Source organism: Tauraco erythrolophus, chromosome 4 (genome assembly GCF_009769465.1).
Source record: "Tauraco erythrolophus isolate bTauEry1 chromosome 4, bTauEry1.pri, whole genome shotgun sequence".
Taxonomy (NCBI): domain Eukaryota; kingdom Metazoa; phylum Chordata; class Aves; order Musophagiformes; family Musophagidae; genus Tauraco; species Tauraco erythrolophus.
In genome coordinates this window covers 68,928,263-69,000,351 of record NC_141468.1, presented here as the reverse complement: position 1 = coordinate 69,000,351, position 72,089 = coordinate 68,928,263, and the positions used below count along the sequence as shown (strand labels likewise).

At 40.7% G+C, this 72,089-nt stretch overlaps 1 protein-coding gene across 1 annotated transcript; it reads right to left on the bottom strand.

Annotated features, from left to right (window-relative positions):
• Positions 1-17,878: 17,878 nt before the first annotated feature.
• On the bottom strand, positions 17,879-64,431 carry PKP2 (plakophilin 2). The gene is made up of 13 exons (XM_086610392.1): positions 64,218-64,431; positions 56,460-56,572; positions 53,149-53,837; positions 48,294-48,432; positions 45,087-45,294; positions 37,628-37,805; positions 26,468-26,585; positions 24,823-24,984; positions 23,820-23,993; positions 23,002-23,155; positions 20,552-20,741; positions 19,472-19,559; positions 17,879-17,947 (listed from the first exon to the last, which is right to left on the bottom strand). The coding sequence occupies exons 1-13, from the start codon at positions 64,429-64,431 to the stop codon at positions 17,879-17,881; spliced, it is 2,496 nt and encodes an 831-aa protein (XP_086466518.1).
• Between the last annotated feature and the right edge of the window lie 7,658 nt (positions 64,432-72,089).

Sequence of the window (72,089 nt, the reverse complement as noted above, 5' to 3'; positions counted from 1 at the left end):
GACCCTCTTTCCTGGGTCACCACATGAACAGAGCATGATGGCGTCATATGACAGGCAAGCATGCAGACATTGATATATTCTTTTCCTGGAGTGCTTGTCTTCTGATTAGGTAACACTATGTCTCATGGAACCTGACTCTGTCATTCCTTGAAAGCCCTGACCTGCAGGTGTGGCACCCCAAACTGGCCAGCGATGAGACTGGCTGAAGACCCATTACAGGACTCAAGGACCTCACTGAAAGGCACATATAAATCAATTGCATGAAACAATAGCCAGAAAGAGACCCAGTTACTGACGTGGTCTTGATTTCTCCTGAGGACTACAGCAAGAGTCTTCCTCCTCTGATGAGCAAAGTGCCTGTCAGGTCATGCATGTCAGAGCCACAGCCAAGGCTGGTGATGTGCCAAACTGAACTGTGCTGGAGCACCTGCAGGCGGAGCCTCAACCTGCCCCTGGCTATGCCTGCCTGTCCTGGCCTAACGCCACACATGCCTGACACCCAGGCAAGCTGTCTGGATAGCTATACCAGCTCAAATGAGCCATAGCAAACACGGTGAAAAATTGAGAAGGAGATGTCAAATAAATGCCAGAATTGATGCAAGAGAAGGCAAAGGGAAAGTATAGTCATGAAAGAGGAAGCAGCAACTGTCTAAGTGGGTCAGTGAGCCAGCAATGACACCCAGATCGAAATACAAGTTTTCCCTGTCCTGTATAATGCTGTTGTGTCTCCCTGTCTTTACTTTGTTGTCCACAGTAAACATCCTTCAATGTAAGCTTTGGGCTTCTAAGTGCTCTATAAAACTGCTGAATGGTCACGTGCTGAATAACCTCACTAAGGAAGCATTGTAAATACTTGCAATTTAGAACTAGTTGAAAACTAGTCAGCAACCAGATCAGACTGGAGAGGTGTTCTTTACAAGGAGAGTCAAAGTACAATCAACTGATGGTTCATAATACCGTGAGGCAATCTCTCTTTAGCTTCATCCGTTTGTTTTTTCTCTTTCAGTTCAGTTCAAAGTCAATTAAATCTCACCTTAAATCATAGGACATCTTTTTGCTCGATGTCAGTCTTCTCTTCTTGAGCTTGTGTGAAGATACATCAGCAGTGATGGCAAATCAGGGAGTCTACATGCTTACCATTTCTCCAGCTTAATTTCAATGGAAGAAGCATTTTTCAAATTTGGGTGACAGAAGACATTGTGAGATCACCTGGTAAATCCTTAGCAGGCAATCTGTTAGGCACGTTTGGTCTTTGTCTTTATTTATTGTTGGAATGGAGCTTCATATCTCATACCAGAGATTAGGTTGGTGTGAGTAGTCTGTAAATTCCTGACGTGCGTTTTACCCTTTCTAACGATGAGCATTATGCCTGCCGTCCTGTGGTCCTTTTGAATCTCACCACTTGTGCTGGAGATAATTGATTATCTCCAGAGATTATTTCAGTTTAAGTATTCTAGTACACTTTTTACTCGACCCTAACAACTGCAATATATTTTTTGTTAGGTTAGTGATTAACTTGTTTATCGTCCAATCTCTGTTGTTTCATCTATCTCCTTTATCTTAGCAAGATTTTGCATATAGCTCAAGGATCCTCTTAAAGCACCGCCTGATCACGTGAAAAGTTGAAAGTGAGCTCAGGTGTTTGACTTGGCCAATTCAGATACTGTACTGAGGCTAACAAGAAAGCAGTTAGGCCACTGAAATTAATACAGTTCAAATTTCTTAGACGGTTACATAGCTGGATATGCTACAGGCCCTGCTGGAACAACTTTCTTCATTTGCCTCTTTAGTTTAGAACTGGAAAAGAATCTACAGCGCAGGTGAAATAAAAGTATGAGGAATGATTTTATTAGCGTAAACACCAAGGTGAGCACTCCCTGTCAAAGGGAGCATATTATCCTATTAAGAAATCTGAGCAGATCTCAGTTTCTGCGAAGTAACTTCTGCAGAGCTATAGAACTACAGAGTTGAAATACAAAATGTTATGCTCTGTCTGAAAATCAGGTCGTTTTAATTAAGTTGTCTTCTTCCATTCTGGCCAAACTAGAAAAGTAGTTTTCTTGAATGCTTGGAAGATATTTCTAGTACTGTCATTAAAGGAGCTGCGTTTGCACAAAGCCTTAAATGCTCTGAGCATAAACTGGGAGCAGTTTGCAGTCAGGATCTCCAGACAGTTCTGGACCCTGTCCTCCCTGCAGGCAGACCTGCCTGGCTGCATGTTCTCATGGGAGAGGAGCACCCAGCCTCTGGGTGGGGATTTCTGTGCTGAGGTTGCCTATAAAGACTGAGCTGCTTTTAGACAGCCTCCCCACCAAACATACACGTGTACACACACACACGCACGTGCGTGCGTGCCGGTACACATGCACGCCTTGTAGGAAAACTATTGTTAGCTGCCTGGAGAGCCAGAGGGCTGCTCTGACACGCTGACACATCTCCAGTGAGTCAAGGTAAAGTTTTTTTCCCTCTGGAAACGTGAAAAACTGACCTACATGAGCAGTAGTTTCTTCAACATTTCACATGTTAAAAAAATCCATTTTCTTGTACTGTTTTTCTGATTCTGGCAGAAATAAGTTTTGGAGAGCCATGCTTTCATTTATGATGATGATGATTATTATTATTATGAGAAGTGTATTCTGAAATACGAAGAGTTTTTTTCTAACAAGGGATTCCTTGCCCAAACTGAGCTGGAAATACAGCTGTTCTAGTTTACCTAAGCTGTTTACCCTTCTAGCTCTCCTTTACAGTGTGAGTTAGAAATAGGGTCTTCTTGTTTTTCTGTATTTGTATTTTTTTAGATGCCAAGTGAATTTGTGGAGCTGGTAGGTAGGTAAGTCACTGATCCTCTTGTCTGTGCAGAGTGGATTTAAAAGTAATATTGTATATATGCTACATTCTCATATTTCTACAGGTAACTTCTGGCGTGAGACTTCACTTTGTGGTTGTAAATGCACTGCAGACGTGTTTTAATGTTCAAAACGTAGCAGAAGCTTATATCTAAACTTGGCACCTAAACGCCTCCTTCCAGGATTGTGGGGATGGGTTGCCAAAGCATGTTCTTCTCAGCATTTATCTGTGCATCTGGCCCACTCTTGGCATGGGATGGGCCTCTGCAGTGCGAAATGAAGTTGCAACTTCAGCATAATGTTGAAATGTAATAAATTAAAGCCTCTAGCCAAATGAACCTTGCAATCAGTATGTCACTTTCAAAGGAGAGAATGGCTCAGGCAGGTTCAGCGTTCTGGCTGAGTTGCAGAACTGCCATAATTATCCTATGTGGTTTTTAATATTGCTGAGAAAAAGTAAGTGCGCTGATTTTTAGAACTTCAGTCTTCTGCCAATATGCAGCTGGCATCTAAGCATTTCAACTAGATGAAGTTTTTGTGAGCAGTGAGGCAGGGTCAAAAATTCCTATTGCCAACACAGCCTGAGTTACTTCTGAAGTACTGTGAAGTCTTGTGGACATAGACATTATTAGACTGTCATTAAGATAGTAATTTAGTTTCACAGTTAAACTCTTCCTCTCTTCCAGTGCAGGGCATGTGCTGGAAACACGAGAGGAAGACTAAAAAAATGTGATTTTACTGCTGGTCCTTCCTAACTTTCAATGTTTGACTTTTTTTCCCTCATCCCTGAGGACATTCTTCTTATAACCAAAGTACATAAATTTGTATAGATGCACACAAACACACAGCTATACAGAGGGAGACACTGGAATTCAGTGTGCCTGAATAGATTTCATACTTTTCTAGAAACAACCTAGGTGATATGAAAGTTCTCTTGGCAAAAGGGTGCCCTTGAGCTAGCATATTGGATGAGGAAGCTTGTACATTAAATATGTGTAGGAGTTGCTGAATATATTTAATCTATATTTGTCTGTCAGAAACAATAAACCTCAAAAAAAAAATAGTTGTTGATGGATAGTTATTTGACCTTGAAGGTGGAGTAACACCCAACCGGCTTCTGAACCTGCTGTGCTTATAGCAGTCCGAATAGTCATGAATGCAGGTAGTGCTGCTTGGACCATCAATGCTTTTAGATATCAAGCTTGTTTAGTAGCTTTTTTTTTACTTTACGTATTTAAGTAATGTTTGAGTATTCAGTGGACAAAGTCAGATGAGGGAGATAGAAATCACCAAAATCACAGTCTATTCAAATTGTAAAAAAGTGGTGTTAAGTGATAGATTTATCCATATTCTTGTGGCCTTTCTGGTCTCTTGAAGAATTTCTCCAGGCTTTGGTCACATGGCTGAGATGCAATTGTGTAGTTTTCCTAATCTTAGTTTGAGGTTGAGTTTGGGCTACAGGACTGTTTGCATCAAGGTGGTTTATACAGCTGAGTTCAGGCATTTTGAGCTATAGTATGAATGGATTACCTATACATTTGGAAAACCTATGGTTTATATTTTTAACAACAAGAACAAACTATATATTATTTTTAAAAAATACTAACCCGATACATTTCTGTGCTAGTTAATGCCTGCCTGTTCTGTAACCGTAAGCTATGCAGACCTTCTCTTCCTTATTTGTTTTTGGAAGGATGAGAAGGTGCTGTATGGCCTCGCATCCACATGTGCTTTATGCTTAGGAGGGCTCCACAGTGTCCATTGCTGCTACAGGACATCAGTAAAGAGCAGCTCCCTTCCAAAGGGATGAATCTACTGAAACCAAAGAGGACTATTAAAAAAAAAACAAAAAAGTAGCAGATTTTCAAGTTAGTATATGGTCATATAACTCTGTGTTTTTTAATGAAAAGATTTGATTGATATTGCTATCACTGCCTCCAGCTCTACAGGGATGAGTATTGCCAGGAACAGTGATTGTTTTGTTTCTAAACTGAAACATTGAGTTGCTATGGATATTTCTGTTGCCCTAAAGAACAGAGCGGTTTTGGTAGCATCTTTGACCTTTCTTTTTTATCTTTTTCTTTTTTTTTTTTTTTTTGTAGCGTGCCACCCTGTATGTTCATTAATAAGCTTTTTCAAAGTATTAAAAAGCTAGTTCAACAACAACGAACTACCACATCAGTACCTTGCTGAGGAAATGGCATGGGTTGTTGTCACTGTAGAGTAACCTGAGGTGGGTATTTTAAGATAGAATGGAGCTATATCCCTATGGTGTTTAAGATGGCAAAGGTGAGGTTAATTAACCCACTGCTCTTCTAGATGATGCCAGGGAAGACCGGTTGTTTTGAAGGGCACCAAGTTCATAACAGATTTTACTGATGCCAAGGACCTTTAATTGATCTGACAGGTGAGCAACAATAAATTACTTTTGAGTGCAGGAATCCAGTAAACTCTTCAAGAACAGGTAAAACTGGTTGGTCTTTTCCTCCAGTACATTCTGAACCATAACATTTATATGAAGAATGAGGTTTGAACACAGTGTTCAGGTTGTTATTTCCTCTGTACTTTTGTGTATGCAGAGGTGTATGCAATGTGTATGCAATAGTAAAGGGTAGTTCTGTCCATGAGTGGCATTCTATGATTTTTTCTTAAAGTGCCTACATGCTTTAGGAATAAAAATCCCAGTTTTTATATGCGACTAATGACGGCAACTAGGCTTCTTAAGGCCTCAAACATCTTGAAAGGAAGTCTCCAGGGTAAAGTTTTCCTATGTGACAAGGTCTTTGGTGATTCCTAAAACACTTACCTCCACTTACTCAATTACCTTGTACTTTGCTCTCTGCGGTTCAGCAGGCATCTCAGTTTTGTAAGGACAGGACTAACTCCTCTATTAGTAATTACTGCTGACTAGTTCATATATTTTCACAGAACTATAACTGAGGTTGGTCAGTACAGCATAAAGGCTGACATATGGGGTTTTTAGCAGATATTCCTTACATTTTACATCAACTAAGAAACAAACATAGGATTTATCTTGTGAACAAACTACCTCCAACTTCATTACTGCTTTTAGAATAGCAGAATACTGTGGTGTTCTGCCTTGGGGGCATAACAAGTAAATAATTTCATATAATATTCTTTCATATGATTTCTTGAAACTGGGCTGTTCTCTCCTGAGCTGTGATATCTGTTCCTTCCTTTCACTTTGTTCAGCATTTACTAAGTGATAGATGCAGTACAAATTTTACCCATCTATTAACCGCTACCCACAGGCCTAGACTTTTTCCCATTCCCCTTACCTAAGCAGGAACTAGGTTTCTAAATATGTTTGAAGTGTAGACTCAACCTCCATGGGCACTTGCTTAATCTGTCAGTTGTTTACACCTAGGTTCCCAAGTGAGCTAGCATCTCTAACTCACAGCTGTTGAAGAAAAAGAAGCCGAATAAAACTGATCTCTAAGTTATCATATTAATTACAAAATTAATTGCAAAAGCTCTAAAATTTCAAATTAAGCAGATTTCTACAGTTCTTTATTATCCTTCTCCCCTTTCCTCCCTGATTTTAGCTCTCAGGAAAAAAATATAATGAAAAGAATGAAGGCCCATAAATCAAAATGAATCTACACATCCTAGTCCTAGCACTGTAATTAATGATAACCTCTAATATTTTTACCTACTTAACGTGGTAATTTACATCCACAGTAATTATAATGAGATAAACAAGTCCCAATATACAAGCATCTTAACTGAGGGCCCAAGATTTGAATCTGTCTGGAAGCCATCTATTGATTACAGCTGGTGAAAACAGCTAACGAACAAGGTTAAGTTTCCTCCTTATCTGAGACCGTTTTCACAATTGACTGTATTGCTCATTCATCAGCTAGGCGAGACTCAAGGTCCTTTAAGAGTCCTTTAAGACTGCCTCTTGATGTGGGACTCACATAAAAGCTCCTGATTAGTGAGTTGACTAAAGGAATTTCCAAAGCTGGCCTGGTCTGACTGATGATGGCTATTACAGCTGTAATGTGAGAGTTGTACTGAAAGGAGAAGACAAAAGGATCAAAGCATGGTAAAGGAAGCTATCAGCGTTTTGAAAAATCAAGGCTCAAGCAAAAGTACAGTAGATGGGGAAGTTCTTTTGTAGTGATGATTTTAAGTCCCACTTCAGAAAAGTCTGTAAGTTGTTTGGTTTGTTTTTTTTTCCCTCAACATCTACTTTTCCTTTCAAGTAAGAGCTGTATGAAATTTCATGGAGGCAGAACTGTTGGCTTGATTGGAACAACAAGAAGGAAGGACAAAAGCATTCCAAAAATGTGGAAAACTATCTGTTTTGCTGTGAAGCTAAGCTTTGTGCTAGGGAATAAAAAAGGGATTTTCTTTATACTACTAGAAGGTCAAAACCTCTTGTTCTAGTGTCATTGGCCAAAGCAAGTTAATGCTAATGTTAGCTGGAAAAATGTTTCTATGTTCTGCTTCTTGCAGCTACGTAGGACCACAGGGTGTATGGATCCACAATTAGTGGATGAGATTACCTTCAATTTGAAAATGTTTCTTAGTCTTAAGCTAAAGTTAGCTAGAAGAATTTCTCTTTCTGTCCCCATGAACCTAAACTGGTTTGTTATTTCTTCGCTTCATGCTAAGAAACTGTTAAAATCCTGTGGAGGTTATATAGTATTAAAGGGAAGCAAACACGTAAGCACCACTGAAATGTCATCTGCTGTCAGCAACGGTCTTGGTTGCACTGGAGATGTCACCATTAGCACTGTGCACGGAACAGGAAATATCAAGTTACCATGCTGTTTTTTTCTAGCTAAGTGTTTAAAAGTGTTAAGAATGGAGCATCTCTGACCTCTCTGGGTAGCTATTTCTAGTGTGGCATCACTGTCCTTTTTTCCTGTTGCCCACTCTGAATCTCCCAAACCTCAGAATGATGCTGTTGCCTTGTTGCTTCTTGCTTTACCACCTACTGCTGTTGTGACAGGTTTGGTTCTGTTATCTCTGGGGCTTATTTTCAAGTACTGGTAGGCTGGTTTACATCACCACTCTGCCTCCTCTTCACCAGGCCAAAAAAGCCTATGTCCTTCAACCTCTTCTTATAGTTTAGGTGCTCTAGGTTTCTCACCGCTTTGGTAGCTCTCTGCTGGATTCTCTCAACTTTCTTGGCATCCTTCTTCTTGAACTGCGAGGATTCAAGTCAGAGTGCTCTAGTGCGGTGTTACTCCCTGCCAAATGAGGGTAAGAATTTCCCTTGGTCTGCTGGCCATGCTTCTCCTAACGTAGACCAATAGACCATGTCCCCAACTCACAATGTAAATGTGCTGTTGGTTCAGATTTCACTTGTTGTCTGCTGTGACTCCCAGGCCCTTTTTAGCAGGTCAACTGCTCAGCTGGTCAGTCCCAGCCAGCACTGATGTCTGGGCTTATTCCACTCCCAATGCAGAGATTTGCACTTCTTGAACACTGAGATCTCTGTCGTCCTGCTGCTTGAGTCTACGTGTCAAGGTGAGGGTGTCCCTGTTGCAGATCCCAACAGAGCTCAGTCTTTTTTCCACTCCTAAGGAAGGTCAAGATATTCCTAGGAAATGTGATTTCACAAAAATTCTAGCCTGTTTCTCTTGAATAATACTTTTATCCAAAGCTGAAGTTATTTTTACACATTTTCGGTTATTCATAATGCTCCTGGATGGCAAAATCACTAGTATCTCCACTAGTAAACCCTGACCAGATCCTCTATCTAGCACAAGCATTAACAGTAGCAGTGTGGCAGTGAGAGCAGCACGCCTGTGTTTTGCAGAGACCAGCAAGAATACATATTAAAAGAAATTAAATGTTTGTTCTGGACAGTGACAAGTTGATTTGGTGTGCATGGAAGAGCTGACCACCTGTAATGATACGTGCAGAACACATGACATACGTGATAACAGAGATAGATGCTCTACCCAAATATGCCTGTCTGTGGGACAGTAATGAAAGAACAGGATGGCAAAGCTCGAGCCTCTAAAACTAGTTGTGTTTAAGGAGAAGTACTTAAAATCTACAGGCCAATGAACACAAAGGATTTTTTAAAAGTGTAAATCGTGTATTGCTTTATTGCTGGAAAAAAAAAAGTTATAGTTTCCATTATAGAAAGCTTTTAACAGAACTTGAAAATCCTAGGTGTGGTCCTTTTTTTTTTTTTTTTTGTACAATCTGCAGTTTTACCACATTGTTTTTTATACCAAACGACAAGCTTGGCTTTCACAGAAATACCCTTCCTGCACCCCAAAAGCCCTTACAGTAGAAATCTGTTTATGGGGACAGGTGTCTCATAAAAGGAGCCTTTAAAAAAAAGGACTCCAAGCAGACTTTATTCTATGAAACCTCTATTGTGGATGCATTTATCAGTCAGGTGCAAAGAACTGCATACTGCACAGCACAGGTGTGGGAAAGCTGTTGGATCTCCTTACCTGTAAATTACAAGGCTCAGAGCTACACAGTGAAGGGTTCACAGGTTTGAAAAAGTCATAGCGGGAAGAAGAATATGGCAAGTGATGCAATATGGGGATGGTCTGCTAAATTCAGCTGTGGGTGAAAGCCAGTGACAGTTATGTGAGCTGGCATCAAGAGGGAATATGGGCATGCAGGGCTTTCAGATGCCACTCTATACAGAAATGCTGGGGTATTCCCACAAACCACCACCTCAGACTTTATGGTACGTTTCCAAGAAGTATGTTTGGGGAGATACAGGACTCCAGCAACTAGAAAAATATTATTGAAGATGCTTCCCTTCAAAGCTCTTCTGGGAGTAATAAACAGGCATAAGACGTTTGCCATGGATCTCTTGTCCCTTGTTATTATCTTGTGTGTGAAAAAGTATCAGAGAGTTAGACTGCATCTCCTGGCATATCCCTTTCCAGTGAAATGGCAGCTTGGAAAGCAATCCTGAGAGCCTCTGAAACCTCTTACTGCTGGCAATGAACTGTTCCTTATTTTAGGGGTATCCCTTATAGGGCCCATGATCTTAAATTCCCTCTTACTCCCCTGGAGAATTCAGTTCTTTGTATACAGAGGTATGGCAAAACACCCGTGGCTCTGTGTATGTGTACACACGTGTGTGTGCATGTGTGTGACTTTTCTGCACTGTTATCACCTTAACCCTTCCCACTTGGGGAGAGCCTGTAGACCTGTGAGCAACCATTGTGTTAACGCAACTACTATTGTTATGAAGAAGGACCCAAACAGATGGATCTCACTTTGTTTTGGCAAGAAAATCCTCAAGCCACACTTGCAACATCCTTTGTTATGGGAACCTCCCTTCCCTCCACCCTGTGCTGACTTTTCTGTGTCTGAGAATGTATTTTGGGTTGTATGGAGGTAGGGAATATGTTGCCTTGACTTCACAGCTAAATTTACAAGAGAAGGAATTGACTTTGATGCGGGGGCAGAGATGAGACTGCTGGACTATTTTTGGTCTTGACTGTGTCAGTGAGATGCCACCTTCAGAGACTGCCCGCTAAGGCAAAGTGAAAATGATTTGTACTTCATAGCATGTTTGCAGTTTTCAGCAAGCCTGATGTACAAAGGGATTACAAAAAAAACCTATTAATTGGTTCATCTTGGAGGGAAGTGGACAAAGAATAATATTTTGCTTAGTTTAGAAGAAGAGTTATTTTTATGGCCCAGAAAAAGAAAAAAAAGTTGGGAAGGTCTTCACAGAAACCCTCCTTTTCTTTTCCTCCTTGCCTTCCTCTTCTTACCCTGAAAAAGCTATTGTTAAATTGTGTGAATGTAGAAATTAAACTGTTCCCCTCCAATCAAGATGCCTCTACTTCATGGACAGCAGCACAAGTCAGTGTAAACCATGGGCTATTCACTGTCCTTTTTGTGAAGGCGGCAGGTCATGCTGGGGCTTTGCCTGCAGCCAGAGCTAAAGATCCTGGGGACTGCCCAGGGTGAAGGAAAGAACCCTTACCAGTGACACTGTTAGCAGGCAGGAGAGTGTCTTCCTGCCCAAACCACAGGGTTATGAACGTTTAACAAGAATGTCATGTTCAATATGAATTTTGTCAAAAGATTGCTCTGGCTTGAGATGTTATGCTGATTTTTAATTTTATTTTAGCTGTGTATCTACAGAGAAAAAAAACCTAGCCAAGGCCCCACAACCAGACTGGGTGAGTGGAAACTGTGTCAGAGCAAACTGTGTATCTGCTGCAGGTGGTCGGTATAAACCCGTGAGAGATCAGGGACCATTGTCCAGGGCTACACCTTATTTACCTTTGTTTTCTTTCCTGGCTGGAAATCAACTAACTGCTATTTGCTGACTTTCATGGAGAACCTGAGGGCAGACATGCACATTCCAAGAGTTTTACCAACCGCAGTTGACACAACTGTTTGATTGATGCTACGAAATGTGTTTTTCCCGAGGAGTGAGTGCTGCGGTGGATTAGGATGGGGGTGTGGGCTTTTTTTCCTCTCTCTCTCAGTCAAAACAGTAGGATTTGAGAGCACTTTTCCATTGAAAAATATACAAAATGGCAACAGTGGTGCCTAACTTCTAAATCTACTATAAACACCTTCTTAGATCAAATCTTCATCTGTAGCCACTGCAGTAAATGTGAAGAACATGAGGTTGCCTGTAAAATACAGGTCCATGACTTTCAGGTGTACTAAATACCACTTCTTTTATAGATGAGCATATTATAAATTAGAGAATTCATTGTGCCCTATTTACTATCCATAATTACTCCCACAACAACTTAATTACAACCCTAAGCCCAGGTAACGGTGAATCTGTCTGCTTTTCTTCGTAACAGTAGAAAATAACTGATCTAATCAGGAAATAAGTCCTTGGTGGACGGGAAACCTGCGCCGTGTATTCAGAAGGCACAGCACCGGTCAGGCTACCGGCTCGCAGATGTGGCTGTGCAAGAGACAAGTGCCAGACCAATGCTGGCTTCCCCCAGCTCGGCGTGCAGGGCTTCAGAAACCTGCAAAACAAAGCCCCTTAGCAATGTCCAGCCCTTAAACCTTGGCGATATCCACTCCAGCTTCTTGTTTGCTTCACATACAAGTCAGGAAGGGAGTTGTGTGCAACCCTGTCATGGTTTGCAGAGGGGATCTCCTGAGGTAAGTCCTCCTTGCGGAAGGTGCTTGGAAGTGCCTCTGACTCAGCATCCAGATGGTCTTGCTTTCTGCCAAGCAAATTTCAGAGCTTCTGAAATTTCTCCTTTCTTTTCCACACCCATTCCCACTTTCACAGTTTACCCATCTCGTACTTTTTTGCCAAGGTAGCATTTGCTGCCTGACCCTGTCCAGTAACGCTTCTCACTGGAGGTTTGGCATCCCTCCCCTCTCACCAGAGAGAAGCCAGCTCTCCCTCTTCCCCATGCTCCAACTTTCCCGTCTCTTCCTCGATGAACCGCTCTGGCACTACACCTTTTTCAAATGCTTCTGCTTCAGTCTTTCACACCAGAGGACATTTTTTGTTCCATCTCTTTGTTATTTAAGCTATGCTAAAAGTTTTGCAGTAACACCTGCAGGAACATTACAGCTACCCGGAAGCATCAGTTATTGACTTCCAGGTTTTAAATATTATCAGGCTGAGTAGCAGCATCATTAAAAAAAAAAAAAAAAAGATGACAACAATGCTGCTTGCAAATATTAGTTTGTAGATTCTTCTCATCGGTGTGTGCATCATCAAGCCTGGATTTCTCATCATAGCTTCCTTTGTTTTAAAAACTGTAGTCTTTTGTACATATGCTTTTAAAACAACAAATATGATTCTATTCATAAAATATTATTTCAAGGCTATATAAATCATATGTTTAGAGCAGCTTTTTTCTTAGCATCAGGAGACTTTTTAAGGATCCTTATTTTAATTTTCAGAGACAGGCTAAAATTCCTGTAATCCCAGTTTTCATTTCAAGCACCAAGCAGGAGCTGGGTCACACACCTAATCCAACGTGCTAGCAAACAGCATGAGCTGACAGCCTGTGTGGCTGCCCTGTCCCTCCTCCAGGATAAAGGTTGTCTTTGAAAGGCTCCTTTGTTCTCCGTGCTGCATCCTGCGCGTTATGGTGCTGTAACTGCAGTGCAAATGCAAAGGCAACCACAGCACAAACGCACCGTACAGCCCACCCCGACTCTGCTGCCAAGCAACGTTTTTATTACAAAGGGGAACTTTTATGATGAAAAAGCATATTTCCTCTTTATACTATTTCCTCACTTTTAGTTAACAGCTTTTATTCTACAAAGTCTGTTTTAATCTCAGTTACAGATCATTCACCCTGCATGCCACATCTAAGCTTCTCCAGCCTTGAAAAGTTGTGTGGGGTTTAAACTCATGCAGAGTTTTTAACTGAGCTATGCCTAATGTCCCGTGTTTTGAGTTAAACTCAAGCATGCTCATGTATCCTGAAGCACAGTGTGCTTGCCAGGCAGAGTTCGACACTGATACTACAACATCACTGATTTATTTTGTTGTTATTCCAAGCCAAACACAGCTATCCTGGCTGGGGCCCATTATCTTATGACCTTCATGGGCTTCAGAAAGGTTTTGAACTTTCTGAAAGATATTACCCTCTTAGGAGCAGCTGAAACAGCCCCTTTCACTCTTCATCCAGTGCCTCAGGTGTGGCTATTTCAATTCCTGGTGAACACAATGGCAGACATATTTTTGAGGGTCAAACCTTAGATCTTTCTAGAAATAAGGGAGATTTGAAATCTCATCTTTAAGTTGCAGGGGCTCCCAGATGTCTAAATACATTCAAGGCAGTAGTGGTGTCCTTCTGAACCCCAGAAGGCAAGAGCAAGCTGGAGACTTTTGAGGCCAACATCTTTCGAGCTAGGAGTGATGGCAGCGTGGCATGTAGTCATACAGCTGATTACAGCTTAGAAACTGCAAAACGCAGGCATAGGTAAAAGAAGGTCTTGCACAATTTCAGAGGGAATACTGTAGAGAATGGCAAAACCCTGCTCTATGTCTACCATCTGCTATAAACCCCATTTTATCTGTCGTATATTTAAGCAAATCTCCCTGCTGGCTTTTCAGTGGGCAGAGGCTGTGCAATATCTAAACCAATATGCTAGGTGCAGACTCACATGGTTATATTAACACCTGGTTCTTCAAGCATTGTCCTTGATGCACTGTGATGTTGAGCTCAAATGTAAATTTTCTCCAGTCTGATTTCTGCTGCTACTTCCAGACCTTTGCCTCATTATCACATGATGCCTTAAGGTCATGTTATCTTCCCCATGGACTGGGTCTAGAGTGTCAATCAGGAATGCAAACTGAGGTTTTAATCAGTAGCAATCAACGGAAAAGAATGGAAGAGCAGCTGCTGGAGTTGAAATAACTTAGGGAACATCAGTCTCATCACTTTGCATAGCTTGTGTGTGATTCACTCTGTGACTGTGCTATCTCATGAACCAACCCCCCACGAGGGCTGTGAAGTGACACCATTGGGCTTTTTGATCCTGAACCCTAAAGACAGGAAAAGTAAGGTTTCTGGCAAGCTGGAGCCTAAGGGCTAAACAATAGTAAGCAAGCAAATGGGCAGCCTGAGATATGATCCCTCAGCGTTCATGAGCTGCCTTTTGAGAAGGTACTGCCAGGCTAAGCAGTAGCTGGTGAAAGGGCTGGGATTCTTTTACCATGGCTCATGATGCTGCCAGTTCATCTCACCTGCAGTTTTGTATGGGCCCAGAAGGGAGGGCTGAATAGATAGCATGTTCCTACTCAAAGGAAACCCCCTCTCCCCTGCCCTCAAAAAGCCAAGGAACCTGAACCTCGTGTCTGTGCACAATATAATGCAATATTTTACATAGTTTAATTCTATTTAGCAAGGAAGGGAGGAAAAAAGTATTAATATTTAGAAGCATTGACAGTAGAAAAAAGGTAGGAGGATGAAATGGGGAAAGGAATAACTAATTATCTGGCAATGAATTAATGTCTATATTCTGTGGTATCTACTACAACATTATCCAAACTAATTAAGAGTTTCTACTAGAACAATTCAGTGAAAGGTGGTTGTACTGGGTTGTGGTTAAGATACTATCTCAAGATAGGAGGACCTGTAGTCAGTTCCTGGTTCAGCCAAAGACTTTTAGGATGCTACCCAGTATGTTTGAATTCAAGGTCTCAAATCTCCTCGCTGTAAAAGAGTACGTGAGGAGATTACATTTCCCAAGTCCAAGACTATGGTGCGATTGATCCTAATTATGTTTGAGATCTCCAGTGGTGATACGGCCCATGGTAAATTTTACTGGCAAAGACCAGTTAAAGAGGGATGAAGACAGAGAATGCCAGGTCAGCAATACTGGACAAAGAGAGCTGTAACAGATTATTTCTAAGTAAAAATAAAGTATTTGCAGGAGCACTCTGATGCCAACAGGAGCATTACACAGCTTGTCTTCAGTAACACTCTCCTGTTGTAGAAAAGTCTAAGTCTCTGTACCTAGATTTAATTTAAAAAGCAATTTGCCCTTTTAAAGGAAGGGCTAAGGCTTGAAAACACATTTGCTGCATCCCAGCAAGTAGGTTCACTAATAACAAAAAAAACAAAACCAGATTTTTTGCATTAGAGAGAACACTTTATTATTTCTCTGACTAACATTCTTTGCTTTCTTTGGAGTCTTGCTGAAATGTTTTTGATTGCATACAAGTAGGAGATCAGTTGAAATAAGGCGTGTCATTGTTTCTCATCCCCGTTTATAGCTTTCAGTTGTTGCCAGGTCTGACATTCTTCTTTATGACTTCGGAACACTGTTTTGATTTTAAAGGGACACTATCAACAGAAACAACCGGAAAAGTTTGCATCCCATTCTTAAGGACATCTTACTGGGAGTTAGACATACTAAGTAGGGTATTTGAAAATGCCCAGCATTGGTCCTTTTTTTTTTTAAAAAAAAAATAGCGTGAGTTTCACAGAACTAAACCAATACTTGAGTATTTCCAAAAGACCTCTTCCTGATCTTTAGACTGCAGTTCTTCCTTCCCATGCTACTCTGTATTTAGGTTTATTCTTTGTATATTAATTTTGCCTACCACTAGTTTTCGAGCAGTAAAAGTAGACTTGTCCAGGTTTCCTGGTGTTTATTTGTTGATGACATATGCAGTGTTACTTGGGTTAACAAGTCAAAAGAAAAGGTTAGACTTTAATTGTCTGTTTTGTATCACATTTAAAAAAAAAACCCACCAAAACCACAATTTCCTCAGCACGCAGTGCTGTAAGCTCCCTTCCCCTGTGTTGTTTTTGGACCTGGAGTATTTTGAAAATGACATCTTAAAAAACCAAAAGTATTTTTAAAACCTCTTACTGGAATGCATTTGATTTGAGTTATTCAAAGCAAATGCAGAGGACTAACAGCCTTATGAAAATGATCTGTGATAGGAAAGCAGAGTTGTTTGCTTACCTGCCCAGGACATGTTCTGTTCTGCATGCACATGTGGGACTTCCTGGGAACCCTATGAGAACTATGTGCACCTACTAGCAGAATTTAGCTCCCAAATATGTTTGGACACAGTGCAATGTCACAATCCACTGGTTGTAAGTTTCTGGTAGGAGCAAGACCTTTGGCCAGGAGTGTTGATATTAAGAGACCTGATGATCTCTTCTGTGAGGTCCCTACTCAAAGGATTATGCATCCCCTTCTCGGTAAGAACAGCTGTAATAGCTCCTGTGCCAGCAGTTCAGCGTGGGGATACAGCATGGGCTCCGTTTGTGCAGGAAGGCTTGTAAACACATATGCCAAAGTCTTGGTTGCCATAAATGCAGCTGAGCTCCCTCATTTCAGAAGAGTAATGCCAGATCATGTCAGCTGATAATCCAATCCACAGGGTTTTATATATTTAAGTATGAATTTCCTATTGGTTTAATGGACAATTTAACTACCGGTTTGTTGAGACAAATCTCGCTTACTAAAGGTATCAGATGGGGATTTTTAGTGCTTCTTTTCCCTCTCTGAGGACCATATCATGGGAACAGCCTTTAAGTGCTTAGGAATTTTTCTCCTCCTGTTACCTATTCCCACACGTGCAGACATAGTCCTTCAGTTATCACATTGCATGCAATTGTTGCAGGGAGGGTGACGATTTTAAGTAAGAGAATATGAAGCAGGATCAGAGGAATTCCTAAGCAGCACAGAGCCTTATCTCTTGTGTGTTTGTATCTGTTTCTTCAAATACAAAGGCAAGACTTGACCGCCTTTACTATATATAAACAGGATCATTTTGAAAATGCAATTTTCTTAAAATAATCACTGAATCACCAGCAACTAACTCTTCCACCAGTTAGCAGAGAATGATGGATCTAAGTTCAACCCAAAGTGTCTGAAACATCTTGGTTCTAGTTAAAACCCTTTCTGGACACGGTTATAAATTCCAACAGCAGTTTGAGGGAGGATAAGAGGAGCAAGGCATAACAAGACCTATATAAAATCAGTTTTGCTGCTGTTGCTGATGAGATCTCAAAGGAAAGAGGCTTACAAACCAGTGAGCACATGAATACAAGCAATACAAAAATATTAATTTTAACTTCATTGGTGCTTTCACAATGCAGGTAGTGAAACATCTTCTTGTGTATACTCATAGAGTCTAGAGATTCTTATTTAGCATGTGGGAAGGAACAAAAGGGTGAAAAATTACTGTGTCCTGAGCAGTGCACTTGATGCTTACCCACTGTAGAAAACTATTTGTATAAAACAGTCTGAAAAATATTTGCTGCCAATCAGCATTTCAAACCTCTGTGTATAAATGCCTGTTAGACTAAAGGCAGTCATCTGAAGCTCTGACTAGTGGTAAACCTGGATGAAACTTCACCTCAGACATCCTGAAGAATCCATTTTGGTTATTCTTATATTGAAATATACAGTGACAACAGGTGATTAGGATTAAAAACACAAACCAGCTATCCTCTGGTCACTCAAGTCTTATACAAAATCAGCCTCTTTTTTCTGAGCTGCTTCCTGGTTCATGATGGCAACCCAACGGCGTGAAGATAGTTACATTAATTGATGTATGATCTCATTTGTCTTCAGCGGTGTTATGATCTAATTCAATCTTTTAGTGAGTTATAGGCTTTTGTGGTCCGGGTGTTGATGAAATCTGCCTTCTTAAAGTCAGCCTTTGGAAGGAAAGAAACAGAATAATTCATTACTTTCAGTGCTGATTCTGCAAAGGAATGGTGGGTTAAGCTGTCTAAAAGCTAGGTATGGAGCCATGGAAGGGGTACAGGCAGAGTCCTCTGCATTCAACAGAGACAGAACAGGCATCTCCCACGAGTGACTCAGTTCAGTCTAAGATAGGTGAGATGAATCATTGGAGTTGCTTAACTCTCTCCACTGACTGTAAGGAAAGCCTATTCTTTTAGCTCAGCTCTATGGAATTCTAACTCTTAGGTGACTAATGTCAGCTGAGACTAACCCTCTCTGAACAAAGAGTACAGGGCAATGCCAAAATGACTCAGGCTTTTAACAGTCTCATTTGATCAAGTGATTTCTGTTGCTTATGAAACTGACTTTTCAAAAACGTCTAGGCATTAGGTAGCCTGCAGTTTTCAGTGCTGCACCTGACATCTCCGGGGATTTTTTGAAACTCAGATCCAACAAATGTCTTATAGGCATAACCAAACACCAGTGACTTCAGAAAATTCATGCCATCAGGGATACTGCTGTACAGTGAAGTCAGGAATGTAGCTGCAAAAAAACCCAGAGACAACAAAATCCAGTTAAAGTTTTTATGGGTACAGCATCCTTATTCTTGAACGCAGATTTCTGGTTTGTGGGGCAGTATACTGCTGAGTGTCATGCAAGACTGTTAAAGGATACTACACTAAATAACTTCTTTTGAGCAAATTTCAGCAAAAAATCTACAAGAAGAAACAAGCTGACTAATAAATGCTAAAGGCTGGATCTTGAAAAAATGGAATAGTTTTAGATAATAGGGAATTTTAGGTGATAGAAATTCTGAACGGCAAGAAAATAAGGAATGAAACCAGTTTGAAATGTAGGTTGAAGTCAGCCCATATGTGTGTTGAAAAAGCAGTCATAGAGCTTCAAAAGGAAGGAAATAAGCTGGTTTGTTGGCTGATTCATGCTGTTCCTTTTTTTGTTTGATTTTGACTGTGGCAGTAAAGGTTTGCCAACACCTTTCCCAGGCCCTCCCTTTTTGTCTGAATATAACTAACACCTGAGCTCGCAGACCATGCAAATGACAAGGAGAAAAAAACTGCACTGGTTTTAAAGTGAGAGGCTGCCTTGCCCTGCCTTTGCTTTTGCTGGCACCTTAAGCCCTCTGTGTCAGATTGGTTCGGTCAGTGGTGGACGGACACCTCCTGCGCATCACGTCTCACCATCTGAGATGTCTGGCAGGCAGCAGTCGCGTTTTTATAAACTTTGCCAGTGGATATGAAAATATTTTCTCCTCAGAGGGAGAGAATGCAAACACAGATGAGCAAAAACTAAGGGCATGTGTTACTTGTGCAGGATTACATAGAAGAAATAGAAGCATCAAATTCAGAGACCACTTGAAATCCTATCACAGATTGATTCTTAACAGTGCAGAAGTGCTAAGGGCCCCGGAGGACAAACGAGAGGCCTCTAGGTCCAACGGGACAGATTACACGTCTTTGCTCTAACCCGGATCTTACCTTTTTGTAAGCACTGTGCAGATCGGTGTGTGACCACAAGGAGTAGAGGAGGACTGAAGCAGCCCTGCTGGCTTTGCTGAACATATTACTGCAATTTTGGGAAAAGAATGATAAAATGTGCTTAAATTCCCACTTCATAATCACAGTGCACGTGCAGACTTCAGCAAACATAACCTCGTAGCACTTTCTCTCTCTCCTCTTAAATGCTGTTTTACTGCTCTTCAGGTATTCTAGCACGTTTCATGCTGTCCTGACTACTGAAACAAATGCAACACACCTCCCTGCTTCACTTATTCTTGAAAATCAGAGAGAAATGAAGTACTCTATAACCTTCCTCTTAGAGCAGCTATCATACTGTTCATATTCAGTTGAGGAAAATACACCTCAACATAAAAAGCATTCAAAAGGATCTTTCTAGCAGGTAAAATCTCTGGTTAGTCAGATAGAATTTAAACTGTTTAGAGCTTCATGAGGCCTCCTTTACTGAGATTAATTTCCTCTTTCATTTTGTAAAAAGAGAGGAAGGCAAACAGAATAATTATTCATATTCACAAAGCATTAATTATTCTCTTTTGAGTAAACAATAGTTGCATGTGATTACATATTAAATAATGAGTAAAGGAAATTCAACATCTATTATCTAAAATGCCCCTTTATAAATAATTTTTAAGTACAGTTCTATCAGCTCTGTAAAATGTATCTCTGCATTTTTCTGCTAAAGATTATCAGGGCTGTGTTACAAAGAACAGGAAATAAATACAGAAACTTTTTGGGGACAGATAAGATCTGATACTCAGCCACTGTATATATTAGAATATAGATAATATTGTGCCATCATCTTCTGAGGAACTATTTAAAATGCTGGAACACAGCAAATTTAGCTGCGGATGGAACAGCTGTTGTAAGAGATTTTTCTGTGTTTCCCAATATGTGCAATTCCATTCACATCACAGTCACTTGTTTAAGCTGTCCTGTACCTTAAGATGTCGTGTTTTCCCCTCCTCAGGTAGCAGAGGTTGCAGCGTATTTTTTCCCCAGAGAAAGGAGGAGGTGGGGGGGGAGGCTTCTCAACCATCTTACCTGTCATTCATGCTGATGGCAATAATCTTCGGTAGGCCATGAGCGCTCAGGAGAAGCCGTGCGTTGTGAGAGCTGCTCTGTGTCAAATTGTACAAGGTGTAGCAGATGGACGCCGTGGTTTCAGCAACAGTATCAGACCCCTGGGCAGACTCAGGAAGTATCGAGATCAAATCAGGCAAAACTTCTCTAGCTACAAGTTGAAAGAGAGACAAATAACTCATTACTAACAGGTGCAGATTTATCTGGGGGTCCTACAAGACCTTGCTCCTCCCATTATGACCTATCAGGGTGCTGTGTGCTCCCACAACAGCGTTATGGTTTCAAACCTGCATTATGTCCCCACAATTTAGGTTAAGCTGCGTCCGCACTAAATTGGATGGTATGTATTTTGCCTCTTGTATGCAATACTGTACTGTAGTGACGTCACTAGGCAAGTGCTAGCAGCAGGCTGCCACTTACCAAGGAACCCTATGTACCCTATAGGTAATCATGGGTATAGAGATATACAGCAAACTGAGAAAGGGTGACTACAGCACCATTTTTACTGCTGAACTTCTCAATAGTTGGCTATAAGGGAATGTGCACACTCAGCCTTCTGAGCTGGTGTGCAAGCTATCTATTTAAGAAGAATGTCCTATTCTGAAGTTTGTCCCTACTCAAGAAACACTGCTTTGACCACACTGGATGCGACCCTATCAGCTGACCAAACAGCAGCTCTGGACAGCAACTGAGTCCTACCGTACACTGTGAGATCCGTGCCGTGTGGACAAGAGCTGACGGAGAAAATTCAAGGAAGAGGTCGTAGCCAGATGCTCCACTGTAAGAAGGAGCACTGGGCAATAGTTTGGGGCACTTGGGGCCATTCTCCCCTCCGTAATCAGTGTTTAACTTGGACAGAGTGTTTTGCTCTCTGTGAATTATGTTTGTTCTTCCAGATAGGTGTGTGACAAGATTCATGCATATTGAGATTAAATTACATGCAATTTAGAAAAAGAGCTTTAAAACTGGTTGAATGACCTACTATGATATGTATCAGTCAAAGCAGTTATGTCAGGCATGATAGCCCATTGTTTCTTCCATTGGTAAATCAAGGAAGACGATTTTTAGAAAGTACACATTTGGCAGTGTCTTGAAAATATCTGTTCAGAACAAATTTATTTTTTTCAAGTAAAACTGTAAATTTTCTGATTTTTTCCAATCATTTAACTTTTAGAGATGTTTTATGTTAAATTAATCGCAATTTCATATCACAGGTTCATTTTGCTTGATAATATAGACATTTTATCTAGGAAACAGTATGCCTTTCCAAATATTTTCCTTTGGCCCAAATTACTTGGAGAATTTGACCTGAATTCACGTATATTTTTAGTCAACCAAAAAGAACAACTTTACATGGAGAAAAGGTTCACCTGAATTTCCCCCAGTTCTTCCTTCCATGGGTAAAGCAAGAAAATGACAGTGGATGTGCAAAACGAAGCACCTTTCTCCAAAGCTTCATGCTATTCTGTCTTTCCCACATTCCTTCATAAAATATTTTCCTGATGAAAACCCATTTTCTTCTTCTCAGAATAATTCCTACTCTTTCTGGGGGATTCACCACTTGTAATTTTTAACATCATACGGATTATCCCTTTGAAATCAGCCTAACAACATATGATAATATTTTCATCAATAGGGAGTGTTGTCCAAGGATTAAACAGTGCCCAGGAGGCTGTTCTGCAGAATTCTGAAGATTAATCTGCCCCATGAACCAGCTGTATGCCTGTAATTTCCCCTTCCCTCTCTGGTGGGAACACAGAAAAGGACAACAAATGATATGAATTTATTTTAGCCTATCAGTAGGAAAAAATTTCAAATATAAACTAAATACGCTGAATCAAAATAGCTTCTGATGTGAAAATAATTGACATTTTAGGAATAAGGTCCTCCAAAAAATTTTGAACTATTTTCTTTATAGCATCTTCTAGCTTCCATTGTCAAAAAACTTACGCAAGAAAACTGCGTGAGCTGCAAGCTTCCAAAGATTTGTGTCTAAACCAAGAAAATGCTATTTTCACCAGAAGAATTGGAGATATTCTATAATTTCTCCCAAAGAATTACAAAGCTCTGGCAGCACAGAACTCAGCACTCACCTTCCTTTACCTTATTTTAAGCAGAAGAAAAACTCCCGCTCCAAATCTGTACAGATTTTACTTCCATTATGTATTTTCTGAAGATAACATAAATGGAAATATCTGATGAGGACTACACAATTTAGAGAAAACTTAAGGTTAGAGCTTTTCTTAGGCAAAAGTCTTTATTTTCAGCCCTGTGTAATGACTGCAAGGATCTGACCTAAAAACCCACTTTTTTTTTTTTTTTTTTTTGCATTTTTTTATTTAAAGAAGGAAAGCTTAGTGTAAAGAGAACAGAGAAAGCAAGCCCAAGGGACAATGTTAGTCTTCGCTCACCTATATCACTTTGCAGAGAGGGGTTGCGAGACAAGTTCCTGAGCAGGGAGACCGCTGTCTTCTTTACTGTCGGGTGGCTTACATGCAGTATAGTTCGAATACTTGGAAGGCCATTCGCCTTCTGAACAACAGTCCGGGCCACCGCAAACGGCATCTGTTATAAGGCATGTGGGAAAAGTGTGTCATTACCAGGAATGTACAGCCTCCTAAACAAATGCAGCATCTCTACATCAGTTCTCTACATCTACAGTCATCTACATCTCTACATCAGCATCTTCTCTACATCAGTTTAAGCATGTTTAAAACAGTTTAAATCCAGAGCTACGTATGAGCTGCAACAGAAAAGCAAGGTGATATAAAAGAAGTTTCGAGCCCTCTTTCTCCCAGGTGCTCTTTGGCCAGTTCCTCAGCCAAAACATGACAGACGTCATTAGTTTCTTCACCATGAAAGTGATCTGTGGTTGTGTCAGAGTCTCCCTCTCCCCATGGGACTGATTATGTTCCACAAAACCACTTTTATTTTGTGCTTTTAACATCTACTTATCCCTCATTGTGCAATAAATAGGCAAAATTCCACATGTGGAGATGTACAAGGAGTGAGAAGAAGCAGTCCCCATATTTGCCAAGCAAGAAATAGCTGCACTGCCAGTTATGATTTTTCCTTCAATGTTCTTCAATTTCCTTGATCACATCTGTGAGGTAGTGACTTGTCAGTGGTTACCTGATCTCAGTGCTGTAGGTGTGTTGCACTCCAGCCCTAAACTCTGTGCATTCATATTAAGAATTAAATGACAAGAAAAAGAAAAAAGCTGACTTACTGGTCCAGTGCCAGCTGTGAGGTTCTGAAGAGCTCCCAGGGATGCTTCCTGGGTATAGTTTCTGGTACTCTTTGCTATTAAGGAGAGATATATCCTAATCAGTGTGGAATGCCAGAGCGATTCAATACCTCTGGGATTGCTCTTTTCCTCAGGTAGTGGGGTGTCCTGCTGCTTCTAAACATGTAAACAGATCAAGCCTTTAGAAACAGTGACCTTATATGACTTAATACATCACAAGCTAAACTAGCCATTTTGTAACTCTCTATGACCAGATTATTTGCAGATTATCAAACTATTAACTCAAATGACAACGCACAAAATTTCAATATTTATAATGGCCACTCCATCCAAAAAGAGGAGATAGATATTGGAGAAGCTGCTTCTCATCTCTCAGCAACTAACAATAGGGGCTGAGGCCAAGGAGAAACAGAAATGGCCAGCTAGAATTGTACTGTGGATGGAACCAGAGAAGGCAGAATATGCTACAGCAAAACTAATAGATGGGAATGGGTCATTAATCCTTTTCTTTCACTTTCCCTCTCCCTTGATATCTGTTTTCTCTCCAACAATTCCCAGTTGCCCGAATATTTGTGATCTGTACCACATGGCATCAAAAGAAGAGGTTGTGAGATAGCCCAAAAGTCAGCATGTCACGGAAGTGACAAGTCACCTTGTGCTGGTTTCACTGGTGGAACCATCACGACGCCCGCTTATTGGTAGGGCACTTGCACAATTGCAGTACATGGTACAGATACCATCAGAGCAGATGAAACTGAGTGATAGTATTCCCCAACTAATGAAACAATGAATTGCTGTGTCACTTTCACCATCAGCAGCTGAACAAGATATTGGGTATTAGGAAAGGCTATCAATACGTTTGCGGTTTTGGGGCAAGTACTACTAGATACATCAACAAGAGGTTGTTGAATAAATGACAGCCTTATTCTCCAGAAGTTGCTACAACAGATTAGCAAAACAAGATGTAACCAAACATGTGCTTTACCTCTTTTACTTTTCTGCTCCGTGTTCCAAAACAACCCGGTGTTTTATCGTTGCTAGAAATATTTCTTTTTTGCATATATATGCTCTGGGTATAGGTCTCAGGGAGCTCTATCTCTAGCTGGTAGGAAAGATTGTGAAGAATACACACAGAGTTCTCTGTGGCCTAAAATAACAAAAGAATAGAAAACTTGAAAGCTTTGACATGTGTTGAAGGGACATGTATAGACATGGGAAGAGCTTTCACTTTTGCGTCTTCAACAACTAACTGCAGAGCTTCTAATGGCTTACAGAAGAGCTAGTCTTTGTGCCAGTGATCCACAAGACTACATTTATCCTGATAAATTAAACATGCCCTGGGATGTTCCTGAGCACTGAGGCCAACTGACATGTAGGGCTTGCATTCGGAGAGGGGTCCATGCTTGTTGGAAATGATCCTGGGACATTATAATTCCTGAATTATGCCTGGGAATTGTTTGGGCGAGTGCTATTTGGCACAGACCAGAAGTGTGCCAAGGAATGTTTAAGAGCTTAAGAGTATAGACAATCACGTACACACCTCGCCGCAGCATCAGCAAAAGGAAAGCTTTCTATCTTTCCTAAGGAAGCACTTTTCTGTGGTAGAACGTTTTTTTTTTTTAAATTAAGATGTGTCTTTCTGGGCATGGCTAAGGTCAGGTCTACAATTTCTGAGTGATGAGTCTAACAGCAAATAGCTTTATTACCAGTTCCTCCTCTTCTGAAAGTAAAAAAGGAATGAGTGGTTTTAAGACAAAATGCAGTAGGGAGCTATTGGCATACGTGTAATGTGCTGGATTCTCCCTGAAGCTAATGGCACTGAATACAGGGAGATGGAGAAGCTCAAGAATTAATCCTAGAACAGAGCTATAAATGTGCAGTAATTACCACGACACAGCACAAGTTATAGCAGGCACGCTAGAAGTGCCTCACGGGCTACAGCTAACCTCCTCATAAGCGACAGCTGGTCTTCTCACCCAACTTCACCCAGCTAAAAGGCAAATATCTAGTCTAAGCAATGTTCAGGGTTCATCTGCAGTCAACGTGGGTGAAAGAGAATGAGAGGAACTGGCTTCTGGAGGTGTCCATGTCCTTATAGTTACTGGCTTAGGTAGAATGTGTAACTTCTAAAAAACTTAGGAAAATCAATCTCATTCTAAATGACGCAAGCTCCTTAATTACACTGCCACCTAAAAAGATTTAGGTTCTCCATTTCCTAAAGGGTATATAGCACTAAATATACAGGAAAGTCATCAGCTTAATCTTTTAAGCTTCTAGCTAGCTCCCTGGGACAACTCAAAAGGTAATGTCTGACTCTTTGGATGTTTCAGTATCTCTGAAAGCTGTGACTTCATGTCACGTTTTAAAAAAAAAGAAGTTTCTAGCTCTTTCTGGTGATTCTGAAACTGTTTTCTTAAAGCTAAGGCATGTTATCCTTTTAGATTGCAGGATAAAAATCACTTCAGAAAGCTTCTTACTGGACTTCCGTCTTTGATGACAGTGCTAGAAGCCCTGGAAAGAAGTATAAGTTTGGCAATTACATCACAACTGTTTATGAACATTGGTCTCTAAACAAAAAATGTTCTCCTAGCAATTTCCCCTAGGAAAAGACCTTTAATCTCAAAGAATACCTTGTCATTAGGCTCGTGGTCTGCAATAGCTCCTTGAATATAATACACAAGAGAATCAATCAAGCCGTTGCATTCTCTCATCTTTTTCCTTCCTTCTGGGCCGGCAGAGCTCATGTTTCTGTGCAGGAAGGGATACATTGGTGAGAAGAGATTTAGTCAAAGATATTTCCCTGTGCTCCTCTGACAAATTTCTCCAGCTAAATCTTAAACATACTGAAGTTAAGGTTGACTGCTTCCTTTCTTCAGAGCTGTAAGATAATCTGAGCCTTTGCTAAGTAAAACTTCCACTTCAGTGCGTTCCCAGACAAAACCAAATACTCCAGAAAAAACAAACTGTTGTGTTTAGATGGATAAGGTAAGACCTCACTCAAATCTTCATCTCAAAGTTGAATTAATTCTTTTTAAACAGTCAAACAAACTGGACTTTTTTTCATTATCCCATCTGAAGTTATACTTTTAGTATTTAGGATAGTAGCTTTGTCAAGATATCAGAGGAAAGATACCTGTAAAAACTTCCATGCACACAAATATCCTTTAGCATTTATGAACACCAAACCAGTTTTTGACCCAAGATGACCCATCGACATGTTTTGAGAGTTTTAGCAACACTTGTGCATTAACACATAAAGATAACTGATGTCAGTTATGAGGACAAATTCAGATGTCAGTTCATTGCTCATGGGAATGCTTTGAAGGGTGCTAGAGAGCAGAAAGGGATGTGAATGCAGCTGAGTTGGTAGGTTGGAGCAGCAGCCTGGCCCCACCGCTGGGTGAGAGGCTGAGGAGATGAATCATGATGCAGCTGCCACTGCCATCGCTGTCTGACCAGCAGTGTGAGGATTATCACAGCATTATAGAATCATAGAATACCAGGTTGGAAGGGATCTCAAGGACCATCTGGTCCAACCTTTCTTTGCAAAAGCACAGCCTAGATGAGATGGTCCAGCACCCTGTCCAGCTGAATCTTAAATGTGTCCAATGTTGGGGAATCCATTATTTCCCTGGGGAGGTTATTCCAGTGGCTGATTGTTCTCTTTGTGAAAAATTTTCCACGTGTGTGCAATTGGAATCTCCCCAGGAGTAACTTGTACCTGTTACCACTTGTCTTTTTCATGTGACCCCTTGTAAAAAGGGAGTCATGTCTTCTTTGCAGCCACCCTTTAAATACTGGAACATGGTGATAAGGTCTCCCCTCAGCCTTCTTTTGTCAAGGCTGAACAAACCCAGTTCTCCCAGCCTTTCCTTACATGGTAGGCTTCCCAGTCCTTTGATCATCTTTGTGGCCCTTCTCTGGACCCTCTCCAACATGTCCACATCTTTTTTGTATAGCGGGGACCAAAACTGAACACAGTATTCCAGACGCGCCTGACAAGTGCTGAGTAGAGTGGGATAATGACTCCTTCATCTCTGCTGGTGATGTCCTTGTTGATGGAACCCAGCATCCTGTTGGCTTGCTTTGCAGCAGCAGCACACTGTTCGCTCTTAGTGAGCTTGTTGTCCACCAGAACTCCTAGGTCCCATTTCACAGAGCTGCTTCCCAGCTGGGTAGATCCCAGCCTGTGCTGTGCTCCTGGATTATGTTTTCCCAGGTGCCAGACCTTGCACTTGTCATTGCTGAACTTCATAAGGTTCTTGTTAGCTCACTCTTCCAGTCTATTCAGGTCTTCCTGCAGGGTGGCTCTCCCTTGCAAAGTGTCCACTCTCCTGCTTGGTTTGGTATCGTCAAAAAGCTTCATGAGGGTACACTTGATACCATTATCCTGATAGCTTATGAAGATATTAAACAGCATTGAGTCCAGTATTGATCCCTGGGGGACCCCACTTGTGACAGGGTGCCTGTTTGAAAAGGAGCTATTTACCACCACCCTCTGGGTGCAGCCTGTCAGCTGGTTCCCCACCCACCACACAGACCGCTTGTCTAGACTGTAACACATCAGTTTCTCTAGAAGGAGGCTGTAGGAAACTGTATCGAAAGCCTTGGAGAAGTCTAGGTAGACAATGTCCACCACTTGCCTCGCATCAACTGAGTAGGTTACTTTGTCATGGAAGGCGATGAGGTTTGACAAGCATGATTTGCCCCTGGTGAGTTTGTGCTGGCTCTGTGCTGGCTTTTCCCAACCGTGTGCTTCATTTGACTTGTGATAAACCCCAGAAGGATTTGTTCCATAACTTTCCCAGTGACTGAAGTAAGACCAATGGGCCTATAATATCCTGGATCCTCTGTTAAGCCCTTATTGTAAATGGAGGTGACATTAGCCTTCTTCCAGTCTTCTGGGATGTCCCCTGCTCTCCATGACTTCTCAAAGATTGTGGAAAGCGGCATGACAATGATGTTAGCCAGCTCTCTGAACATCCTTGGGTGGATAACATCAGAGCCCATTGATCTGTAGGGGTCGAGCTCCTGTACTAGTTCACATACCATCCTCACTGACGGTGGGTCTGTGTTTGCATCAACCTGGGTTTTCTTTCCCAAGGCCTGGGGCCCACCAGTGCTGGTAAAGACAGAGGGCCTTTGTAGCTCTCAATGGGTATTCATCCACTTTTCCATCTCTGGTACGCTTCTCTCAGTTCTGAGTGGACTCAGAAGCTTGCAGTTAAGCCAAGGGGGTCTCTTGCTCCCCCTACTTCCCTTACCTCTCAAGAAGTTTTTGTGCTTCCAGGAGATCATTCTTGAAAAATTATGAAACGCACAGGGAAGTGGGTTTTTTTTTAAATTATTTTTTTAAAAAATAATTATTTTTCCTTAAGAGGAAAAAATACACCATGCTCCGCTGAATCCCAGCTTCACAGAGAAACTGCTGGCATCTAAGCAGAAAAAAGCTGAAGCCACCAGAAGCTGCTCAGTCAGAGGGAAAAGTCAGATGCCTTCTGCAGATGCCTTCTGCTGTTCTACCACAGTGGCTCGGACACAGCTCCACACGCTTTCTCCTTCCTCCAGACCCAAAGGAAGCCACTTTTCCCCCAGCTTTCAAGTAACATTTTCTGTGCTTTGTGGTAACCCACGTACGACTTGACAATGACTTATGAAAGTGATTCAAAAAAACTCTTGAAAAGCCAAACACACACTTCCTGCTTGAAGTTTGGCTCTAAATAAGCTACTGATTTCCAGGGAAGTTACAACACTTATAATTTTGAAGTATTATTAATTTTACAACTGAACAAACTCTGAATTATGGAATGCTGGAATTATAAACCTAGGCCTCATTATTTTGGACTCCTGCAGCTGTGCTGGCCAAAAGGCCACACACAGTATCACATTCCAGCTTCTTTGTTTGAAATAATATTAAATATAACCCAGTCTTAGCATCCACCACAAATGGAGGGACATGTTCCTTTAGATAGTTTCAGGGTGTTTATTTTGCTTGCTAACTTTACCCACTGGAAATTACAATGGTTTAAAATTTTATTAACAGCAAATCCAGTGAGGAACAGCTTTAAACTTTCCTGTGGCCTATGACTGTAAAATGAATGTAGCATTTTATATACTGTCAATGCAGTTGTTCTGTTCTTTTCCCCTGGGAAGTACATATTCAGATTAAATACTAATGCATCGTAATTATAGTTTTACTTTAGGTCATGCTGTTAACAATATCCTTATTTATGAGTTCATTTATTCTCATGAAATTATATATCGCATAATTAATATTCAGATTCCTCAATATGGCCTACTATAGACATCACTTTGGAGTTTACTTTTACCTATATAAGTCACATTCGAGGCATGTCACCCTTTCATACGTTTATGGTTATACTGACAGAAATGTACATGCTACAGCCCTTCTAGCACATAGCAAAAATAGTTTGAGGCACACAGACTAAAAATACTGTTAAAAGATAAGTGTGGAATTTGCATCGCCAAAGACGCTTCAGCTGATACAGTATTTCACTTTGTCGCAGTACATCATTCTAAAAATCCCTGAACTTTTGACAGCTACAATCATGCTGAATGGCTGTGCAAGGAGAGGCCATCCCCTGGCCTTGATGTCTAGCATGAATATGGTGGGGCACACAGCTTTATAGCTCAGGAGGCAGAGAAGAGCCCGAATCACAGGCACTGTCCTGTTCTGCAAAGGAAACTAATTACTGAATTCTGTTTCATTAAGAAACTGATGCTCAGCTGTTCATCCAGACATACCAGCGTGTGTCTGTATGTGCGTCTGTACATATATGGCCACTCCATTCTCCACCTTTCCCTGTTTCCTCATCATTGCAACACGGACTGGGAAGGGAAGAGCTCCTGCTCTCCCACTTGCCCAACTGCAGTTGTAACCACCTTACTCTGAATAGGGTCAGAGTTGGTTTGAAGGCAGAGAAGATCTTGTATTTCAGGCAAAACCTCAGCTGGCAGTTTAAGTTTGTTTGCTAATTAAAGCTTGAGGAATTCCAGGAAATAAAAATATTATTAGATTGGGAAAAAAAATAAATGTTTCTGAGAAGTGTCACAGAAACATTTTTTTTTTTTTAAATTGAAACAATGGCAACATTTTGCTTAGAAAATTGCAAAACTGACTTCATGTTGGCTTCCTAAGATTTGAGGTTCATGACAACTGGAATGCCTCCCTCTAGGCTCAAGAGTTGGGCTCTCTTGTAGTGGAGCTCTTGGAGGCCCTGAAATACCCAGCGCTTGGGCAACTGCTGTGGTTGGGCTGGCCCAATATTGTGGCTCATGACAACTCCCATGGTGAGACTTCAGGGCTATCTAGAAATCTTCAAATCTGCTGTGTGACTTTGGTTTACTGGTGTTTCATCAGAAATACACTGAGATAAATACATCTGTGGAAAAAAAGATCAGCTGGAGTCAAGATCAAGAGTCTTCTCATAGGAAAACTCTTCTGCTACACAGTTCCTGATATCTCTACCCTGCATTGATATTGAATGGTTGGGAGAATGCTGCACAGGGACAATGTGGCCTTAGGGCGACTGCTGCTTGTATAGATGCTCTCCTTTGAATGACTCAGAAATTACATTTTGGGATCATCTATTAAAAATCTCTGACTTCTGGCATGCTTCAATATGCTAATCCTGCTGACATGCCCAAACTATACCACATGATAATGCGGATGCATAGAATCTATCTACATGCCTTATTTATCTCATCCCATATTTGCTGCTTCTGTTCTCTCTTGCTCACATTCACGGTGTATCTGTAATCGAAATAGCCATTTGCTCATGTGCCTGTGGTATTTGCAGAGGATCAGCTAATTCCCTATTGGGAAATACTGTTTTGATCCAGAAATGTGAGGTAAATACAGAGAAATGTTACATAATAAAATCAAGTGTGATTTTGAAAAAAAAACAGAATGATAATATATGTTCAGTGAGATTGCAAATGGCACCAAATGAAAGAGATACTCCCTTTAATCCAGCACTGAGTCACACACTGGCCGACTATGTTGGAAAAGGTTTTTGCACTGCTCTGAATGATCCACACGAGTGATAAGAAGGGGGCTTTTGCTCCTGGGACTCATTATGCTAAAACTGGTAATTTGAATTTAACTCAATTACGTGGTAACCATTTCCTAAAGTAGTTTGGGAAATTCTATTCCCTTCATGCCTTACACAGTTCAAAAATGCAACAGGGAGGGAAAGGTATCCGGGGATCTACTTAATAACAACAGGCACCAGGCTGAAAGCTGCTTGCAGGAAATAACAAAAATTCCTTTCAGGAATTGGGGGAGCAGATAAACTGAAGAGGAGGCAAGAGAAGATAAGAATGGATGGAAATAAACTTAAAGGAATGGCAATGCTATGCAAGAGGCCTTGGTTCAAAGACCTGTTATCATCAGACATTTGTTTTACGGTCTCTCTTCGAAGCTTCCATTATGAAACTGAACTGCCATTATGCTTTTCAACATACGGTGAGAGCTTTGGCTTCACTTCTCTCCAGAGCAATTGGAAGTAGATGTTTACACAGCCTCCTGGTCTGAAGTGCAATGATATTACTTCTTCCACCTACGGCTTTCCACCTTTCTGTGGGTCACTGAGTAATTCTCAAAGAACTTAAAAGGGAGCTGGGACAAACAAAGGGTGAAAAATGATGATGAAAGAGGAAGTGTTCCTTCTGGTTTACTGGATGGGGAACCAGGATCAGAGAGGTTAGCTGGCTTTTCTGGAGATGGTTGTCTAGAAAGTTTTGAAGAATTAGGATATGTAGGGCCACAGGATGCTCCAGTGACAGAGCAATCAAAAAGGAGGACTCTGTAATGAAACACAGCAGTTGCGGTGGCTAGTTCCAACACTTAAACAAAATATTTTGCGGAAGAAAATGTGACCACTAAACATAAATTTGGGAAGTTCAGCCCTGCAGAACTTCTGGGAACAGGAATTTCAAGGTAAAAATGGAACAAGATCATTATCAGCTTTCAAGGTGTAATACAGACAGCCTTCTACTAAGCCTTCCTCTTAATCAGAGAAAGAATAATGCCAGAAATTCATTTAAGTGTTTAAATAACATTCAAAACCATATATTCTGCATGCTGTTGGTATCTTACCCTTTCAGACTCAGAGGAATTTGGAGGAGGAGGCTAAGTATCTTGACGATTTCTACCCATTTGTATCAGAACTGGAGACAGAACTATTATGCGTAGGACTTTCAGGCCAAGAAAAAGTGACTTTACCTTGCAAATCCAATGACTACAATATCTGCAATACTCCTCTAGATAGTTTAATACACCAATTTTACTTGTTCAGCTGTTGTCAGGCAACCAGCGAAGTCTTTTAATTTGGTGTATTCTGCCTGTGCAGGGCACAGTGCTTTTTATCACATTTCAGGGCTGAATACCATTATTTATTCTACCTTCTAATGCAGAATTCTGTGGTATACACAGCTTCTTTTTATTATAAAGTTTTGTGATCCAGGATTTCTGTAAAACTGTGTCAGAAGCAAAGCTTTAAGACAAATTACAGACCTAGAGAATGGGATTAAGAAATCCTTCTAAAGTCAGACTTCCTTATCAGTGACTACATACACTGACACAGGCAGCTGGAAATTCAGGCCTCCACAATACTTGTTGCAATAACTGTTTAGCAGAATAGGGAGTGTTCTAGTTGTTTACTCCTTCCAGTGTTAGTATCTGCAATATTATCTGCTAGACGTGGATTTCCTTCTCCTCCTGAAATTCTGTCAAAGAGGATGAAGAGAGCTTTAATTTACTAGTTGGTAACTGTGTGGCACAGCACAGATGCTCACCTCAGATGATAGTGTTAGTTTTGGACTGTGGGTGTCCCTGTCAGTCAATAGGTGTATGTAAATTTTTGAAAGGAACTTTTGGCATTCTCCTATAACTAAGTACTATGCATAATGTATTGCACTTCAAAGTACTATTTTTACCCTGTACTAGAAGCTGCAGGCTATAGACTTTATCAACATGCACAACAAACATGTTAGTATTACAGAAGGGAAGACTAATTACAGATTTATATTCTGGCAAATATATAGACTCTTTAAACATCTTCATTAGTAACACCATTCCCTCAGTGCACAGTTTTTTATTTTGTGGTGTGCTCTTCTTTTAGTTTTCAGCACTTCTTTGTGCAGAGATTTTTTTTTTAATTAATACATAAGGAAGTAATACTTCTACTGACCTGATTTGAGGTGTATTAATTTCCAATAAAGAGAAGCAAATTGATTCAGCTTAAAAATTTCAGATATTTGGTCTGTACAAATTCAGTAAACCTCATTAAAAACTGTTCTCTGCTAGAAAGTATGTTGGCAATCCTGCAGATCAATTTTAGCTGTGAATTTTCAAGCCCTTCTTGTTCTCCGCTCAGTTACAATTTTTAGTGTTCAAGCTCTTAAAAGTAAGAAGGACATCACCTTTTTAAAATAAGTAATGTATCCTTGGACATCTCGGTAAGGGCAGGTTGAGAGACTTTTCATTGAGGCTGCAGAGCTAACTGCAGCTCTGGAGCAGCCCCACTCACTGACTTTCTGTACAGATAAAAGTATGTTCAAAGTCTACTTTTATTTAATTTAAAACAACTCAGCTACTGTTACTCCTTATTTGTCTCATCTCAAGTCGCTGCAACAAGCTCAGAAAGAGTAATACCACGCTAAAACAGAGAATGATCCTGTGCCCTTATCAGCTGGATCATAGGGAAGAGATGGTTCCAGGGTCCAAACGCAGGAGAGGGGCAGGTCATGCCACCACAGAGCGGCACAGCTAACAGCCAGACTGGTTTCTCTACAAACGCAGCTTGGGCTAACTAACACGAAAAACAGCAACTTGCTTCCTTTCATAGACAACAGCACTAGCGTTAGCTAGAGAGATTTTATTATGGGCAGTTAATGTTTCTCTGTATTTGCTTTTGAGCCATCAGAGTAAATAAAAGTTAATTATTACTTAGAGATAATGTTAGTGGGCTGACAGGAGTTCTTGCAGAGAAAGGTGCTTTATTGTTGAGTATTTTGTATAGCTAACAATTCATTTGTCCTCTGAAACCACCCAAGAGTCAGATACAGAGCTGTTTACACAGTGCAATACAGATACAACTACTCTGCTATACGACATGTTAGCAAAACAGGGCATAAGGCAAAGATATAAGGCAAAACTGGGCAGCCTCTAAATTTCAGACCCAATTCCTTGTACTTTATTAATATGAGTTTAAAACTCAGGCCATGCTTTTGCACTCATACGTTACTCATTAATTATTTCAAACTACGCCCTTTTTCATTTTTGAAATGCCCTTTCATGCATTTTTGGACGTGTGAACAAAAGACATGTACCTCTAATACTCAACATTTGTATTTATTTAATATGCAATGACTTTGAACTCACAAAGGGCCACAGTTTTATGGACTGCTGTTTTTAAAGGTGTTTTTATTAAAGGTGCTTTTATTAAAGATGTGATTTGTATATTTGTCATTTACGGGTGTGTTTACTGAGGCCTTTGGTATTTCTCTGTAGTAGCTGCTACTATGTTCATGAGGCTATTAGCTGATTGCAGTGGTAAATGCACAACTGTAAATCTGTTCCTCCACTCCATGGCTGCAGCCTGGCCTCAATTTATTTGAACTTGTGCAAAAAGTTGGACGGGGCTTACTTCGATTTAAAAAATGGCTTTTTCCCAGTTTAGATTAAGTCATTTTCTAATCAGTTTAGCTATAGATTATGATATATCAAAGTAAGCATATCTGGCAGCAGCTGAAAACTGAACACTTCTCTGTGCTTTTATGTACCATGTCCCCTTTACAAATTGTCTATTTAGAACAGAAGTGATTATGACTTGAAATTAATTCTATATATTTAACCAAAGGGTCCTTGGAGATGCTACTGAATATAACTATTAGTCATGGTTTATATGCTGAGCAGAAGAAAAGAGTGACTCGATCACTGCTGAGCATGTTGTGCTTACTACCCAAAGGACAGCTCCCGTGCCTGGTAAAGCTGGTAAGATTCAGCAGGTATTACAGCAGGTGAGCAGAACTTACCCAACACAAATGGCAGAACACATTGTGGTCCCGTTAATATCTAATGTTGCCATAGATAAACATGTCTTGCTCAGTCTCTGGAAAGAAAATCCCAGGTACACGAGCACTTCAGTTGTCCCACTGATGACGCCAGAATTAATCCTTCATGCATGTTTCTGTTTTGGTAGCCCAAATGGCACTTACAGGGCTATACAACAGTACAGTGCAAAGGGAGGAAATTGTGAGAAAAAGCTGCCAACTTTGCAGTTCTTACGGGAAATGCAAACACTCCTGGGTGTCTGAACCAGAGACTGTGCTCAAAGGAACTGCCCACAAAATGGGCAAATGCAAACAGCATTACCAGTGCTTGAATAAAACACTCGTGACAGCAAATTTCTGTTGAGGCTACTCTGAAACAATGATGTGATATAGTGAATTTTCTTTACTCTTCAGAGAAGGCTAGTTTCTTGTTTATATAGAATCAAATTCTCTAAATGGAGGCATGTGATGAGAAAAATCCTATTACTGCCTATAACCGTTGTTTTGCTCCAGCACAACTAAGAAATTGTGTTCCAGAGAAATAAACCTTACTGCTTTACCTGCTACAGCCTAGGACTCTTCACGAGGTTTTGCATTGTTACTTTTCAACAAACGCAATCATAAATCTGTTCTGCCAGTCAGAAGTATAAACATATACTCAAGCTATGTGTAAAGATCTTAATTATTTTGAGCTTGTAGAGTAGGAAGGAGAAAAAGATGTAGGCATATTTTCATGTGATTCCAGTGGATAGCCACTTCTGATGCTTCATAAATTTTAGAAATTAAAATGAAGCAGGAATTGTTTACGAAAAAAGTATTAACAAAGCGGTTATAAACAATACTTACAGGGGTAAAAGAACTTCATTATCCTATGAAATTGTCACTTTTGTATTTGTATCAAAAGATCATACAACCCAAGGGGTGCACAAGATAGTCCATTGCGATGCAGGAAGAAAATATTTTTGTACCGTTAATGGATAAAATAAAAAAAAAAGTGTTTATTTCATCTTTACATCACGCTTTTTAATTTCTGTTTTTATGTATGTTTTATAATGTACATAATATATTAGTACAGGAGTATATGTATATACTTTATAAATAAATTTACATATACTGAGGGAGGGTTCTCAAAAAGTTTTTACTCATAGGAGTGTATCATCAAAAAGGTCTGGAGACCACTGCACTAGAGTCTTAAAATAACTTTAAAAGGCTCACACAGGTTTAAAGTTTCTTTTAAATCACTGTGAGCTTTTCTCCAGTGCTAATTTGTAATACTATTTCTACAACTATTTAAGAAACTTTGTTATTACTACTATCGTCATCAATCAGGGGCTAATTTTATACATCATACCAACATCTGTTATTCAGTGAAGGATCTCTTTGACTTCAATGCAACTATACACTGCAACCATGCCTCTGATTACTATGTTCTGTTATATTATATTTAGTCTGTAGAGTACCCATCAAATGAATATATAGGAGCCTTAAGAAGAAAGTTATTCTCATTGTATTGAGCAGTGATTCTTCCGGTCTGATGTGCATGAGGTCATATTTCAAAACATGATCTATATGCAAACTCTTCTCTTGGAGTCATCAAAGTTCAAAGCAAGAAAGAAAACAAGTGTGCAGCCCATTTTATCATCACTATAAATAAGTGTGCAGCCCGTTTTAGCATCACTATTGTTTTGGGTACTTGTAGACTGAGTGCTCACCTCAAGCATCCTGTGGCATTGTAGAAGATATCAGGGTCAGGTAAGGCACTTGACTTTGGGTAATCTCGATCTGGCCAGCCAGAGTAAGGGATGAGAACAGCTTCGGTCAGCGTCTGCAGGGCTTCTCTAATCAACAGGTGCTTCAGCTGGTCATTGGAGGACAAATTCCACAACAAACCTGCAATATCCAAAATAAAATCAGAGCAGCAAAAAGACCCCCCTACAGTTTGAAAGACCTAATCTCAAACTCCTTGAAGTTAATGAGTGAAGGAGCCAGCCTGGCACTTGATATCCTGAAGAGGAGCAGAAGGGGGTGATAACAGTTCACCAGCCCTGATCTGAGGACATGGAAATGAGGAAAAAAAAGGGGTGCAATTACCTGTGTAATTAAAGTCAAATCTCTATATAGTCAGTCTAACGCCCAACTGAGAAGCACAGTTTTCCATGGCTCTCCATGGGCATTGCCCATCTGCAGCAACCATCTTCTCCATCACCAAAGCAAGATACAACAGAGATAACACCATCAATGCCAGTGATCATTCCCCACACTTCCAGGGAGGAATTCACCCCTTCTGGAAGTCTGGCAGGACTGGCTGGACTTCCAATTACCAAGTAAAGACCAAAGAGCAAGAGAATAAACTTGCATGCAAAGGGGGTAGATGTCAGGTACAGAGAGTGAGTTTACAGGTCTTTGGAAATCTGCTGGAAAACAGGAGATGGCCATTACCAATTTTCTCTAACACCTGGTAGCAAAACTCCTCATAGGACGGAAAACTTTTAAATGCTGGTTGGCTGTTACTGTTCAGATATTTGTCACTAAAGAAATCATTAAGTAACGCTATAGACCTTGTTTACTCACTATCTCCAAACACCCAAACAAATCTCAAATATAGTCTTGTACAACTGATTAGCTTTGCTTATGTTCTATTCCAAGAGATGACAATTCTTTTTAAAGAAGTACTCTTCCCCTGGAAAAAGACACATATTTCTGCTTTTCACTACAAAGGCTTTCATTGTTTCCCCAGGTTGCTGCTCTAAGTTTCACAAACCTCCTCCTCCAAACACTGGCAGAGTATTAGTGAATGTTCCTTTCATCACTTCACAACAGAAAAATGTTTCTTTTGTATCTCCTTACACTTTGAATTTAATTACAGCTATTGTGAGCAATAGTAAAATCAAAACAAAAGCCAGCCAGAAGCAGCTCATTCCTTCTTCTGGGATCAGCTCTTCAACCCCTGAATTAAGGGATAAAAGGAAGAATGTACTTTCCTGAAGTACAAGTAAGGCTTATAGGAAATCAGACATGCAATCCAAAGGGCATTGGTAAGGGAAGCAGGTTAAGACAGAATGGCATAAATGTACGGACACAAGGACAGAATATCTCATTAAAAGGAACAAGCGAGTTTTGAATTACAGACAGATACCTACAATAGAATTGTCAGGACAGAATTTGAGATGTTGCTCACACTGTAAATTTTCCAACAAAAACTGTACCTTTACCCAGAGGCACTGTCTCACTGGGCTCAGAAGGATTCTCTCAGTGGCATTCTGGGTGTGGAATAATTTGTTTACATTAGAAAATCTTTACGAGTGGGCTCTTTCCTTGCAGCTACGCTATGATGTATTCATAGGGGCATAGTTTTCCCTTAGATGGTTATTTGGAAAAATGTGTGGGATCTCCTTTTAAATTTGTATTTCTTTTAATGACAGTTCTGTTTGTGCTGTAATCTTCCCTGCAGGAAAACTTTTCTTTCATTTCTTAGATTTCTGCTGCATGATAACAAGATCAAGAGGTTAGATACTCCCTGCAGGCTCATCTGGTTTACCTTCAAAAGCTAAATCTCTTTTGGTTTTTTTCATGCTATAGCCATTTTACTTTCTGTTTCTCAGTGTGCTTTCTAAATACTACAAAATGCCATTCCTGTCTTGGCTCCAGCATTGCCTCCTCCTCTCCTACTATGCTGGAGTAAGCTCGTTCCTTTCCTAAGATATTCACAAGAGGTTTGTTTGTACGTCAAACAAAGGACAGAGCCTACAATTCCTTTACTTGTGTCAGTGATTTCACAAAGCTAGCAAATCCAGTCAATGTGACCTTGGGGAGGTCTTATTCCCCCTGAGAAGTCACATAAGCACAGAAATTGCACAGAGAAACCAGGCAGCCATTTTCTGCACATGTGCATTAGGCAAACTGGTCCACAGCAGCTTTCAAGCCACTGTCATAAGCACAAAGCCACTTTGGTGGGTGACTGGTTTGGTGCTTTTTGTGTGTTCTCCTGGGATGCACAGGCTGTGAGGCAGGACACAGCACTTGCTATAATCAGCATTTATCTCCATACACTTTCATTGCTTTCAGTCTTTTCATAGGATGATACAGGCACACTGCATGACTATGCTCACATTGTATTCCTCAGCCTAGATCTTGGCCTGCATCTGCATTTCTGGAGTGCTTATTTTCCTGTTATTGGCTTTTTAGTTCCTCTCTGCAGCTTTTTAGTTCCTCTCTGCACAGTGAGAGAGAAAGAAAGAGCAGGGAAGGCTAGTACAATAGGTCAGAAGAAAATACAGGCTATCAAAATATTCTTTGAGAATACATGGTATGATATGGCTTAATATTAGGCATCTGTATTAACACTGCTGATACTACTAAGCCAGTGACCTTGAAGATAATCTTCTAAGGCTGAGATGTACTCATCTCATATGCACAAGTATTAGATCATATTTCTGACAGGTAATGAAGTCCAGTATGAGAAAACTTCTGTGTCTCAAAGTTTTAACTTCCTTCTCTCCAAAAACTTCCTTATCTTGGTGTATTTTTGTCAGGTGGAGTGCTTTGGTAACATGCTTCTTATATAGAGGTAGAAACAGAAAGTCTTCCTCTGCCGAGCTTAGACATCTATGTTAATGAGTATCCCATGCTTTCAATCCTTGACCAGGAGTCTTTCAGCAGAGTTCAGTGTGTTATTATCAGGTACTAAAGTTATTTTACTAATCTCTTACGGGAGAAGACAGTTAGTTAATTATCATATCACACATTTGGAAGTCCCTAATTTACAGTCAAAGTAGGTAATAAATACAATGTGGAAAGATAGACGGGCTTCTCATGCTGACCAGATGGAACCCCAAAGGCTCTGCATTCACCTTTTCCTGAAAGTGTTACAACATTGCAATGTGATCGCATGCATAGCTATAATATTCCACTAGTCCTATAGGAAGCCAAAGGCAAAGAAAGAGGAGAGACAGAACTTGTAGGTGATCCATCAGTCAGACAGGGAAACTGTTGCTCAGTGAGGTTTAACCATTTTGGTAGAAAGGCACTCAGAGGTTTGCACTGTGCTTGGAAAAGCCTTATGTTGCAGCCCTTCTCGGGCTACATGGTCAATCTGTACATGACTGTAATTCCAGTGTTTCCTAGATATCGCTGTACATGCCAAGATCATCAGGAAGCACTGACCTTATTAAGCATATGCTTAACAGTGACTGTCCACCTTCCACCTGCAGCCCACTCCCTGCCAGCCTTTAAAGTGTGGGCTGGGAAAGAAAGTAGCTGGAAGCAAAGTTAACATTCTCATAGCAATTCATTCAACCAGGCTGCCTTCTGCCCTGAGGGCTCCTTGCAGCTTGCTAGGGAGCTGCAAGAATTCCACAAGTGATGGCAAAACGTATGCCCTAGTGCCATTTTCACCAACGGACTCATTGTGTTCTTCCAAACTGAACATTTAGTCTTTAGTCTTGAACAAAGTGACAAATACTTCTCTTTTCCTGTATTTTCAAAGCCATCCCTTGCAGCTGATCGACATGAAAGTGTATGAGAATATTTTGCTTTATGCAAATTACAACATCCTGCTCAATATTGCTTAAATATATTGTTGGTGTCTTGTAGTAAATCTTCATGTTCAATGACAGTGATAATTGCAGAAAGAAGGTGCCCCTTCATTTTCACACTGGTGAAGTGGAAGACTAATATTAACAGTATCCGTACGAGTTATCCTGCACAAAGCTCTTGTCAAAAATTCTGAAATTGCTAGCAAGAAAAGAGCATTAGATTTCTGGCCACGGTGCCATCTTTTTCACTGCTTCCCTCACTGGTGTGTAAAAGCACTGAGAAGCAACACACTGTGCAGTCAGTTACTAAGTGACCCAATTCTGCATCTGATGAATGTGAAAAATTTTAAAACATTTTAATGTTGCAGAGCTGTAGAACTGAGCCAAAAGAGCCAACAATACAAAGCTTTGTTGTCTAGCTTAGGGAGCCCAGTATTTCAAATACTTAAAAGAATGCAGAATTACAGAAGGTCTCAACATGTCTTTGCTTCAAGGCAGGGCTGCTTGACACCTTCCGTGTCTTTTCAAGCACTGTATTTTTAATAGCTTGTGTTCCTGGTATCTTTAAAGATCACTTGAAATAAATCCCCATTCATTTATTCATAACATTTTCTTCCATGATCTTCCTTTGCATGCTAACTAGAATGAATGTAGGTCACAGCAGTTGACTTCCTAGAGACTACGGTAAAACTGGAGTGCAGGGACCAAGTGGTGGGCATTTCTTAACTGGCTGCTGTAAAGCCAACAGGGCAGTAACCACAGGTTTCTTTGTGAGAAGTGGTGGACATTTCCTCCCATGTTCCTTCTACTGTACTGATGTACAAAGAGGTGTAATATGGGGTTTCTGATCCAAAGGGCTCTTCCTTCAAAATTGCAATGGATCCTACTCATTTTTAACAGTTTTTCTTCAAGGACATTGAAAAAAAAGGATGAGAACATAAGCCCTGCAAAAGGATGAGAACATAAGCCCTGCAAAGACTGAATCCAGAATGGAGGTCACTCCATCGATGGTGCTGTATGATCATCAAATGGATGTCCTGCAGGAATTCTCTCCCCTGCACACAGAAAAGAAGCACACTGTTGCTGCAGCAGAGCTTTCTGCTTGTCACAGATCTGAGAAGACAGACTTGGGTGCAAACAGCTAGGAATGAGAGAGCTCAGAGTAGAAATTTGGGGCAATAGGGTTTGTGGGGAGTAGGACACCCACTTTTTACCCACAGCACCTCACAGTTCTGGGGGACAGTCTTTGACAAGGAGCTCGCAGTATGCGCCAGCAGTGTAGTGTCAAAAAGTGAGGGCTGAGCTGCTGTGTAAGCAGTGGGTGTTAATTACAGTCCCAGGCACCTCTAGGACTGCTCCAATCACTGCTGACCAAAATGGTTCTACAGAATTTGCTATTTCAAGCCTCATTTTCTTTTCTGGAATATCTAGGACTTTAAGCTTCCTGCTAACAGGCTCATGTAATTTCTGAAGAAGCTTTAAGAGGGGAAGTTGCAGCTCCTAGTCTCTTCTAGGAAAATGAAGAACCACCCACTGTAGATGAAGATCAGGTTCAAGACCATCTAAAGAACCTGAAGGTGGACAAGTCCATGGGACCTGATGAGGTGCATCCGCGGGTCCTGAGGGAACTGGCAGATGAAGTTGCTAAGCTGCTATCCATTGTCGGAGAGGTCTTCTGGCTGCTGCGCGGGCTAAATGAGAAGCACCTGTGGCCCGTTAAAACAGGTGCTGTGAGTTACCCTGGGAAGCCGGAAGCCACGTGGCCTGTGGCTGGTTAAAGGTGGGGCACCCCCTCCTGGAAGTGGGGCATTTCCCTCCTGGATACTAGAGAGGTGTGAGCCCTTTGAGAGCAGCGGTTAGAGGCTCTCCAGAAAAGACCTTCGGAGTGAGATAAAGACCTTCTGATTGAGATATGAGGTGATTGCAATGACCCTTGGTTGCAATACAGTGCGACAAGAATACCTACAGTTCGTGACAATCCATCATATTTGAGAAGTTGTGGCAGTCTTGTGAAGTTCCTGCTGGCTGGAAAAGGGGAAATATAGCCCTCATCTTTAAAAAGGGAAAAAAAGAAGACCCAGGGAACTACAGGCCAGTCAGTCTCACCTCTGTGGCCCGAAAGATCATGGAGGAGATTCTCCTGGCAACTATGCTAAGGCACATAGAAAATAAGGAGGTGATTGGTGACAGCCAACATGGCTTCACTAGGGGCAAATCCTGCCTGACTAATTTGGTGGCCTTCTATGATGAGGTTACAGCATTGATGGATAAGGGCAGAGCAACTGACATCGTCTACCTGGACTTGTCCAAAGCATTTGATACTGTTCCACATGACATCCTTGTCTCTAAACTGGAGAAAGATGGATTTGACAGATGGATGGACCACTCGGTGGATAAGGAATTGGCTAGATGGTTGCACTCAAAGAGTTGTGGTCAACGGTTCAATGTCCAAGTGGAGACCAGTGACGAGTGGTGTTCCTCAGAGGTCAGTACTGGGGCCAGTGCTATTTAACATCTTTGTTGGCGACATGGACAGTGGGATCGAGTGCACCCTCAGCAAGTTTGTAGATGACACCAAGTTGTGTGGTGTTGCAGACACGCTTGAGGGAAGAGATGCCATCCAGAGGGACATTGACAGGCTGGAGAGGTGGGCCTGTGAGAACCTCATGAAGTTCAGCAAGGCCAAGTGCAAGGTCCTGCACGTGGGTTGGGGCAATCCCAAGCACAAGTACAGGCTGGGTGGAGAATGGATTGAGAGCAGCCCTGAGGAAAAGGACTTGGGAGTGCTGGTGGATGAGAAGCTCAACGTGAGCCGGCAATGCGCGCTGGCAGCCCAGAAAGCCAACCATATCCTGGGCTGCATCAAAAGAAGCGTGGCCAGCAGGTTGAAGAAGGTGATTCTGCCGCTCTACTCTGCTCTCGTGAGACCTCACCTGGAGTACTGCATTCAGCTCTGGAGTCCCCAACACAAGAAGGACATGGAGCTGCTGGAGCGGGTCCAGAGGAGGGCCACGAAGATGATCTGAGGGCTGGAGCACCTCTCCTGTGAAGACAGGCTGAGAGAGTTGGGGCTGTTCAGCCTGGAGAAGAGAAGGCTCCAGGATGATCTTATTGCAGCCTTCCAGTACTTAAAGGGGGCCTACAGGAAAGCTGGAGAGGGACTTTTTACAAGGGCATGTAGTGATAGGACAAGGGGGAATGGCTTTAAACTGAAAGAGGGCAGATTTCGATTAGATATAAGGAAGAAATTCTTCACTCTGAGGGTGGTGAGGCACTGGAACAGGTTGCCCAGAGAAGTTGTGGATGCCCCATCCCTGGAAGTGTTCAAGGTCAGGTTGGATGAGGCTTTGGTCAACCTGGTGTAGTGGAGGGTGTCCCTGCCCATGGCAGGGGGGTTGGAACTAGATGATTTTTAAGGTCCCTTCCAATCCTAACCATTCTATGATTCTTACTGTCTTCAAGACTGGTCTTGAGTAAGGACCTTGGAATTTCACCCTGAGGGAAGAGCTTAGAACTGGTGACAACAGTCTTGTATTTAGTCACTAAACATTGGCCTAAGTAAACAATCATGTACCTCAGAGGGAAAGTTTGTGCATTACTCAAAGCACTTCATGGTTGACTGCACAGAAAATGCTACCTGTTATTTGCTTTTTCATCTCTACATCCCTGGTGTGTCGGAGTAGGCGGAGCAAGAGTGGGATCCCTTTCTGCTCAGACACTTCCAATTTGTTGTCATTGTCCTCAAACACCAAGTTTCTCAGAGCACCACATGCTGCCCGCTGAACGTCCTCATTCTGAACATCAAGAAGCTGTAAAAGTTTGGGGATACCACCAAGTGAGAAAACCTGTGAGGGAAACAAAATGCAGCAGAGAAAAGTTACATATTGTGAATTACAAACTCCACTCTCCACTTCAGCAAACCTTTAAATAATCACAGGCACTTTTCTCATTTGCTCCTATTTGAAAGACTCGAAGCACAGATCATTAACCATTTGGACATGACTGTTAACTCCTGGGCTTTCATATGAGTCATAGTCAAAATCCACAACTAAGGGAGGCATCGTATTTTAATAATTAATGTAAGAGAATGAAACTAAATCTCTTCCAGCTTTGGTGCAGATTTGTACTCTCTGACAAGACATTTAATTGCTCTGCATTTTAGCTTCCATGTTGGTGAAATGGTATTTGAGATTTAACTCCAGAACATTTATAAACTGCTTTGAGATTTCTGGATGTAAAATGTTCCTAATGTGTCAAGTTTGTTTTTTTTCCTCAGTAGCCAGCCTGATGAAAAGACAATATTTTTCTCTAACTTCTGTACATGTATTTAAAGTATATTAAATAAGAATATATTACACTTAGTAATTCTTATCTGTGGCATACTGAGGAAAAATTATAAACTAGTAAAATTCAAAATGTGGATCATTATCATAAGCTAGTAAACTGATGAACCACCCACATTTAACAAAGACTACTCTTGAGTGTCTAACTCCTTAGAAAATAGGGTTTTGACCCCGAACGAATGAAGAATTAAGAAGATACAATTTTACAGCAGCTGTACAGAAACAAATAGTTTCCAAGTTCTACATATTGTGGCTAATGATGATTCCCATACGAGCTGTGATGCTGCATAAGGAAGCCTTGGTTCATTTAGGAATGAGTTTACTATGGAAAATACTTTACATTCACGTACAATTGAGGACGCTGATTCCTCCAGCATCTCAAAATGCCATATGGTTTTGTGGACAAATTCATCCTTGTGTAGAGTCAACAGCATGTGAAAGACTTAGAAATCTGATACAACCGTTTTGAGTAGTCCAGAGTTTAATGATAAAATGAATTCAATATGACCAACAGGTGTTAGCAACACGAAGAAATGAAATGCAACAAAGCCTTTTGCCCTGCATGCCCTGGCAAACCGCACTGCCTGCCTGCCTTTCCTCTGATTCAGTTGTACAAAAGGCCCTGTTTCTTGCTACTGGGCTGCTGACCTGATTCCCCCCACATTCATTCAGCAATCATCTAGATGCTAGCTGAATGAACTATAGAAATATATATCTCAAGGTAAGAGGAGCATAGAGCATGCTGAAGGCACATCAACCTATGTTATTGCAGTAGATAAGCCCTTTTGACACCAATATCATAGCTAGTTGATTTTAAAAAACATTTATGTAGACTTTCTGTTGGCAATTTTAAGTGATTTATAACTCTCATAAAAGAAGTAATGCTATTTTGACCTAATGTGCAGGGGGAGGATTTACAAAAACTATTGACTGGTTAGTTTAAATTATCGTCGGTAGACAAAATTCACCAAAATACTGTAAGACCACAAGTTCAAAAGAAAAAGAAAAGCCACTAGACCCACAGACTTTCAAGTATCAGGAAACAAAGCATCGGGAGACAAAAAAAAAAAAGCAATGCAGGCTGAAAGGCTAAAAAGGGGAAACAAGAAAATGCCAAGGTGAACAAGTCTGATGGGCACCAAACAGAAAAACTCAGCTAGGATATGTAGGATAGACTAGAAAACAGGCTGACTACTCTGATTTGAACTTTTTCATTCACCACTTGTTTTTTAGGGAAGCTGCCTGAGAGAGAGGTTTGAATTACAGATCACTTCCAAATATTCAGTTCTGAAGCTCTGTCCTCAGACTGAAGTTAAAGCTGTTAATTGTACTGGTGTTTCCTTCCAAAACAAGCTTTGATCTACTGCAAAGCAAGTTAAAACTACCAAAAGACTGAGTGATGTTTGGCTGCCACTGAATTGGACTGCATATACATCAATACAGGCTGAGATTACATATGAATAATACCAAGCAAATTTAAACAAAGAAGGTTTAAGATCTGTTTTAAACGGTTGAAATAAACAATGACTTTACACATCAATGTACAAAACTGTTCAGCAAGAGAGCCATAATTGTGTTCCATAGCAAAATTTAAAGAAAAGGATGAAAAGAATATTTTTAATATGCCCTTTCAAAAACTTGCAAGAGATTTAACAAGTCTTTTGTAAGAGACTTAACAAATTTTGTTAATCCAAACAATGTATCAATGCATTTGTGCAGTCTCAGCAAGCCCTTACCAGTTTGGCTAATCCATACACTGTATGAATGCATTTGAGCAGTCCTAGCAAACCCTGAAGCTTGGATAACTTCGCACTGTACACCCAGAGTTTTCTTTTCTGGGATATTTCTGTATGAATGGTGTAAGCATGCCAGTCAAAAATCAGAGACAGGAGCAATTGTATTGACAAAAAGTTCAGACTCTATGACTTACTCAAAAAGGATGAAAGAACTATGTTTGTTTTGCCTGGAAAAGAGCAGACTAAGTGGGTATACACTTAGCAGCCTTAACACGTGAAAAAACATTATAAAAGGGACAGGAAAAAGATGCTTTTCTCCATATCCATTGAGACAGGACAGTAACTAATCAACTCAGTTTGCAAAAGGGAGATTTAAATTATACTTTAGGAATAACGGGTAAGGGTAGTAAAGCTCTTTAACTGCCTGTAGGAGCTTGTGGGATCCTAGTCAATGGGATTTTTAAAAGTTGGTCATAAACGTCTGTAATTACATAAGCTTTAAGTGAATTCTTACCCTACATTTCTATGTTTCCTATCACAAAATGGTTAAGACCAATTTTTTCTAGCATAGACCAGTGCCGTTCCATGGATTTAGCAGAATCTGCAGCAAAAAGCATCAGCATATTTTAGTGAAAATATTCAACATCAGTATCCTACAAGGTTTCTTGGAGTGTCTTTCTTTCTTCATGTTGGCACATAGCATCAGACAGTATATAAAGTTATTTGCTCTACCTGATTGTAACTGGCATAAAAATAATTACTCACTTTTCTTCTGGCATCTGCTTTCTGGAAGCACTCGTGCTGTATGAAAGTCACTGCAGCAAGAATCCTAGGTGTGGACTGTGTATTTTCACTCCTCAGTATGCTCACTGCACGCTCCAGAGTCATTTCCCCTTCTTGGCTTCTTAAAAGAACAGACAGAGGAAATATAGTGAAGCAAGACTGCAGAAAAATCATCTTTTAGCCTGTGAATTTTCTTGTAATACCAGGATTTTCCAAGTAACTTTAGATTTTCTTAGAAAATTTTTCCGTTTTCAGTAGCAGAAAATATTACAAAAGCTTTAAGAGATACTAATATTAAGAGAGAAGCGAAAATAATAAATGGAAGTGTTGCAACAATGATAGGTTCTGGGCAAAGCAAGTCACGTTTCAAATTATAAAAACAAAATGGAAACATCAGTGGATGAAGGACTAAGATTCAAAGAAGGCCGTAACCAAATTGGAGTATCTTTTACTGATCATGAAGATACCTTGATGTTTTTCCCAGTAATGTGATGATTGCTTTTTTCTATTTGTTTTCATGCCTTTCTTCAGCTTCTCAGTTCCCAGACTACATATATGTAGGGCTCAGTGCCTGCTTTTTTCAAGCTTATCAAAGTTGTCCTAGTTTGAAATAGACGAGCAAAGCTTTTTTTCAGGTGGGACAAAATAAAATCCAGTATATACATAGCCTGTGGTAGGATTAAAAATAGGTGTGGCTGTTTTCCTCTCAACTTCCAGTATGTTTGCTTGAATGATAATTGTGTTAGAGAAACATATAACTAATTGTAAAGGCCCATTTTTTCCTCAGTAAATGGAACATAAAACAATTCATGGCACAATCAGGTTCATTAACTCTGGGACAGGTGGTTATGTTCCCTAGCTTTTTTATTTACTTTTTGTTTAAATACTCTCCACCTAGAGAAAAAAAATGGAGGGGAAAAGTGGAAAAAAAAACGTGAGTATTCTCTTTTTTTTTTTTTTTAAATCAAATAATTTTGTAGAACCAGATGCCACTGTAAATCAACATCTGCTGCTTGCTTTTGCTAAGGCAAAAGACACTTAGTATGGCTGCCAAGACGGTGAACAAATGAAGAACAATTTTGATACACCTGTTGCAAATGAAATTATACTCTCGTACCCTGAGGTTTCCACTTGCCTTTATTATTCCCCTTTGGTACAGATCGTGTTATTTCTTGTCTTCTCCCCTCCTCTGAGCTACTATCTTGAGCAAATACACTGCATCTATGGGTGCTGAGGCATGCTTGTGCAAGACAAAGATGAAATGAAGGGGACTGCGTGTTGAGGATGTCAATGGAGAGATAAAATCAAAGTGAAATTAGACAGAACTATGGTTAGTATCTCTAGTGCCCTTGGCTCTGGTCTGGCAACATCTACTGCTTCCATCAGTTTACTTCAGCCCAGATTTAAAACAAAGTAGCTACTAAGTTACTCTTAAGTTGCAAGTCAGATGTACCGATCAGAAACCTACTTAAAAATCTTGAACAATGAGCAATGGAAAAAAGCCAGATCATATTTCTTCTTCTTCCTCTCTTCTAAGTGGAACAGAAAAACAGGCTTTTCAAGCTTGGGTTTTAGTCTGGTTTCTTAAATCAACAAGGGTTTTGTGACCATGTTATAAATATGCACATGTGAGCATGATTACCTGCCTGTTAGTCACTGCAATAACTTTGGAGCCTTTTGACCAAGTTGAGTCACCTTCTATAGAGTGGCAGACATCTCCAATGTAGTAAATTGTGAGACATTTCAGTGACTAGGCTAACAGCAGAGAAAGACTCTATCCATGCACTTTCCAAGGTCAAGACTGCTGTATGAGCTGATCCCTCACAGGACATCCGAGAATCTACATGGGCACTCAGCCTCAGGCTACCAAGGATGTCCCAGAGTAGTAAAGGTGCATCAGCAGTCGCTGCCAGGCTGAATTAAATGCCTGTACACCCAGAGACCAAATTTAAGTGCTGGGTGTGTAGATCTGCATTAATCAGATCACCAGAGTTATCCCTTCAGGGCTGATACTCTCCTTCATGTGCAGTAGTCAAAATCTTTCTCTCCTGTTGTGCACAGCCATACTGGGATTGCTCCACACTGGATAAAAAGAACATTCACTAATGTTTTATCTGACAGTAATAAAGGATGCAATACAATCTTTGACCCTTAATGGTTCATAAAGTGACAGCACTCTTAACTTTTGTCAAAATTAATTCCACACAATGATTCCATCCTACCCTCAAAATATTCACAGGCAAACTTAGCAGCCATGTGGCTGGTTAGCATGTGCAACGACAACAAACGAATGGACATTCAGGCAATGGTTGTTAAACAGAACAATGATTTGACAAGTTCTGACTTCACCTTAACTGCCAGAATGTAACATTTTTGAGATACACACACTGTGCTGTCCACTCCTTTTGTGACAGCTCTCAGCATGGTTAGAATTCAGATTCTTTAAGCAGCTGCTTCTCAGACAGCTTCAAGTTGAGCCTCTCTCTCCTAAGCCCTTGATAGGCAGATGCTTTTAGCTGCTTCACTTTACCAGAAGGTACAGAGATAGCATCTCTATACTCTGATTTTTCTACTTTAATTTCATAGCATGAGCTAATTCTTCTACAGAAAGTTTGAAAATGCTTCTATATACTTTTATATACTTATCAAATACTATACACAGTTAGTCCACTACTTCTCTTTAACCTTACACAACTATTTTACATCCTCTTAATTAAGCTCAGAAAGACCTAAATTTTTATTTACATAAAACAGTACGAATTTATGGAAAAATCAAATTACTCAGAAAACAGGCTTATCTTTTTTCCTCCCTTCCATTATTAAAGGGAGCAACAGGTAAGGGAGCAATATATCAGATAATGAAAACTTAAAATCAAAGAGAATAGGAAATGACAAGAAATGTGAGTCTCTACTAATTGCTTAAATTGAAAAGCCTCATCAGAAGAAATTATTGTACTGCTGGTGGAACGACAGACTGAAGTGAAATACCTCTGGTTTGACTGCAGTGTATACCCCAAAGCAAAATGTCACCTGTTATGTTTTAAATACTCAATTCTACATTAAACTGTGCAGTAGCTAAATGTGGATGATCAGAACGTAATACAACCAAAACAGGACTTCTGCATCAAGCCCTTCCAGTGTCAGGAATTACAAGGGGAGTTATTCAATCTGTATTTTAGACGTTTGAAAACAATAATAATGTATGTGAATATCACACACATGTTAGTACACAAGCATATGTAACAAATCCTGACTTCAGTCAGCTAAAATGGCTATAGTCTCTTCCTCATCATTTAAGACCTTAGTGGTGTGAGTCTCTAGTGGAATTGTATCTTACATGCTGCTTTTCACCATCCTCTTCACTGATTTATTTTAGAGACTTTAAAAAACTTTGGGTAGAATAAAGAGCCCCTCACTCCCCCAAAAACCGAGCTATGAAACTAAAGTAGAACCTAGGATATTTGAAAATCTAAGCAAGATATGTACAAGTAAATTAAAAAATCAGGACTAAGATAAATTAGATCCGTAAACATCTGCAAAAGGAACTTTAGAAGATTTCAGAGCACTTCCAATTGTTTTCCTCTGTAATTTCCAGAAAAAAAAAAAAAAAAAGAGCTTAAAACCTGGCATTTAAGGAATTAAATTGTTGAAAAGATTTCCATTAAGTCACAAATCTTCCACCTGGACTTCAGTGACATCAGATGATGCCTCATCTCATACAGCAGCAAATTCAGAAAAAAGAAGAAAGGTGGCCTGAACTTAACAGCTGCACAGTTATGGAAAAAGACACATTTCTTAATAACACTGTTATAAATTACACCATGATTAACTTGCATAAGAAACCTTGGAATCTTATTTGGATTATGAAACAACAACAGAAACCACTGTAAACAGTGCAAGTAACCATATCCTGTTTACCAAGTGGTTTGTACTGTCCATTGAACCTTAAGAGCTCTGGAAACGTTCAGAATTATTCTAAAATGAAAAAAATATTTATTCCTGAGAGGAATTTCAGAGCTGATAAATTTTCTCTTTTTAAAGTGGAACCTATTTCAGACTCTGAAATCTTCTCTGGAAATGAATTTCGGGGAAGGCAGAGCGGGGGAAGTAATTTTGGAATAAAAAAGAATGCTTCTAAGATTTTAAACAATTTTCCTGAAGTCTGGGGGCAGCTTTGGGAATTACTGCCATAGAGCTAACAGGGCTTCAAATTAAGACAGCATTCTCAGAGCATGTAGGACCTCATGGTAGCGAGAAACTCTGGGGTTCTGAGATTCAGAGTAGTTTATATTTGTTCTAGGGATGGATGGTGCTACAGAGCTAAGAGAAATTTATGAAGTTTGTCAAAACTAAAAAGTTTTCTTGAAACCATGAAGGATTTCTCACTGGAAATTGTCAATTTGCCAAAAGCTGCTTCACTGGTGGATTTCTGACCTATTCTCGTGAGAACCAGTGCTGAAATCATCCGGTTTCTTAAGAACACAAAATTTGTCAATACATCACTGTGTCTTGTGACTCAGGTTGTAAAGTACTCAATGACTACTTCATCTCTCCTTATAAAATTGATTAACACTTGGCAAAAGGGAATCCAAAACCTGAGCAGGAGGTGTGGACCCTGCAGTGTGTACATACACATACACTTTTTCTCCCTTTCCTCTGTTGCACTGGAAGTGGTTTTTTAAAAGCAAATCTACTTTCTGCATCTTCTGCACTGACATTTCATACACTGTGTTGGCTGCTGAACCATAAGCCGTCAGTTTACTTTTTCTTTTTAAACAAACAGATTCCTTTCAGCTGTGACACCTCAGAACCAAAGTAAGTCCTGCATTGTGCTTACCCTAGCTGAGATCCATTGACGGTGACTTGTTCGCCCTGCAGGAAACCATTTCTCCCTGCTGCTGCCATAGCAGCTGTCAATGGCATCCTCTTCCCATCTGTTTCTGCAGTGACACTGGTTACTGAAGCTGGCTGGGAAGCTTCCCTCCTGGTTTGTGTGCTTCTGAGAGTAGTTTGGTACCAGCTGGACCTTAAAGATTGCCTGTTTTGAGACCCCAAACGGGAAGCAATTGGTGATCTCACTTGTCCCATCGCAGAGGTCAGGTAGTTCTCTTTCTCCAAAAGGTTGGTCATACTGCGACTGTTGCCTGCTTGATGGTACAGAGGTACAGTGGGGCTGGGGTAGACTCCATCAAGGATGACATCATTAATAGCCCCCATGTGGGAGTGTCTCTTAAAAGAGCGTCCCCTGTTCACTGAATCACGAAGAGTGTAACCAACAATCTCAGATCGAGCGTATCTTGGTGGGACGGTTCCACTGGATCTCCTGCTATCTCCATGCCTCATGGAGAATCCAGGTGAAATGCCTCTGTCATAGTGAAAATCATTGGACACATAAGCCAATCTTTCAGGACCTTGTTGGGGTGAAACCTCTAGTCTCTTCAGAGGCTGTCTTTGAGCTCTCTCTTCCATGGCCTTGTAACTCATCCTAGTCCCCCAGCCATTTGTATAAGAGGACGGTGAGGCCACCTGTTCAAGGGTGCATAAAAGAGCAGGAGTCGTGGTGAGATCACAACGTTTAGGATTAATATCAAAGAAACCAAACCAAAAAAGTAAAATTATAAAAAAATAAATAGACCTTAGAATAAAATTTCTAAGGTCTGCTACCAGAATCAGAAAACAAAATACAAACATCACCAAAATTGTGTATTAAATGGGATTCTGCAACACTTGTTTGTATCTGCCTAATAAAGGCAGGAAGAAGTACTGTCTAAACATTAGGAGACAAATTCTAAGCATCTAGACTTCTGTCATTAATACAAAATAGGTGCATAAGTTAATTACGCCTGGTAGTGAACAGTCTGCTTATTAAGAGATTTTAGTTTCAGTTTGAAACTCCTTGGGGATTAACACCCACATCTGCTACTAAAATTAAATTCAAGGCTGTCCAATAGACAGAAGAAAATTAATCAATCAGATATTAACATATTATACTGAAGTGTCTGCACATTGCTATTAACCTTATTAATATAATTTATTTAGCCTTCCTATTCACTTCGTGGTAGGATCTAGTAAAAAGAGATAGTCCCTTCCCTGTTTGTCTAACCTCTTAAAAATGAAGGAGACCACATAACATTCCAAGGAAACCAAAATGACCGTTTCACCACCTCAATGGTTTCTCTAATTCTACAGTTGCAATTTAAGATGATTTTTCTTTTCCTGTCCCTAATGGGCACGGACAGTAATGGATCATCATCTTATTTTATAAGTTTCTCTTTTCTAAACTCAACAAACACACTTCCTTCAACCTTTCTTTGTAGGATGTGTCTTCAAGATTCTTAGTGTTTAGATGTCATTTGGGGCCTCTGATTTTTCTGCCTTTTTCTTGTGCTCTAAATTGGACATCATACTCTATTCAAGACCTCCTAGAACTAAATCAACTTGGGTAACTATCTGGCCTTGAAATAAAGGAGTTATGGCCCAATTTTTTAAAAATCAGTAAGCATTGTGTCATCCAGCCATAAATCAAAGCCCCATATATATTCTATTTCCATGTTGTATTAAAGTTTTGTAATATTAAAAGACATTTTTCAAGGTAAACTGAGAAGCTGACACAAGTTACTAACTGAAGGGACAGTACTTAGCAGACAGTGGCCAGAGTGAAATCCCTTAATTTCACTATTGAGCAGTTACTGAGGGTGGTAATCGACTCACAAAAGGAGTAAAAGTTGCTGAATCTAGTAGACTGAGGCAAGGATCATTGGATATATCTGTTTATTCTACAGAAGCTATGCAAGGATATCTTTATCTTTTGTTTGGGTATAAGGAAATTAATGCTTTTGTGAAATACTAGACCTTGTGGCTTTTTCTGGATTTCACATACGACAAATAGTCTCTCTCTCTGTTTTTTTTTTAATTCTCCAACCCCCCTGCCTGGAAAACTGTAGCATTTTCTTGTGGTTCCTATGTTACCTCCAGTTTTCCTCTTGTTGCTCTCTTCTAGAAAGAAGAGATACACATCAAATATTATGGATTGGATGACAGGTGAGAACAGAGGATAGGAGGACAGAGAAGGAGATGTATTTAAGTAAATGGTTCTAACTCTACTCATACAGAGCCAGAGCCGCTTCATTAATTGGCCAGAAGCTGGGCTATTTCTTTAATGAGAATAAGCCATTCTTGAGGAAGCTAAGATTAAGAAAGAATCGGCCTCATGTATACAGCTATTTATTAAATAAATATTTCTGTTCCCAAGCCGAATTATTTCATCTTACTAATATTGATAACTCAACAGCATTGCTACTGAGCGATGTGTTGACTTCCAAGTCATATGGTTGCTCCCTCAAATAGATTCATACTGGTTATAAGCTGTGTCACAAACCTTGCAGAAAACCAATTATTTATCTTAGCATTCAGGCCATGAACCCAAGAAAAGATGGTCAAAATAGCAAGTGAATTTATGATTAGATATTTTGAACGTTTTGAAACACCATTGTATTGGAAGGACTGTGCTGCTGAAATTATTGTAACACTAAAACAGGTTACAACAGGATTATTTTAAATGATAAGGAACACTCCACCCATCATCATGAGACTAAAGTAATCTGTTTTGCTGTGGTTTTGGATGCTTAATTCCCTAACCTCTTTCATCGCATTCCCAGCTCCTACCCACGTCATTTTTTACCCCACAGGACTACTGGACTTCCTCTGCGGACCTCCATCTGTTTATCTGGGTAGGTGGCAGTGTGGTCTCCAGCCACTTTGAGCTGCCGATGTGCTGACTGACCTGCTGCCTGGTGGGACGGAGAAAGACCTGACTTGTCACAGTCTTTGTCTTAGTGGAGCGTTAATAGGGTTTTTCATTTTCTGCTCTGATGCCAAACCTCACAAAACCAACAGGATTGCAGAAAGCCCATCTGTACCACTGAGTTGAATTTAGCTATTGGGCTCAGAAGTCACCAGAACAGGGAAAAATGTTAACAGATCTCAGTTGTAAAAACCTCCTTTTCTAGAAATCAGGCTTTAAAAAGCAAACAAGCGAGCAAGCAAACCTTGAAACACCATCTACATGCTATTATTTGTGGTAACAAAATGGATAAATTATGCATGTTATATTATATATATTTCTATTTGTTGTCTTCTTTTCCTCACCTGGTTTGACTGGTAATATGAGAAACCATAGGGAGTTCTTGGTGCAAAATCATCTTCAGTAATCCCCATGTTATAGACACGCTCTGGGACACTGGCTGCACGGTGCAAACTGCCTGTAACCAAAGACTAATATTAGTAAGATTTTAACAACACGTGATATTGTTATAAAGGATGATCTACAGTACTAGGGAAATGTCCCAGTCTGCATGGTCATTAATATAAATAAGCTGAAAATCAGACAGGTAAATGACAGAAGGAGGTTTGCATTCATTGTATCACATTCAAAACACAGCTAAGCAAAGCTTTCAGAGCACACAAGCCATTTTTTTCAGTTTCCTATTTATTTTACTTAAGACATATTTTTAACTTTTAGAAGTCTTGTTGTTCACATAGCTATTTAATGAAAACAGCTTTAACATAGCAAGCTGATATTTTAAATATCCCAGATAATGACAGATTATTAAGTACTAAGAAATGGTATCACTGAACAGCTTATTTTCCACTGTAACCACTTTGAATATATATGCATGGTTTACATTAGAGGCTGACTATAACATGCACAATGCGCAAGAAATTAAAATACTGCAGCTGTACATTGTAGATGAGAAACATGGGTTGATGTGTATAGCTCTGTCACTGTGCACCCTAGAGATGCAATTTTCACAATGTACCACTGTAAATAAATACCATACACTGAATACAGACTGTTTATTTCATAGTTATCTACCTCAACTGCTGATGTTTCTTCTCCCTTAGGTGCTAGTTTAATGATAAGATATTGGAGCAAGTAATGCTTCACTAATCTTCTCAGTGCTCCACCCAAAGAGCACAGAGTCCACAAACAAATTCCATCGCTTATGGAGGATCATGGCATGATCCTGTAAAGTAGGGTTGTTTAATGACACTTCAAATCTGCACCTGAAAGGTTCACTAATCACACAAATAATGTATAAGATCCACAGTGTATCTGCTCTTATTCTTTTTTTCCATGATCCAGCTTTGAAAACAGAACAATGCGTTGTGATTCTTTCTTTCATTAAAACTGCATTTTTTTTTAATTAAAACCAACCAACCAAGCAAGCAACCAAAAACTTCAGGCTGCTTGTCTTTCACTGATACAATGAATTTTGAAAGAAAAAGTGCTTCTATTAATTTTTTTAAAGCAACAGATACTGCTGAAATAATTGTTCACTATGAGAATCTGCATATAGGAATATAAATAACACAGGTTATAACACAGACAGGTTTAAAGAGGTGAAGCAGAAGTTGAAAGCAAGATATACCTCAAATCAGTCATAAATGGGGCCAGCGTGTGCTGCAGAAGTTTAGGCTGATCAGTTAACAGTGGTCAATAAAGAAGTTATTGGCCATGAATTTTCAAAACAGCAGGTATTACCTGAGATAATATAGAAAACAAACCTAAAGAACCAATCATAAACTTGTTCAAACTGACGAAGTCTCCACTTGTAAAAATAGTAGGAGTCATATGCCCATGGGAATCCAGCTGCCAAAAAGATGCAGGCAAGTGCCTGCCAGGACTTTTGAAGCACATAGCATATGTGTGCTAAATAGCTGAGGCTTTCAGTTTGTGCAGTTAGACTCCAGGCTTCATTAGGTGCATTGGGCATCCCTAGGAACTTCAGTACTCCTGTATCCTCCATCCTTAGTGTCTGCAGTTAGTAAAGGGCTTGACAAAAATGAAAATAAGAGACTCGTGTAACAAGAATAATTTATGAATGATTCTCAGTAGCATGTAGCTACCTGGATAAGTCCAAATTTATATATAACATAATATAATACCATACAATATATTGCCAGACTGCAATAATTTGAAACCTAATTCAATCCTGCTTTGCAGTTATTTTGCTTATTTAACCATACTTTCCAATTCTTTCATTTTCGCCATGTGAGACAGCGTTAAACATGTATTAGCTGATTTGTTAAGACACATTCACGGTAACTTTGCGTCATGAGAGTGGAATGATGCAGCTTGGTCAAACTCATGATTTGGATTGTAATAATTCTTTTGTGACATTACAAAGTTACCATAGACCAAGGGTTACCCAAGTACATGAGAAAGCAGCAACACGAAAATGTTATTTTATACTGCAAAAAAATCCTGCCAATGTTAACCAACATCTAAAATCTACAAATTCATATAAATCTCTCATTTGGGTCATATAATTCCCATATCAATGTACTATTTCAGGTGCCCAATAAGACTCCATCTTAGCCTATCACCTGTGCCTGCTTTTTAAAGATTCACTTTATTCATTGCTGCATATCAAACTACTTTCATATAACAAGTCTTTAAATCCATGTACATATACATTTCTGTTTCTTTATAGTTAGTAATTTTTGTCCAGTTTACTTTATTCTACTTAGTAAGAAATTATTCTTATTTATTTATCTACTTAGGGCATAAAGATCCTTTCAGCAATTAATTAGTGCATCTTTTAAGTTGACTCTAAACTCCCTGTCTTTACTAAAAAAATTAAAGAAAAAAGGATAAAAAATAACAAGGCTATCCATTAACTAGTTGAGGATAAACTACATATCTAACAGTTCTCTCTCTGCAAAAGCAAAATACAGTCAATCAGAAATTGCAACACTCAATTTGACTATCTTCAAATAGTCCTCTTTTTTCAACCTTCAGTCTCCCTGTGAAACTATCCGTCAGTAAACATTTTTCTTTTTCAGAGATAAACACAGTATATGTTTGCTTACGGAATTTCACTTTGCATTTACAGTATCTTTTGCTTGTTTTTACCACGTAAGTAAATTTTACCAGCATTTTACCATAGATTTATTAGGTAGACATAAAGTGTATGTCTTTTTACTGTCTGCTGTTCACTTGTGCCAAAAACCAGCGTGTTAAAGGAAAAAGTGGTAACTAAAATGTTGTGTCCTTCCAATAGTTATGAGATGCAGAATAGGTGATCATCTGATCAAAACTTGCCTCTGTCAGTGAGGCTTTCTTCAGCTTATTTTCACCGTACTACAAAAACCTACATGTTTTTCACATCTTTCAGATTTGCTCAGCCATGACTGATTTTTTTTTTAAATTATATTATGGGTTAATTTACTGTTAGGATTAATACGTTCTAACTGTGAGCCTCAGTGTTTTAAGTATCACAAAAACTCTCTCTTTAGAAAGTATGCACATGATTTAGTTACTCATCCGCAGGGCACAAATACTACTTGAAGAGGCCATAGGATACCACACTTTATTTCCAGCAGCCAGTCAATAAAAGGATGGGTTTCCTACAGGCCCTGTGTTATGTCTGTCAACCCATGAGGATATTTTGGAAAACTCAGGCATCTCAACCAGCAGCAGACATCCATGTGTGGGCAACTGAGTGGAACCGTTTATCATAGTCTCCCCTCTACCCTGTCAGTATGAACTAAAGCAGCTCAGGAGTGCTTTGCATGCAACTGAGGAGGAGGAAAACTAATCTCCCTCGCTCTTCTCTACACCTAAAATAAAAGCTGTACAAAAATCGAGTATCGCAACAGATAACAAAAAAATCTTGAGATCTGACAAAATAATTACACTATCAGGAGGGAGTCTGTACAGATAACTGATGAAAAAATCCCATCTGTCTCCAGAGAGGCTCCTCTCGAGTCCTCTTTGCTCCCCTGGACGTGACAGGTCCAACATCTCCAAAGGCCTTGGAAGTTCCTCCCCAGCAATCACTGCCTATGGCTATAGATAGATCCATCTCCTGTTTGCTTAGCTTTCAAAAATAACGACAAGAGACATCACTAAGATACATGATACATGAAAAAGACAATTATCCTTTGTTAAGAAGTCAGGTGTATCAAATTCCCCTTAAATCATGTACACTGTTAACTCTCAGTTGTGAGTCTTTTTCAGAGCTTTTGTATTTGAACGGTTACCATGAAAGCCACATTTTGGGTTTAAACCCCCCACTGCAGGCATCAGTGTAGCTGTACCCTGTACACACAAGTCTATTAAGGACTGCGATATTTTCAAGCACCCTGCATGCTCCCCTGCTGAGCACCCACTGCCCACTCTTGCTCAGGGCAGGTGGGTGGTTATACCCTCAATAGAGACTCCACAGTGTCCCTGGACTGTCATCTTTTAATCCTTTTTTATACTCCTTTTTTACACTCACGATGGACTGAGATGGCGACATTTAAGAATGGCATATCAAAAACTTCACTGAATCACTACATCCAGAGATCAAAGAGCTTTCTTTTTGATCATGCTCCTTCATCACTCTGCCAGTATATGCCTGGTCCCAAAGAGGGAGTTCTAACTTTTTTTTTTACTTTGTACTGGTCAGTTAATTTACACAATTGCTCAAATTTAAGAAAAAGATTTCTTCTGGCTCAGAAAGCTGAGGTAAAGAATTTAATGAAACCAACAAAAAGTGGAAGTCATCAACAAGGATTTTTTTTTTTTACTTCCTTTTCCCACAAAGATATAAATAGAAATTCACTACGAAACAGTTAACATAGTCAGAATTCTGCAAAATAGAAGGCTGAGGATAGAAACTCTCCCAAACCCCTAAAAGCAAGTTTAACAAAACATACTGCTAAGAATTTTAGAAATGAAGAAATGTGAAGAATAAATAAGGCTCTGATTGTAATCGTCTTGAATCTGATGCTGTTGATTTGGAAATCAGACAACTTTTAATTGTTTTTTATAAACATAACTGTGTTTATAAAATCTTGTGTTAGAAAAAGAATCTCTATACAGACAGCAGTTCATCAGGTTGTTTGGTTTTGTATGATATATTACCCAGTTCTGTTGTCATTTTCTACAGTGGAACTGATAAGAATGTACAGGAAAGCAGACTTTAGTCCAAGGATTATACTAAAGAAACAGAAATACCACAAACGATTTCAAAAAGCCAATCAAAATTCAAACAGAGCAAGATCAGAGCAACTGAACTCATAAAACAGAATAAAATTTAATAGGTTCCTAAAGTGTACATAAACTAATCAAAACTGTTGTGTTATATGTGATCTGAAAAACACCAGTCATTAAGGTATATGATTCTGAAAGGCATTTTTCTTTGATAAGGCTGAACTATCCTCCATTCCCTTTCCACCTTTAAATTGCATTCGGAAATTTGATATTTTGTTTCAAATTTAGTTGTTCAAAATGTTTCAGGGCAGTGTAATCTATAATTCATAAAGGTTCAGCAACTGATGAACTGGAGAAGTTGCAGCTGTTTTTAAACTACTGCTTGAAAAATTATTAACAACATTTGACAAAGTCTTGAAAGGAGTTGAGGCAGTACATGACTTCCGTGAGCTGGCAGCTGGTGGAATCCTCAAATCTGAGGATGACCTGAATTTCTATTACAAAAAAGAAGAAAGACACCTTCAAAAAGAGGGGAAAGCAGCATAAAACAGTAAACAATATGGGACTCAGAGGCAAAAAGATGTTTTTCCATTTAAAGGTAATGCTGAAGGCTAAGCAAACACTTTTAATTTGAAACTTTAAGAAGAAATTACGCTGCCTGACAGAGTACTTCTTGCAGCTTCAAAGTTGCCAGTACAGTCAATAGAAAATGAGTGTGCACAGGTAATACTGGGTAAGACCTTTACTAGCACCAAGTTTTCATATCCAGTGGTTATGTGCTTGGCTAACTTTAGGCATGTATGTGAATACTCTGGTTAGGTATGTGCTGAACAGGGTCTGAAATTTTCCTACAGATAGGACAGTTATATCACAGGAGCCTGCTCCTGCTCCTTCTAAATCTTTGTATAGTCTTCCCTGCAACTGCAAACAATATGGGACCCTTGGTGAATGTATCTAGAAAACTGTTATAATTCAGAGAAAGTGGGTGTTTTTTGCATGTAAAATACTGAATATTTTTTAAAAGTAACTCACGTATAAAAATTCAAATATTTCTCAAAGCATAGTCAAATTTTGAGCAAGTTTATGAAGAAAGTGCATTGGGATACACACATATATATACGTATATTTTCCAGGAAAGTCAATATGTTAAATACATGACAGACATTTGATTAACAGATATTTGAGAGATAGATAGATAGATAGATAGTCATATGCATATATTATACATGCATATCTTGCATATATATATATACACACATGTATAAATACATAAAACACATTTCCGTTCCATTTATTTTTTCTGAGTTTTGCAGTGGGACTAAAAGAATGCAGGGTGAGCTGGGCACAAGAATACATTTGAAAGAAGAGAAGTTCACTTTATGCATGAACAACACATGTATCAGACACGGCATTTGCCACTCCTGATCCTGAAGCCTAAAAGTTTTGGTGTCTCAGAAATACAAAGAGCTCAAATACTTGACCTTTAGAAAAACAAAGCGAACCAAGACAACTATCCCCAAATATACCACGTCTGTTAACACATTCCAGAGAAGTTAAGATGAGTTAGAAGGATGAGAATTTTGTCTTCATAGTGTTGTATGCATGGTTGAGGGACATGATCTGAGTTTCATGACACCATCTCATTTGTTAACTATTGCTTAAAAAGCTTTTCCTGAAGAGAAATGAAGTTACTTTAAAAGTGTTTAGAAATCTTATTTAAGTGAGAGCTGCCAGGCTAAGGACTTGCACGTGTAGCTGCACATTGCACAGCTGTGTATACCTGTTTATGCAATGTGTGTACATAATTTTTCCAAGCGGAGTATGTCCATGTCTGCATCATATGCATTTTCAACATGAGGGGTTTTTTAGATGGAAGCCAGATGAAGTACAAAGAAACATTCCTCTGCCTGACAAGACAGATGAGTGAAGTATAGTTATAAATTTAAAGACTTTTGGCTCACAGTATTTTGCAAATGGAAGGTGACAGCTTCTTTAATGACAACCGAGTAACAGGGTATATAACCTGTAAATCAGTCTTATTGTTCTATTTAAAAACAGGATCAAAGTTTTTATGGTAAGGGTTGCTTTTTATTTATTTACTTACTTACTTTGAAAACAACACCTCTCTTTGCCATTAGTAGTTAAGACTAAGCCCCTCAAGCAGCTTGCCTTTAACTCTGCACCAGACGAAGTCACCCTGTGGGTGCAGATGCCGCAGTCGGACCCTGGTTGGGGCAAAAGGCGCGACTGTGCAGACCTCACTGACGGGTCTGGCCTTCTGGCTATAAGATCTTAGAGGTAAGGACTGATTGACTTGGATTTGTATCGTGCACGTTAAAGAACGAGGTACGTACAGGTCTGGTAGCATTATTGTTCCATGTTTCCCACTCATGCCTTTCCTAGAGTTACTTTTCCAAAACTCCTTTTAGTTAATTTTTCTTTTTATTTCCAGATGAAACAAGGAAAGACATTTCCTACATTTCTTCCCACTTTATTTCGCAAAAAGTGTTGGGGGGTAAAGCTAAGGTATTAAAATAAGCCCAGTAAGTGGTTGCTGGATTCAGAGAATTTCGGCTCGATTCTTCCCCCGGGCCGCAGCGAACCGAGAGCAGCCCCCGCCGCTCACCCGAGCTATGGCGGTCGGGAGGGAGAAACTTCTGACTCACTTGGGTGAGAAAAAAGAGAGAGAAGACGAGACAGAGCCACGATTTTCCGTCAAACCTGGCGAAGGCCAATGACCGGTACCGCGGCTGCCCCGAGCGGCCCCGCACCTCCCGGGGCTGCGGCCGCCCGGGGCCAGCTCGGGTCCCACCCTGGGGCCACCGCCCCGGAGCCCCTTCCCGTGCTCCCCCCGCCACCAACAGCCACCAGACAGCACCGGGCGGCGCGGGGCCGGGGCCGGGGCCGGGGCGAGCACTCACCGTTGTGCAGCAAGCCCCGGCTCTTCCTGGCCAGCGTCTGCTGGACCTGCTGGTGGATCCGCAGCGCCTTCTCCTCCCCGGCCCGGCCGCCCGAGAGTTTGAGCCTGGCCTCGGAGGGCAGCGCCAGGCTGGAGCTGTCCAGCTCCCCCAGGATCTGCTGGCCCAGCACGGTGCGGATGTAGCCCTGCTCGGCGGAGGGGCCGCGGCCGGCCATGGGCACAGCCGGGCGCCGCGCCGCTCCGCAACAATAACCTGTTGAGCCGCTGCAGCCGCCCAGCGCCGGGGCTCAGCCGTCGAGGGAAGGGCCGGGACGGGCTGCGCCGCGCCCAGCACCGCCCCGGGCTCTGCTCCGCACGCCGCGCAGGTGCCAAGCACGGCCCGCGCCCCCGCCCCCGCCCCCGCCCCGCCCCGCCCGCTGCGGCCGCCTGGGGCCGGGCCGGGCCGGGCAGGGCCGCCCCCTCCCCTTCCCATCTCCTCCCCTTCCCTTCCCGCCGGGGTGAAGAGTCCGGCCGGCGCAGCGTCCTTCCCCAGCGCGGCCCGGCCCTTGCCAGCGGGGTGCGGCCGCCGCCGCCTCAGGCAGCCGCTGCCCACCCCCGTCTTCCCAGCGAGGCACGGCCCGGCCCGGCCGGTAGCCCGCCGGGGCGTCCCGGGGCAGCAGGCGCTGCGCAGCCGGGATGAGACTCTTGAGGGAGAACGGAGCCGCCTTGTCCCGCACCCGCCTCCCGGGAGACCTGTGGCCACGCGGGAGCAAGCACACGCGCGTTAAAAAATATAAATATATACTTAAACAGTTAAACATATACACTTAAACATATAAATATATAAATATGTACTGTCCTCATGCATCTTCCCTTATAGAACCTTTGCATCACCTTATAGATACTTTCGTATTTTACACTTGGCTGCGTTTTGTGCACGTGTTAAGTTTCAACCTAAATTACAAGATGTGAAACTGCTTTAAATATAGCAGTCCCTGCCCCTGAAGATCAAAGTTTTCCAGCGGGATTGTGTTAGGGGGCTGAAGGGCTGCTGGTTCGGGAGGTTTTGCTGCTCTCTGGGGTTTTTCGGGCTGTCCTGAGGATTTGCAGAGAAATGAATGGAAGCCGCCTTTTCTCCTCTCGTTGTGAAGAGGTGGTGAGGGAACTGAGCAATTAAAGGCTGGAAAAAAACAAAAAAACACACGTCTGGCTCTGCCCCTGGAAAGGTCTGTGCCTGCCTGCGCAGTGGCTTCTTACACGCTGAAATACAGCTCGGTGGATGTGAGCCGGAGGAAGGCTGAAGTTCTCACACCATCTCAGGACCCAGCTCAGGGTTACTGTTTCAACAAACACTCGACTCACGATGGGTTGGAAGGAGGAGGAAAAAGGGAACATACAATGTCTAGGGGAAAGAAAAGCGCAGGCATTAGAAAAAGTAGATGATCCAGGCCGGCATGATTTAAAAAAAAAAAAAAAAACCAACCCAACAAACTAGCTGTAGGTATTTAAACAGAAAAGCTAGTGTTTCTTATAAGCAAGTGAAAATCAGTATGGCTTTTAAACTCATGTGTTGCTATTTCAGAGACATGCTGGGACTCAAAATTAGCTGGTGTAGCTTGTTTTTCGCCAGGACTTCCAACAGCAGTGAGGATACAGGGTGGCTGGAGAGAAACTGAGGTGATCCTTATCTTAGGGTATACTGTAATGTAAGAAACTGGGGCACCCTTTTTGTTCTCAGAAAACTCAGGATGGGGAGGAGGAACTGCCTCCATGCTGAGGAGTTCAGAATCCTTTTGCCCCTGATTTACTCTTTGTCTCTCTTCCATTTTTTTTTTCTTTAAGAGGGGGAGGGAGCTCTGGCCTTTCTCATCACTTGGTCTGGCTAATGTCATCCCCTTTTGTTCTAACGTGGCATATCACAGGAGAGGTCACGTTAATGGCTGCATAAGATACGTGAGAATAGTTTCACTGGTTAAGAGAAATGGTGTGACACACTCCTTCCTTATAAATGAGGAAAGGTTATGTATGGGAGCAGAAAGGTTGGAGATATGCTGTGGGGTACCAGCTGGGAAAGAGAAGCAGGAATTTGTGGAGAGGAGGAAGCTGGAGGTATGTGGCAGAACTACGGTGAGCAGGGAAAAATTGCAACAGAAAAGTGGAAGGACGAAAAAATGAAATGGGCAGGATAAGGCAGGAAAAACAATGGAGAAGACACATCACAGCTAGGAAGGAATGTAAACTATGTTAGAAACTATGTTAGACCCTTTTGCTGACACTCAGACAGTCACAAAAGCATTTCCAGTAAACAATAGATACTACATTCTCAGCACGTATGAGTGAGGACTACTGAGGAGATTAGAAAATAGTCTAAAAAATGTGAAACATTTCCTTCCCTCCTCCTTTTCCCTGCTCTCTTCTCGATTCCCGACTGCCAGCACAAGCATGAATTCTGGATAGTTTTTATAGTTGAAACCAATTTGATTTCACACACAAAATGCACCTGAAATGGATTCAGGATTAGAAAATACTCTCGTAGAGGATGTCCTCAGATGCTGCTGACACCACATACAGGTTTACAAGCTCTTGGCACATTGACATTGCCGCTATTGGAAAAACTGTTGAATCGTTATTAACTTTATTTTGCCAGTACGTACATTTATTTGTGTTTGTGGGAATCATGGCAAAAGAAATGGCAGTTTGGGCTTTGAAATCTTTAATGAGATTTCTGAGATAGACTTCTCCCCTTGTAGCTAGGAATGCTGACTGGAAAGTTTGGAGGGTGGGGGTGGGGAGAGGGGGAGAGAGAAAGAATTTTGCCTGCACAGCAATTCAAACAATGTTTAGCTAAGATCTGAAATAGAAATGAATTAAGAATTTTTCTTACCTGAAGAAAATATCATGTAACTGATTGCCCGATCAAAAATTCCTTGAAGTTGACATATGATGGATTAACACCTTTTCTTGACTGAATTGTAAAAAAAAAAAAAGGACTGCGAGACGTTTGAGAGGGAAATACTTTACCAGTGCCATTTGCAGATGCAGAGCAACGTAGCTGGGATTATCTCTGTGGGATTATCTCTGACAGAATCGCAACTTGTGATGGATGATTGCTCATTAGATTTTTGAAAAAGAGATTTAATTATGATGCATATAGTGACTGAGGAATGAAGAATCACATACGAAAACATTTGCTTTCTGTCCAGTGTCTAATGGAGTCAAGCAGATCAGAAAACCAGGTATTTCTTTTATAAGACTTATTCTGATCAGATGTGCTTGGCCTACACCATGCAACTTTTCTCTATCAAAGTTCCCCACGAATAATATTTATATAAAAGTTGTGACAGTTGGTCCTTTGACTCTTCTTTCCTTTTCCCCCACCCACCTCTCTGTGTTAGGATTTATGGAATAAACTGGGTTTGTACCCTGGAGACAGATTATTTTCCGCTACAGGAACCTTAGAGGAAACGGGTGTAAGTATGAACATTGAGGTGTTCAGTTTAAATATGAAACAACTCAACAACAAGGGCGTCATCTTAAATGCACACAACATCATTCCTAAGCATATCTCTAGGACCATATGGAAAATAAAATGCTGTTCACTCGGGTTAGGGGTTTTTTTTTCCCTTTTTTTCATTTTGAATTCCATGGTCGAAGGTGTTATATGCGAGTGGAGGTTAGTCGGGAACAGCCGGCCTGTTTCTGCATCTTCTCCATCCGCCCTCTTCCTTCTGGTTTCATTCGGGTCACCCTCCGAGGGAAGGGGACCCGGTTGTCCCCGCCGGTGACAGCCCCGCGAGGAGCGAGAGGCCGCAGTGCCACCGCCTGTTCCCGCGCTGCAACGGCACCGCCGCGCCCGCCGCTGCGCCGGGAAGGGCAACATATGCAGAGCAGGCTCGGAAAGCGGCCAGGAAGGAGTTAACTTCGTGCTTAAGAGTCTGAGATCGATGTTTTATTGCAGTTTTGTTTGTCATAGGCGACAGAACTGAAGTTCAATCCGTCTGTCTTTTGCACCAGGCACCGATATCCTGTATTTTCTCACAGTATCATATACATTTCTTCCATCCTAGCATCGTTTTTGAAAGCTGAGAAACAGAAGATCATCTGTTTTGTCCTGTAGGATAATTTAAAGTAGAGATTTTTTTTTCAGAGACACCGAGGGGAGAAGGGCTACTTTTGCGTTGATGAAACGAGTGTGGTAGCAGTTCCCTGCCTGACAGAGATACGGCAGTAAAAGCAGTAAGAGCCATTGATGGGGACTCTACCTGACCAAGACAAAGTTCAAGGGAGTGGCAAATTGCCTGAGGAAACAAAACACACAAACACACACACTCACACACACACATACACACACACACAATATGACAATAATCCTCACTAGAATATCGCAAACCTTCATCTGCTTTGATGAGATTAAGTGTGCAGCTGCTGGTTTTGGAAATCCTGGCGGTAACCCAGAGCTGACTAAGTGTCCTGACTTGAGAAACGTATCAAAACTGCCATACGGCCATGAGCTTTGCTTTATGTCTCATGAGATCCAAGGGCTGCAGGAATTCAGGATGCAATCAGCTTCAGGTCCTGAAGCTGCAGATGGCAGTGGCTCCTCAGGCATACGGCTTTTTCGTTGTGTAGTAGGACAGGACTAACTTGCATCCTGACCTGGGTGATAAAGCAATGTTCATTCCATCGGTATTGCCTCGATTTGTTTCTTCCTGCAGTTGGAGGTCTTGGTTATCTAGCCCGCCTATACCAGGGTGGCAGCTGGTGTTGGCTGATGTTGTAGCCCTCAGGTAAAATCTTCACTTGAGCTGCAGACTGTTGAGCAGTTTTACATGCTGTCAGTGCCACGCAAAGCTTGATCTGATGGGAATGGGGTGCTAATGCTGGAAATATACATTGGGATGCATTCAAGCAGGGCATATTTTTGAATGCTATGCCCAGCACAAGTTCTGGGGTTAGATCATGCTGACACATGAATTAGACAGAGCAGTCTCCAGGAGAAAGGGATGTGTGTGTGTGTGGCTGACCTTGTGTACGATGAAATCTGTCCTTCTTTGTGATGCTGTAAAGAGGCTTTGATGCAGTGAACAAGAGCAGGAACAGAGAGAACTGAGATAAGATTTTTAACAGGCCTGACTATGAGTCACCTCTCTGGACATTCGCCAGCGGGGTCCAGGCCCATTTTGCTTGTTAGTGGGCTCCTCTTCCCACTGTGGGCAGGGGAGACCCTGGTTGCCAGCTCCATTGGAAAGATATTTTTCAGTAAGCAAGAGCGGAGGACACAGGTTAGTCTGTGTCCATGTCCCTACACATCCTTTGAGTTTGGCAGGACCAGCTGCACACTGTGAACTGAGGGTGACAGGGACAGCAAGTTCTAGGGGAAGATGGTAAAGCTTGTTCTGTCCCAGCCAGTCAATATCTCGTGGATAACATTCCCTTGACTGCTCTGTTATTACACAGTTTATCACAGCTGGCTCAAGACTTGCTAGCAAAGCAGGCAAAACGGAGCAGCAGGGAAGCGTGAGCAATGCTGGTAATGCTGCATTTAAGCATTAATAAAGTAACAGCACAGCCTGTCTGTGTATAGGACTGTTTGCTGCCAGAGTACCTGCTGCCCGAAGCAATTGCCTGTGCCTAAGGCTTACTCTCTTGTCCTTGTTTCTTTTATTTTCTTTCCAGGTCCCTCTGCTCTGTTTTATTCTACCATTCCCAGTCTCTCTTTAGTAATCAAGTGTAATACTTTAAAAGTTTGATATTTTTTTTTCTTTCTTCTTTCTAGGCTCAGAGAGGCACACAACTGATTTTTGGAACAAAGGTTGTGCTCTGCATTTGTCAGTTCTTCAGTCATCTGGGCACTGGGGAGGCAGTCAGGAAAGATGTAGGAAGACATATTCAAAAGGTCTTATCAGATGCTAGGCTAAAAAGAGCAACAATGTAATGTGACTTGTTTGCAAGGTTTGGAATGAAAGGAATGAAGCAGACCTAATTTCAGTAAGCTGCGATCAATGCTTTGAGTAACACGCTTAAGTTGTCTCAGGTGGCAGTTGTTTTTCCATGCATTAGCATTTTGGTGAGTATAGTAAAAGAACATGTTGTATATGTAGGTGGAGGTATGAATACGCTTAAACTTTTGGCACAGGAGCACACTACCAGTCTTTATTAGAGTTGTTATGGCATGCAGTATCATCTAGAAGCTCTGAATTTTATCAGGGCCCTCTTTTCGTAGGGGCTGCATATGAGAAATTTTTGTCTTGGTCTAGCAGTACAAGTGAACAATACATCTAAATGGTTGATGTCTCGTCTTCATATACAAGTCAGGGATGGAGGAATTAAATGTCATTCCTGAAGAAATGTGGCAACCCAGACATTTAAAACCATTTTTTATTTTTTGATTCCTAATTTTGAGATGTAGGAAATGTGGTTATTGAGGACATAGTAGAGCAACATTTTAAAACAATATTTTTTCTAGTGTTAGTAGAAAGGTTTTTACTGGTTTATTTCCCCCATTAAAGCATCTTTTGAGATAAAACTAAAATTTTATGCGCCTTTTCTTTTTTTTTTTTTTAATCAAAGCTATCAACACCTCTCCCACAGGCAAAAATCAAATTAATAGTTTTGTCAAAATATCCTGATTTCTTTTTCTAGTATATTTACTGAAGTTGTAGAAAACAGATATGAAAGGACTCAAGGAGGACATTACTCATTTTCTGCTGTAAAGTAGAATTAACTGTATCTAAAATATCATAGATCTCTATTTAACTGATTTTTAATATATTATTTAGTGCATGATGGGAGGCTATTGCTATATGATACTGTTTTTCCACAAGCTGAGGATGAACACGACAGATCTGTTATAATAGACTCTCATCTGCATAATGCCAGATTAATGCATCCAAACCAGTCACCATAAGAAATTGACAGAATGCTCTAAAACATACAAGAGGTGAAGTTGGAAGAAAACCAAAATGTACATGCATATTCATTTTGGGTTGGATCCTTAACTTTTCTTTAGCAGCTTTGTGCACAAAGCAGTCACAAAGCTGGCTCGCCTGCTTCCTTGGGAAAGGAAAATCTCAGATAGGCTCCAGTTGCCAGAATAGTTTATAAGCAATCTGTGTGTAAGACCAGCAGGCCCAGCTGGCCAGCAAGAACTGCGGTCGAGAGCCACTCTGTGAACACAATGATTTCCCAATGGGCTACACCCCGGGCCCACCCCCCCCACCCCCCTCTTTCGTTTTTGGTTTTTTTTTTGGGTAAGTCAGACTGATTAACATTTTATGGGCACATTTTTGGTAGTAATTTGCCATGAGTAAGCCAAGTCAGGAAAAATATGGTCCAACCTGATCCTGTCTCAAAATAAATGCAACCAATTCTGCAGTATAAATAGCTGCCTTGTTTCCTACACTTTTTGATTTTTATAACTTTTTTAGGTTTTGCTGTTAGCATAGACAGTAGTGGGTATAACACAATGAAAAAGTTCATATTCTAGGAGTCTCCAGCACAGTTTAGCGAGTGACATAAGAACAGAAAAATGTCTGTTTTGGATCAGACCAAAGATGTAGGTAGCCTACCATGCTGTCATGGTGGCCAACAGTGGATGCCTAGTACAAAAACAGTGCGAAGGTGGAATAGTACTCCTGTAGTATACTTCTGTGGTTTACAGCAATGTGTAGCCCAGGGATATCTTTAGTCAGAGGCAGTAGCTTTGTATTTAATTGTCTTTAATGATTTTCCCCCATGAATTTGAATAAAGTCTTTTTGCATCACTATTGCCCTTTTAAAGTGGGTTATACAGCTTAATTATAGGGTATGAGAAAGTATATTCCCTTTAAAGTTTTTTGAATATGCAAGATGATAATTTCACCTGATTTCATCCATTTCTGATATTATGAAAAAA

What these genes read in the sequence shown, in the direction of transcription:
- PKP2 (XM_086610392.1), bottom strand. Translation starts at nt 64,431, where the DNA reads ATGGCCGGCCGCGGCCCCTCCGCCGAGCAGGGCTACATCCGCACCGTG. An exon ending in CCGGGGCTTGCTGCACAACG is followed by an intron (nt 56,573 to 64,217) that starts GTGAGTGCTCGC and finishes CTTTGGTTACAG; the next exon opens with GCAGTTTGCACCGTGCAGCC. An exon ending in AAGCAGATGCCAGAAGAAAA is followed by an intron (nt 45,295 to 48,293) that starts GTGAGTAATTAT and finishes TTTCCCTCACAG; the next exon opens with GTTTTCTCACTTGGTGGTAT.